The sequence below is a fragment of the Arachis stenosperma genome, chromosome 4, assembly GCF_014773155.1.
Source record: "Arachis stenosperma cultivar V10309 chromosome 4, arast.V10309.gnm1.PFL2, whole genome shotgun sequence".
In the NCBI taxonomy this organism is placed as follows: Eukaryota; Viridiplantae; Streptophyta; class Magnoliopsida; order Fabales; family Fabaceae; genus Arachis; species Arachis stenosperma.
In genome coordinates, this window is record NC_080380.1 from 134,277,538 (window position 1) to 134,338,485 (window position 60,948).

Here is a 60,948-nt window from a genome sequence, read left to right on the forward strand (position 1 = left end):
AACAAAATAATTAGGTAATATTATTAAATGCCAGACAATTTAAAGGAGTAATTTATTTTTAATTTAATTTGTAGATATCATATTCTATTATCATTCTTTAATAACAAAGAAGATAATAAGTTAGTGTTGTTTGAAGAGATAAGAGAACTCTTATTTAATATAAAATTTTTCACATTCACCATTAAAAATATTTGTACAAATATTTTCAAGGCAACATTTTAGAACTTACATGCAATGCAAATCAAGTCATTTATGAAATTAAATTTACAAGTTTCAGTTAACGACAAGGTCAATGCGGATAATAATTTACAAAATTTCAATGTAAAGCTACTAATACTTTACAACACTTAAAAGAATAATTATCTTGGTAAATTCAAGTGTTCACTTCATGTTTCTTAAGAAGTTTTAGAATTTTCTGATTGTAATATTGCACAAAATAAATTTACAGATGAAGTTGTCTCTGTTATCATAGTTAACAATTATGACAAGAAAAAACAATTTTTTTTAATTTAAAAATATTTTCTAAGTTTATTTTAAAAAAATATATTCGGAAGGGGTTATTTTAAAATTTTTCAGAGTTTGAAATTTTTAAATTTTTTGAGAATTATTTTGTACTTCTGAATATTAATTTGTCCCGCTTAAATACTTGGACATTTAACAACTATGTGTGTGAATTAACATTTTATATCGGGCAAAAACGTATTTAAGCCATGGGAGTGAAAAATTTACCGAAATCAGTCAAACTGAATTCCTAGACACCATTCAACCAGAACCAAATTTTTATATAATTCGAATTTAATCGACTCGAATTATACTCTCATGTAGTTCGAAATAAGTTAATTCGAATTACAATGGAAGGAATAGCATCAAGTAATTCGAAACAATATGTTACGAATTATACAAGAGTAATTCGAATTACTATGATAGGCTGAAATAGCACATAATTCGAAAGATATTGATTCGAATTATTGAGCAATTGTAATTATACTATAAAAAATATTTTATTCAATCAAAATAATTTTACAAAAATAGCTTAAAAAATATTTTTTAAATTATTTTGCATATAATAAAATATTTTTTTGTGGTATAATTTAAATAAATTTATTAAAAAATATTCATGAACTATCAAGAATGGATAGAAGAGTATTGTATAAAATTCGAATTGCTCATCGTATAATTTGAATAAGGCTTGGTTTGGTAAAGTTTTTACTTTTTAAGAGTAGCTTATGAAAGCTGTCTTTTAAAAGACGACTTTTTAAAAGCTACAGCACTTGCGTTTGGTAAAATCACATTAAAAATAGTTTTTAATAAGCACAAGTACTATAATTGTATTTGGTAAAACAGCTTTTAAAAATTAAAAAAATATAATAAACATATTTATAACGAAGAATAATATTTTTTTTCAAATTTTAGAGACCAATAATTTAAATATTTTTTTGATTTACTCTCTATATTAATATAAATAGAGTTATCATTAGTCAATAATAAAACTTGTACTTATTCGTCTATTACCCATTTATATATATTGACTCACTTATACAAATCACAAAATATGAGACACATATCTCAAGTAAAATTATATGAAGATTGTGTTAGAATTTGTGAAGGTTAGGTTGAGAAATTAGAAATATATGAGAATTCCAATGACAATATAATGACAGGAAATATGTGTGGAAAAATAAATAAAATATAATTTTTAATTATTTTGTATGGAATAAAATATTTTCTTTAATTTCTAAATTATTATTGACTATGTAGAGTACTTTATTTAAAATTTGAGTACCTAAGTCATTATAACATTAAAAATTTTTATAGTACTCCTAACATTTTTTAAGCTATTTTTTAAAATTATTTTACATAGAATAAAATATTTTTTGTAGTATAATTTAAATAAATTTATTAAAAAAATTTATTAGAATTTGTTACGAAAAGGGAGTAATTCGAATCAACTTGATTCGAACTCCCTTCAAAGCACGTCTCCCTACTAATTCAAATTGATACAATTCGAACTCCAAGTTTATAAATGGGTAATAGACGTATCAGTACAAGTTTTATTATTGACTAATGATAACTCTATTTATATTAATATAGAGAGTAAATCAAATAAATATTTAAATTATTGGTCTCTAAAATTTGAAAAAAAATATTATTCTTCGTTATAAATATGTTTATTATATTTTTTTTAATTTTTAAAAGCTGTTTTACCAAACACAATTATAGTACTTGTGCTTATTAAAAACTATTTTTAATGTGATTTTACCAAATGCAAGTGCTGTAGCTTTTAAAAAGTCGTCTTTTAAAAGACAGCTTTCATAAGCTACTCTTAAAAAGTAAAAACTTTACCAAACCAAGCCTTATTCAAATTATACGGTAAGCAATTCGAATTTTATACAATACTCTTCTGCCCATTCTTAATAGCTCATGAATATTTTTTAATAAATTTATTTAAATTATACCACAAAAAAATATTTTATTGTATGCAAAATAATTTAAAAAATATTTTTAAGCTATTTTTTTAAAATTATTTTGCATTGAATAAAATATTTTTTATAGTATAATTACAATTGCTCAATAATTCGAATCAATATCTTTCGAATTATGTGCTATTCAGCCTATCATAGTAATTCGAATTAACTTAATTCGAATTACTCTTGTATAATTCGTAACATATTGTTTCGAATTACTTGATGCTATTCCTTCCATTGTAATTCGAATTAACTTATTTCGAACTACATGAGAGTATAATTCGAGTCAATTAAATTCGAATTATATAAAAATTTGGTTTGGTTGAATGGTGTCTAAGAATTCAGTTTGGCTGATTTCGGTAAATTTTTCACTCCCATGGCTTAAATACGTTTTTTGCCCTTTTATATCAGTAGTAATCGTTAATAACTAATACGAGAAATTGTATTGTCTAACGAAAATAAATGTTTATGACTATTTTATATATTTTAAAACTTAAGGACTAAAATGTTCAAATTTAAAAATTTTAAAAATTGATTTGGATAATTACTACAAATTTTTAAAATTATTTTACTAAAAAATAAATATTCATATTTTTATTTATTAAAAATTATTTTTAATTTAATTTACTAAATATAAGTGTTTCAATTTTTTAAAATATTATCTTTAAAAATCAACTTTAATAAACCAATTTTGAAAACAAAAAATTTACCAACCTAGACACAAGTCTCCCAACAAGACAATTAAAGTTGAAAAGATGCAATGGAGACAATGAAACAATGCTTCATATCCTCAGAAATTGCCTTTATGCTGCTCTTATTTGGCAAATCATTCTCGCTAGAAAAATTTTGGATAATTTCTTTTTATTTGACAAACGGAGTTAGCTTACAGAAAACATGTCTATGACAAAGAATTTATCTTACCTATTTAGAGTTGCTACTTTTTCATTGTGATATTACCGTAACAAGCTTATGTGTGAAGACAAAATAATTCATCTTGTGACTACTTTAAACACAATTAAAAATCGTTGTGCTGAGACTATTAAAGTGATGAAGAGCATATTTTAATCAAATCCTATAATTCATCCCGGGTGAGCATAGGTCGCGAGTACTCAGATTACTCGTTCGAATTCGAACCGAATTAATTAAATTGATTTTGAAATTAACGGGTAATTAGATTTAATTCGAACCATAACTATTTTTATTAATTGGTTCGGGTAACAGTTTTAGAAGTGCGGAACCTGAACCAATCTATAGATCTGACTATATATTAATTAAATAAAAAATTAAAATTAAATAATATATATATTTTTTAATATGTTTGGATTTTAATATCTTTAGTATTTAATATGTTTGAATTTTAATGTGTTTAGTTTTTAATTTAGAGCAATGTTAGGGGGTCAATAACTTTGGTATTTTGTAACCATCAATTGACCATCAATTGGCCAAAAAACATAAAAGTTGCTGGTCCCCTAAACCTTTCCTTTAATTTATTTGGTGTTTAATATGTTTGAATCATTTTTATTAATATTACATGTTTATTGTAGTTACAGAATTTTTAAAATAAAAATTTCATTTTTTTATTTTTTTATGAATTTTTGTTTTATCGGATACCCAATTACCCGAATAAAATCAATCTATTTTTAATCGGTTTGATTTAGTTCGAATATGCACACAAAAAAAAGATAAATTCAAATCAAACCAAACCAATTATAATTCAATTGGTTCGATTCTAATTTCAACTTAAACCCAAACTAACCGAATCCGTACTCACCTCTATTCATCCCTTGACCGTCTTATTAGGTGGTGCCCCTTCGGAGCATTGCTTCAAGCTAAATATTGATGCATGGCTCTTTCTTCCCGCAAAGAAATAATGCAACTTGCCGTGGCGTGTTTCGAAATCACCTCAGAAGATATATCACAGGTTTCTCTTATCATATTAGTGTTGTTCAATTATCCATGGTAAGTTGTGGGATTTTATCAAAGACTTGTAAATAGTCATTGCTATATAAAGAACTCCAACACATTTACTATCGAGTCAGATTCTTGGACGATAGTGAAGTTTATTAAAAAATGATGCCATGAATTCCACTCTTGCAAGCCTCTCGCTCTTGGATGATACTAAGCTTCTTATGGATTGGCTTCAAAAGTGAATATTGTGCACACATTACGCGAAACCAACTCTATAGCAGATTTCTTGCAAAAAAGGCTAAGACCTTCCGTTTGGTCTCCATATGTTTGATGCTCTTCCTTCTAATATATGCCATGCCTTGTCTATGGATATTGGATTGTGTTAGTTCCCCTGAAATAAGAGATAGAAAAAAATTTGGTAACAAAAAACTTTGGGTTTTAATTAGCCAAACTTTTTTATAATTTATTTTATTTATATAATTTAATAATAGTCTGATTTTTTTTTATTTTACTCTCTTATCAATCAATTTATTATATTTTTATCAATTCTACTTATTAATGATATTAATTATAATATCATATTTCTAACTAGTAGATTTTCTTATAATCATCATTACTTAATATTTTCTTTTATAATTCAAATTTTATATTTAAGAATATAATAAAGACTAATAATAATAAAAAACGATAATAATAATATACATTAAGTGACTTTAATTGTAATTAATTTTTGTTTCTTTTAATTTATTTTTTTATCATTCAATAGAATTAGCAAAAGTGAAAGCATTGTATAATAGGTTTATATTTGTTAGAACTTAGAAGGATTTTGAAAGCCGCATAACTTTTTGAGAGGCCAAAAATCACTACTCTAGTTTAATTACAAGAACGATTGGAATAGGCCAAAAAAATTTATAAGAAGTCGCCTTTATCATTACAAATAGTATGACATTTGAATTCGACCTTAACGTAATACTTACGTTATAAGGAGTTAAAGAATAATTTGAACATCACCAGATGAGATTATTGCCAGTCAACCAATTTTCGAGAATATGGAAAATCCCACTAGCTTTGATAAGATATGATAATAAATTGATTTAATTTTTTTATGTGTTTTTATGTGCATTTATAATTATAGTATACTAACTAAGTTCATACGTATAACATTCATAAGTTTATATACATAACATCCATAATTACATACAACTAACATCTAAAAATTAAATTCATATTTATTAGATATTACATCTATACCCATCATTTTTTAGTTATTGCATAAGTAACTATATATCAAGTTAACATAGATTTTTTTAAATTTTATTATAATTGAATTTGAAAATATGTCAAATTCTTAAATTAATTTATTCAATTGATAAATTTACTCAACATCCATAAATTCATAGATATAACATCTATAATCTTGTACTCATAGTATTCATAGTTTCATACATATGATGTCTATAATTAATAATTTTTTATAATTAATATTACCAAATTTTAAACTATGCGTCTTATTGTATTCTTCAAATTATCTCATATGTGCACTAATAGATTATGATTTTAATTATTTTAATATTTTTATTTAATATTCATATGTTTGCTTATTTATTGATTTTAATATGACGAGTTAATAATTATTTTTAAAAAATTTATTTTTTAATTTTTGTTTATATTTTATATTTTATTTTTTATTTTCTAATAGTTTATATTTAAAATATAAATTATATAGTAGAAGTTGTTAAAATATTTTAATTTGAGCTCTATAATTTTTTCAGAAAAAATTGAATAATAATGTAATTGAGAGATATTAAGAATTTGATTTGGGAGAAACTTAAATTAATTTTGGAAAGAATATTAATGACTCCAAGTACCCAAAAAAAAGTGAATAATAAGAAAAGTGAGCGATAATAAAAAAAATATATATCACTTACTTATTAAGAAAATAAAATTTTTTACATAATATTTTTATATTATAATTACTCTTTGACTATTTAGCATCACCATAAAAGATAGATAATTTTTTGCTTTCTCTTTTTTTGGTGTCCTTAGTCCCCTATATTCCCAAAAAAAAAGTTAAAAAGATCATGTGATCATCAATTTATCTCATCTTGATTAACAAAAAATACTCTTTATTCATATTAATTTTATTAGCATTTTCTGTTAACAAAAATGAAACAAATTTATAGTTAAATAGTTTTGTCAAATTTAATTATTTTTTAGAAATTTTTTTATTATTTTACTATTTTTAGATCATTTTTATCAATGTCTTTTTCAAGGTCTCTTTTGTAATTTACTTTTTGAATTAAATAATTATATATAAAATATTACATCAATAATATATTAATATTAAATTTATTATTTTATTATCTAATATTACATGACTTATTTGTGTTTCATAGTTGTGCTTTTTTTTTGGTTAGATATATCCTATTATTAAGATATGAATTTAGAAGTTCTTATATATTATTATACTATTCGTAATTAATTTAGGTTGGTCGATCAGTATTTAATAATTAATTTATTTATTTATATAAATAAGTATTGAAAATTTAAATTTTATATTATGAATTTGATTAGTCTTGTATTTTTTTGAGAGATATGATGAAAAAAAGGAATAAATTACTATTTTTATCCACAAAAATTTTAAATTATCCTTTCTTTAACTTTAATTTTAACACTTCTCTTTCAAATCTCAATCCTCCTTTTATTCTTTTTATGAATTTTATAATCTCCTTCACCAACACTACTGCTACCGCCACCAACCGTTAGCCTCACATTCTCTCTTTTCCACTGTCACAACAGCAACACGACAGTGATGATCGAACATGGTGATAACAAGACAGCACATATTTCATTGGACCTTCTTTTTCTTTTTCTTCTTCCTCAAAACGTGAGTTGATAGGGTTAGAGATTCGCAAAATTAATCATGTCAAAATCCAAATTCACCACTACCACCTGAGAAACCACAATTGCCGCTACTCCATTGTTGAACCGATGGGATCCTCAGCAGCGTTCTTCGTGATCTGCATCCTTCATTCGCCATTAGAGTAAACTAATGGTTCTCTGCTTTCAATCCCTTAAAATCCACCAACGCCACAACCTCATCCCATCCATTCTAAACATGTTTATTCTTTAAAATATTATGAAACTAATTTTTTTTAGATAATAAAAATAAAATAATATAACATATGTTATAATATATTAGGATCAAGTAGCTTTATTAGAATTATTTAGTATATCTGAATATTTATTATAGGATATTACGTTTTTATTATTTTGATTCTCTTAGCACTTATAATACTTTTTTATATTGTATCATTTCATACAACTTGAATACACATAAATCCTTTCTTTACTCCTCTCTCTTACCTTTCGAACATGGTATCAGAGCATGGCATCCTCTTCAAAGAGGATAGGTCTTTTTCACCTCACCAATTAGTATATCCTCTCCGTCTTGTATCTTTCCAAGTCTAATGAATCAAACACTATTTCTATCCGCTACTTAACTATTCTCATGAAGAAACTAAATATTTTTGTCATCCTTCGGCATTTTACCATCTTTTCGCAGTTTGCCACTTTTTTGACAGTTTTTGGACACTTCGCCATTATTTCGGCAGTTCTCTCTGCGCTTTTCTTGCGTCGGTTTCCTCTGCACTTTTCTTGTGGCAGTTTCGTCTGCGATTTCCTTGCAATAGTTTCATCTGCGCTTCCTTGCGGCAGTTTTGTCTGCACTTTTTTTGTGGTAGTTTCGTTTGCGCTTTTCTTGCGAGAGTTTTGTCTGTGCTTCCTTGCGGCAGTTCCGTCTGTGCTTCTTTGCGGTAGTTCCGTCTGTGCTTCTTTACGATAGTTTTATCTACGCTTCTTTCCGACAGTTTCCGTCTGCATCCGTTCCATCAGTTTATGTAGTTTTTTTCTTTATTTTGTTGTTTTAAATAAATTTGAGGGAGATGTTAGAATATATTATGATCAATTAGCTTTCATTAGAATTATTTAACATTTATTATAGGATATTACGTTTTTATTATTTCGATTCTCTTAGCACCTATAAATACTTTTTTATATTGTATCATTTCAAACAACTTAAATACACATAAATCTTTTTTCTACTGTCTCTTATCTTTTCTAACAACATATATGAATAATAATTATTAATTGCAACAAAATATAAATACAACATATATATTATTTTTTATTTATTATTTGGTATATATGTAAATATGCAAATCAATCTATAAAAACAGATATAATATCCGTGATCTAATTTTATTAAAATGTGGATTGAATTTAATTTGTGATCTAATTTTATTAAATTGTGGATTGAATTTAATTTGATTATCTTACGAATCAAATTATATCCACAAATTTGTAGATCGGATATGTAAATATTGTAAATTTATAGATATAATTCAATCCATAAATATCTCTAAATATGTATACATATTTTATGATAGGAATATAATACTTTCAATTTATAATTTTTTTTAGATTTTTTTTACAGGAGTATTTCTGAAAAGTTATATCTACATATTTATTTAAATTTGTTCAAACCGAACAAGAAATAAAACAAAAATATTTAACCTGGAGTGGTTTTTTTCTGAAAAAAACAATTCGATAGCATCATATTTTGATTTAAATTTTAAACTAACTCTTACCATATAAATTAAATAACATTTTATAATATGATATTTTACGGAAATATATGTCGTAATTTTTACTATATTAAGTTTGAAATTTGACGGTGTGAATTTTATTTCATAATTTATATTTTAATTACTATTAATAATTACGTGTTATTTTAAACTACAAAATAATAATTTTACTGAAATCAAATAGATATTAAACATTTGAATCAATTCAATTATATAACTACTAGAAATCAATTATTTGAACAAATAAGTGTTTTTAAACTGAAAAAGCGTAAATCAAATGATAAACACCATAACACCACTACGAATATTTTTGGCATAAACTACAAAATTTTCTTATACCAAATCGTTTTAAAGAAAGGAGAAATATCTTAGTCTTATCCATAATAATAATAATAATAATAATAATAATAATAATAATAATAATAATAAAATCATTGGTCATTATAAAATTTAAAAAACAGAATAAAACGACAATTTTCAAACTTAGAAAACGACTTAATACTCATGTAATCATGTTGATAGCTTCAATGGTAGTACTAATTCATAAATTAATCGACTATATTACGTATATCAAAATTAATTGCTGAAGTTAATTATAAGTATAAAATATATATTGAAATATAAATATATATTAAAAATAAAATAAATTATATATATTTATATATAAATATAATAATAATAATTAATTTTATTGTGTAAATAATATTTTATAAATTAATTACTGAAAAAATAAATGATGGTGATTTTTTCTTGTTGCAAAGTTTATACTGCATAAATTCTGGAGAAAACGATATATTTATCGTTAATCTGTTAATTTGAAGACAAATACATTTTTGATTAAGTATAAATACAAAAAAATATTTTCTATCTTTTAAAATATAAAATATTTAAATATTTTTATTTAAAATATATAAAAACATAAATGTTTGGTACAAAATTAAATAATTTATATTTTAAAAAATAAATATTATATATTTTTAATTAATTAATAATTTATTTTTTTTTCGGTTAAAAAATCAAGCACCTATTCATCTTTTTCTTTTCTAAATTCTGGCTCCTCTAAATTTGTTATCCAAAAAGTGACAAGTGGCACTTTATTTGCCCTTAATAACATCAATCATGTCGAAGATCAAAATAAAAAGTAATTAAAAAAAGTGAGAGCATATTTGAATATTATTCTATTTTTCACAAATAAGTAAATAACACATAATTAAATAATAAGCATATATTTGTGCAAGACCAATTTGAATCAAAATAGAAAAAGAGAACATAAAAGGAAAGTGGGACGTAATAATGAAATAAAAGTGAAGTGCAACCCACGCTTATTTTATGCTTAAAATGGTTTGCCAAGCAGGTCCAACACAACTTTAAGCAGCTACTTAAAATGGTTTGAATTCCCTTCTTTTTTAAATATTTAATTAACTATTTAACCTAAAATTTCTAATTTATTTTTTTAAAATTAAAATCAGATGTAAATATTTAGACTATGTAAAACATATACTCCATTGTTAAGGAAACTTGAAATTCTTGACTATCTTTGGAGACATAAAACACATTTTATATATTTTATTTCTTCTATTAATTAATAAATGGAGTATAGAATAAATTCATATTATCATATGAATTTACTAAAAAATGTCTTAAAATATTAGAAAAACTATACTGAAAAACTTTTTTAAAAATTTTCAGATAGATATAAATTAAAGTGAAAATTCAAGTATAGAAATTTTACATAAAATTAATAACTAAAAGTTGTTAGATAAAAATTTAATCAAATTAATTAAATTATTTAATAATTTTTAATTATTAATTTTACATAAAATTGACTGTACTCAAATTTTCACCGTAAAATGACGAAAAAGAAGTTGAGAGAAAGTGGCATATTATTTATGAAGGAGAGATTTACATGTGAAGGGTGCACCCTATTTTTAGATAAATTAGTATATGTTTCCGTGTTTTGTATAGGAAAATACATAAAATTATATAATTTTTTATTAAAAAATTAAATAAAAAATATATAATATTAATTATTATTATTATAAATATTATAATTTAAAAATATTAAAAATAATTAGTATTTGTCTTAACCAATTTGAATTGGTTAAATGGTCATCTCATTTGTCTGCTTAAGTAAGTATTTAAAGTTTGAATTTCGTCTTGTGTGTATAACAATTCATCAGTTAGCGATATGCCTTTAATAAATAGAGTATCAATATGTGGTGGATTAGTCTTTGACATGCTAAGTTAGAAAATATGTAGAAAAAATGTATCTGTCTTTAAAATAGATTAATATCTCATTATTAATAGCAATACTTATAAACTTTTATCTTTGTTAAAATTTACCTAGAACAAATTTATCTTTTGATACCATATTCATTCTTGAAATTAAACAATATGATCAACATTATTCTTTGTTCAAACTTCACATTTTATGACATAATTGTTAAATGTTTAAACTTATAAAAGACTTATGTTATTACAAAATTTATTAGATTGATTAATATTTCTTGGTAACATGGTATATCAAACACCATCATTGAGTATTATTAGTTAGTGTGAAGAGAAACCAATAACAACTTTTGTTATTCAATATATAATTTATTCTATTGAAAAATAAATTAGTATTTCTTAAACTGGTAAATACATTTCTTTCTAATTTCTTATACCATTTTATTTGACAATATTTACTATTAAAAAATAAAAAATGACCACACTATCCTATAATATGATATACAAAGTAATTTCTTATATTGAAATTAATTCTAGTTAGTGAGATAAAATTCAAAATAATTTTTTATTTTCTACTCAAATTTAAATTTAAATTTAGAATTTATTAACAACTGATTTTTTTTAATTTCAATAACAAAAATAAAATTGATTAGGTATAAAATATTTAGCATTTAATAATTTCAATTATTTAAATTTTAGTTACCAAAAATTGGGTTAAAATTAATTATAAATTTAATAATCGATAATAGATATTATATTAGACGTTTTACTGCTCTTTTGACGATATTATTTACATTAGAAGTTTCACTATAAATTACAAGTTGCTCATCCTCCAAATGGAATGGACGTCTAATTACAAATGGTTCTTTCTCTTGAATTTTGTATCCAAATAACGACAGATTACCTCACATGCCGAAGTGTACCTACAATCATAGTAATTTCTAATTTCGTCAACAACTTGTGTGGCTTCTGACGAATCACCAGTGTTATATAGGGTAGCTATTATGCAATCATTGTTCTTGTGTACATACTTAAGATACTTAATAGAACTTGTTTGGCATGTGTATTTCACATTTATGTGGCACCCGAACTTGAGCAAAAATTTTGGATTATATGGAATAATAAACTTATTGTCTAGTACACATTCTCTTTTCTTTAATGTTGGACCATTATCAGTACGCCTATATTTGAAAAATCCAGTTTCATCAATGAGTGTTCGCTGCCTAAACTCTTTGAGATAAAACTTTGAACAGGATTCATTTTTCATGCAAGTTTAATTCTTGTTGTACGGACCACATGGACCATGTAACATGTAATTTTGAACAGCTCTATGTAGATTTAGTCTTTTATTTTCATCAGGAATCTCAGTTGTTATATATTTATCTATGTCATCTGGTGTTTGTGGTTTGAATTCGTTACTCATGAATAAAATGATACGTGTATGCGGAAGCCCTCTCTTTTAAAACTCTATAGTGCAAACATCTGAAAATTGAAAAGGACAAATGAGTAAAACATTACAACATAAGATTTTAATAATGTGTTGCATAAACACAGACTTACATCCCAAAATTTTGCCAAAGATTTTTCTTTCATTTAGGTCATCAATCAAACCATCAAACTTGATTTTGAAAACTCGACACAATATATCAGGGCAGTCTTCAGCCTTCAATCCAATGGGAGTCACTTCTCTTTTTATTTCATCCTATTCAGGGTTACAGGTTATAGTGATAAAATAGCTAGGATATCCTAGAAGTGTTCATGGATCAGATCTGATCCGCATATCCGCGGTATTTATCCGAATTCGATCCGAAAATTACGGATATAGATCTGATCCACACACTTATAGGATCAAATTGCAGATTTTATGTAGGTATCCGCATATCCGCGGATCCGTAAAAATAAATAAATAAGTAAATATTCTTCTTATATTTTATTTTAACTAATAATTTATCATATATGTTGTATTATTTTAATATTATTATTTAAGAAAAGTATGTTTAATATTATTTTAAGAGTAAATAAATTTAAAAAATAGAAAAAAAGAATTTTATTAATATTTTTTAACAAAAATAAGCTTTTAAAATATTTTTATATTTTGCAGATATATCTGATATCTAGTTCGATCCGATCTGCAAATATTCGAATCGGATCTAAGCTTTAAAATTGCAGATATTGGATCCGATCCGATCTAATGATTTTAGTGCAGATCGGATTGAAATTTCGATCATATCTGATTCAATCCGATCCGCGCTCACCCTTAGGATATCCTGCATATATGTAAATTACAAATGCATCTTTGCAATTAATCATCATGTACCTAGGTCCATCAGTAAAAGTACTGTGAAGAATGATTCTTTTGCCAAGCCTTACAGCTTTACATCCTCGTTTATAAGAATTTTATGCAGACATTTGTATTTATCAACCCTTAACTATGATTGTTTACACCTAAAAAATTTTAACCTCTCTGATTTTACCATTGTGTAGGCATCCATAAGAAACTATTAGAATAATCTTTTTTATCTCAAAATTAAAGAAAATTCACCTGTCCTTTTCTATAGGCGAAACAAAGAATTGTCGCAAAGTGATTGTTTTATTTTTCTTTGTAGGCCTAGCAGAGATAGAATTTGATGTTGCAATACCCAACCGAAACCTATCCACCCCATACAAAAACAATAATGGATATTGCAAGACTAAATAAGATGGGTAAAAAACATCAATCCGTTAGAGCTTTCTAGTTTGACTCTCTATAATAATATCTCTATCTTTGCTTAGTTGTTCGACATCGCCAACAATCAATGCAGCCACTTCAGATGTAGATGGAAAGTTGTATGTCTTGTCATCTGTAGTCTTTTTACTAATCAACTTAAGTTTTATGTTTGTGCAATTTTTCTGTTAGTATCTATCTCTTGCATAGCAAAAACTCCTTACCAAACTGTTATATTTGTCTAGCATATTTTTTAATATTGTCACAATTTTTCTCTCTCGCTCATTTACATCTTCATTGGAACTGCAAAGAAGAAAAAAACACAATAAAATATATGTTATTCTCTCTCATAGATACAAAATAACTAAAATTTTTGACTGGTTGCATAAAAATTATCGAAGTGTGCCTATTCGATTATCAATCTTATTTTCTGTGTCATAGATATATAGCTGGACAAATGTTGGTCGTAAACTATCCGAAAAAAGTAGACTACCAATGCTATGGTAGTTTTGATACCCGAGCTTAAAAATTGGAGGAACAGTCTTATTATTCACCTCACGATCAATTTTTTTGGCCATTGATGTAAAACAAAATATTGAATTAAATGTCTTTATATTTTTCAGAGAATTAATACTTCTTTGATCTCCTTCAGTATGAAGCTGAATGTGCTCATCAGGAGACACAGAAAGTAAAAGAAGTTCAATCTTTCATTTCATACAACATAATGAAAATTTTGGTTACAGTGACTGTTTGGATTTAGCAAGTCTTTCATCAAACCACATCCATATTTTACAGTGTTGACATTGATAAATAGAATCTCCTATATCCTACACACCTGTTGAATGAACTCTCTTTAGATACTCAGTTGTCATACCGATGCAATTTAGTCCATGATGTACATAAAGATACAAATAAACATAAAGATAAAATTTGTACATAACGTCAAAAATTTCTGAAGATGGTAAAAAATAATCTTCTAAACCCACATTCAACATTGAATTATCATAAGCATTAACAACTACAATCAATAGAAATTATAAAAAGTGAAAACATATATGTTGATGTATTACTAATAATTCATATCTCTTGCAAGCTATCAACTTAAATTCTTGATATGAAAAATTACTTTCATAATCAACAAAAGAATCAATATTTTGGCCACTTTGTGTGTCACCGCTTGGTGGATGCACCTTAACAGTCGATAAATGTATATTTTCATAAAATTGTGTCAAATTAATAGCCACTAAAGTAACAACAAAGGAAGATTGTCTTTTTTGCTTCCCATTTATATTAAAATTTTTTGACAAAAAGTTTAATTTTATTCAATTAAACTTTAGACACTATAGAAAAGAAAAAAATATAATAATGATTACCATCTTTTTTAAATTACATTCCTGTTAGGCACGATTTTTGAGAATCGCAGTGTGACGGAGGCTGATTTTGCGGAACGACTTGCGTTAGATTATTGATGAGTCCTTGTACATTGGAATATGTTAGAATTGTAATAAATCTATGTTATATAAATGATTCCCGATGAAGCATAATTTTTTTTTAAAATATTAGTGCATGAATCATTTGGTAATCATTAATTATACGTACTATTTGTTAAGACGGACAGTGAAATTCTTGTCAATGAGGGACCCGTTGGTAGAGTTAAGAATTATTTAGATCTTATCTCTGATGGAGAAGGTCTTACATAAGTAGGAGTAATATTTTTCTGTCCAATTCCATGCGACGTATAGCGTATACTATACATAGAGAGTTGCTTCCCTATGAATAAGTAATGAGAAATATATAAAAAAATTTTGTCGTTAAACTGATATTTCAAATATTAGATAAATATGAGTCAATTACAATGAAAAAAATGTCACTTTTATCTCCACTTGATTGTAAACTGAGAATATTAGATAAGGTATCAGTTTTTTAACACATTATTCTTTAACTTGCAACAATATATTACACGTTTTATATAAGTTAAAATTTGTATTATTGTTGTTCTTCTATACTGTTAAGTCAAAAAAAATACAATTAATTATTCAATTAACTAATCTTGCATTTGGTTTTATATAATTTTAGTAGTATATTTTTGCAGTTAACAAAAAAAATTGTATTGATTTAGTTTAATTTAATTATTTTCAAAATTAATAAACTAAATCAATGATTATTTATATCATATTATTTAAAAAATATACCGTCATAACTTAAAAATGTATATAATTCAATTTAAATAATAACTAAAATTTTAAATTTAAATATATTTTTAAATTTATAATTTATTTAAATCCAGTTAAATAGATCTAAACCAAAGCATAAAATTTTATATTTATTCGGTTAGTATAGAATTTTATATATTAATTTAGATTAAATAGTATATAATTTTAAATGATGATTAAGTATATCTTAAATAATATTAAATAATTAATTAATTTAAATAATATCTAAAGATTTGAAGTTTGCATAATTTTAATGTAATTTATAGTTTATTAAATATAAATTTAAAAGAAAGACTTTTATAAAGATGAATAGTTGTTCAATCATTAAATTAAGATTAAAAATTATGTATAGCACAAACTATCTCGCTAATATTTTCAGCAATGATAATAGCTTAAATTGTATTTCTAATAAAAAAAAAAATAAAAAAATCTCACAAAGAACACTCACCAAAAGTACAAAAAAAGAGCACTCATTATCATCAAGTCTTTTTTATTTTCTTGCCAAAATTATTCTTCATCTTAATCTTGCAATCTTGGATTGTGTAAGTGGAGTGAAATACATTATCGTTGTTAATTCACTTATCCACAATGTACGACAATATTAGCAAAAGTCTCCTCTTTTCGTGATGCTATTTATCTCCTCTAGTCACGTTAACATCTCCGATCGTCCTCGACCTTCTCACCGGCACAACCCCATCGTCATCCAATAGTCGTAGGAGCAACCAGTCTTCTCGTCTTCAAAGCTCTTATGTTACCGCTCTGAAGTCGCGAATTTGAAGACACCGTTTTCCATCGTTAGCATCTCTGTTTACTAGGAGATAAATTCAAAAAGAGGGTTTTGGGTCGATGGGTTGGAATGGGAATATGAGATACGGATAGGTTTAATTTGGATTAGTATATTATCAATATTATATAATACCAAAATAAAAAAAATACGCCGTGCGTAAATAATGTTATCAATACTATATAAACCACCTTTGTATTCATTTTTTCGTACGTATATAATATTTAATTAGCACATTAACACATATATAATATTTCGTTAATATATACATATATAATATCAAGTGATTTACAAATTATTTTATTGAATATTATAATATAAAGTGATTTATAAATTATTGTTAATTTATATATAATATATAATTAAATTTAATGAATTCAATTAGAATAAGGAATAAACTATTTATGTTATTTTAAACTTTATAAATAAATAAATCAATTAACTAATATAACGAATTATAATTAATGTAGTACAATTATAATAAATTATATTCATATTTAAATATCCAATCAAATTAATTAGTTAATATAATTAAGTCATTGTAATAAATTATATTAAATGAGTTAAAATAATTAATTTGAGAAACACTTTCTAGAGTATGTCACGTCAACACCATTATTAATTGCAAAAATCTTATTTTTATATAATAAAATAAATTATAATTTTTTGCTGTAAATAAAATTTTCAATATTTAAAATTTTTGTAAATAAAAATAATAGTTTACTCGAAATAAATTTACTCAAAAAAAATTATATTTCTCATCTATTCTTTTTAGATAGAGAATTACTTTTACATATATATGAGGACGCTGCCGGCTTTGTTGTATGCATGCAAATGGAAACAATTTTTTTTTTTTTAATGAAAACGTGTACGCTATTTGGAAAAGAATAAAAGATGAGTATGTTAGTAAAGAATCTGTCATATATTGAATGCAATTAATTTCAGCTTTAATTCTAGATGAAGTTGTTGTGCATATGGGATTACAATTGTATTCGATTAATTCATTCCTTTTTATTATTCCTAATTAATGTTTCAATGGTTTTAAAGGAAATCAAGAAACTGACATTTTGTTGCAACATATGATACGTTTGATGGTGTAATTGAATTTTCAGTTGACTTCTATACTTTTAAAACATTAAACTGAAAATAATTTCTATTATATTTAGTTTTGCAGATATATATTTAGGGATGGATAAATTGGAATTCAATCCGCAATATTAATAGTATTTATCCATATCCAATATATAAGTCTATTAAATCGGATTCGATTTATATACAAAAGATCAGATATCAAATTTTAGAAATGTATCTGCATATTCAATTTACATCTCCAAATAACTAATAGAAAATATTATAAATAAATATATTTGATATTGTTAGTTAAGTTTTTAAGTATTTCTTAATTTCGTTTAGTTTTAATTTGTGTTGTATTCTTATAGTTTTGGTATGTTAAAATTTGTATTATTACTTGTTTGTTGTTGTTGAAATATTGGATAGTTAGATTTGATTATTTTAATTTTATTATTATTTATATATATTTAGTTTTTTATTTGTATTATTTAAGAAAATATTTTAAAAATAATTTTAAAAATGTAAAAAAATCATTATTAAAAAAAAGTTAATTTTTTTTATTAATAATATCCGATTTGATTTTATTCAAATGGATTGGATCGAGTCACCTACAAAAAAGGTGGATTGGATCTGCGAACTCAAAAAATGTACATATGTAATTTGATCCAATTTGATATTTTAAGTGTAAATTAGATTAAAATTTTATCCATATTCAACTCAGTTTGGGTAAATAATTTAAATAAGTTCTTTTCAAAAAAGAGCTTAAAGCATAAGGACTTTTATTAATAGCAGTTTATAAGTAAGTTATTTTATGTTTGGATTTTTAGTTATAAAAGTACTTATTTTATAGTTGTAGGGTTTGGATAAATAACTCAAAAAATATTTTTTTTTATAGAAGAGAATGAATATTAAAATAACGATGATAACAAATACTTAAATGTTGATTTTACATAACCTAATCACTAATATTGTGTATAACATGGTACGTGAAAATAAAAAATAAATATAAAATATGTGTCAATGTATATTTTGTTGCTATTTTTTATTTTAATGGTGAGATTTGGAACATTACGTGAGAATGATGGTGGAAGGCCAGTGCTTCTAGTAGACCTTGCGTGAAAATGGTAGTGAAGGGTTAGTATTTTTCACAGAGTCAAGAAGAAAAGCAGATTTTTTTTCCAAAAGTAAAAAAAAAAAATAGCTTCTGCTACTTCCCAAACGGACTCAATCTAATTTGTGTCTATTCTTATATATATTTGAATTATTTATTTATTGTTTTTTTATTTCACATAATATGTATAATTGTTAATTAAAATAAAAATATTACTTATTTTCTTTAAATTGTTATAAAATAAAAAATATTTTATTAATTATAGATTTTAATGGCTTGTTGGCACCCCTAAAGTTTGACAAATCAACACTTGGACATCAAATATCATGTCTTTGACCCGAAATCAATTAAAAGAAAAATGCTATAGATTGGAGATTGTTAGAGCGTTCGATTTGTCAATTTTTTTGGTTACTGTTGGTCTATAAAAAGTTTTTTAGATCAAACTTTTGTTGTTGCCCCAAGCTTTGTGCTAGCCAGTTTGAAAAGGAAATCAGCTCGGTAATTAAGCTTTCGAGTTATGTGCATGACCTCTGTTGGAATTGTGCTAGCTGTTCTAGTATTTTCTTCGAGTACCTCTTCATGTTAGAAACTTTGACTTGGTAATCCCGATGTTATCATTTAGGAGTCACTAAACACGGTGACTTTTAATGCTCCGACTTTTTTGGCTAGCCTTAAGCTAGCAAGCATGACTTCAAATTCAGTTTGGTTGTCAAAGGCTGAAAACTCGAATTTTAAGGAGAGCTCTACCGAGTTCCTTCTTTATTTTCAAGAATAATTCTTGCTCCACTACTAGCTTTATTTGATTATCCATCTACATATAGATTCCAAATTATAGGACTTCTTTGTTGTTCGCCTATGTATTCAGTTAGGAAGTCAGCTAGATATTGAGATTTGATGGTTGTACGAGCTTCATACTCGAGGTAGAACTCGGATAATTCCATGTCCTATTGTAATATCCGTCCTATAATATCCATCTTTTGGAGAATATGCATCATGGTTAGTTCAAACTTTAATGGTATGAGCTTGAAAGTAAAGTCAGAGTCTTCTGGAGGCTATGACAAGGACATAGACGAATTTTCTATTTTTTGATAGTTCAATTCTGCCCCCTGCAATACCTTGCTCGTAAAGTATACAGGTTTCTGCCCTCCCTTATCTTCTCGGACGAGGGCAGAGGCTATGACCTTGTCCGCTACGACCAGATATAATATGAGCTTTTCTCCTTCTTCAGGTCGGGTGAGGTTAGGTGGCTGGCTCAAGAATTTTTTGAAGTTTTGAAAAGATTGCTCATATTCTTGAGTCCATTGAAATTGATATCACTTTTTGACAAGTGAGAATAAAGGTAGGGTTTTCAAAGCTGACCTAGCAAAGAATATAGACAAGGTTGTCAGCCTGCCGTTTAGCTGCTGAGCTTCCTTCAAACTTCATCTCCAAAATTGTCCTGCATTTATTTAGGTTGGCTTCAATGCCTCTTTGGGTGAGCATAAATTCCCAGAACTTTTTTATTTCAACTGCAAATGTACATTTTGTGGGATTTAATCTCATATCGTGCTGCCTTATCGTGTTTAACACTTCTGCCAAATCGGATAGCAGACTTATTTCTTCCCTAATCTTGACAAGCATATCATCTACGTAGACTTCCATCAATTTTTCAAGGTGAGATTCAAATACCTTATTTATTAATCGTTGATATATAGCTCTAGCATTTTTTAATCCAAATGGCATTACTACATAGTATTAGTTTGCTGTAAAAGTAATGAAAGAGGTGGATAAGAACACGTATCAGAGGCCTTCTCTTGATCTGACTTGTACATCAGGATTTGGTTGTATCTCAAATATGCTTCCAAAAAGAACAAGTATTTATAGCTTGAAGCCGAATCTACTAGAGCATCAATACTGGAAAGGGGATAAGAACAAGCTTTGTTGAGGTTAGTATAGTCGACCCACATTTCCATTTTTCATTTTGTTTCTTCACGAGTACCACATTAGCAAGACATAATGGGTATTTCACCTCCCTTATGAATCCTGCTTCTCAAAGTGATTGGACTTACTCTTCTACAACTTCTGCCCTTTTAGGATGAAGCTTTCGTCATTTTTGTTGGACAGGTCGTGAGCACCGATAAACAGCAAGCTTGTGGCTCATGAGATCGGGGTGAATTCCAGGCATATTAAAAGCTTTTCAGACAAAAAAGTTAGAATTTTCTTGCAGGAGCTTAATGAAATCTTGTGTTGAGTTTGAAAATAAATATTAAATATGATGATCAAATATTATTAAAATGTTAGTTAAATATTTATTAAAATTATGAGCCCAACTTGTTATTAATCAAGCCATGTGCAAAATTAATATAAGTGGATGTGCTTTGAAATAATAGAAAACTAAATTGGCCCAAATGGATCATTGAAGAAAATTCAGCCTTGGACAAAATTAATTCAAATATTAGTGGTTGAATATTAAAAAAGAAAGAAATTCAAAGTTGGCCCAAGAAACTAATAAAAAGTCCAAATAAACTCTTCTCTTGGTCCAACTTTATTATTGATCCAAACTAGAAGAAGAAAGAAGTGGATCAAGGCATGCTTCGGTTACCTACTGGAATCCAAATTCCAATTTCAATTAATTATATTCCTTGGTAACCGAAACTCTCATGGTTAATGGACTTCATATTGCAATTCAATTAAGCTCATACTTAAGTAACCAAAAGCCATACGTGACTCCATGTATTGGTAACAGGAAGTGAAAATTAAATTTGATTTATTTATATTAAATGCTTTACATGTTACTTTATGCATAGGGGAATTGAAGTGAGATTTCAATTGAGTTTAATGTGCGTTGATGACTTCCAATGAAAGCTATTCTCTCTTCTCTCTCATCTCTCTCTTTGCATTCAGTCATATCATCTATCAGAGAAGAAGAAAGAAGAAGGTAGAAGTTATCAGAAGAAAAGTGAAGTTACAAGAAAAGCCTATGAAGAAAAAGGCTAGGGTGAAGATGGCCTTTGAGAAAAGAAGATCTAAAGCATGGCGTGGTTGAGATTTTTGCCACAAAAGGCAAGATGTGAAGAAGAAGTTTCAAGATCTTCACGCCAAAAGTAGAAGCAATCGGCCTCGGTCAGAGAAAGAAGATCTCTGTGGTATGGCTCGTTTCTATTTTTGTTCATCCAAGACAGAAGGTAGCTATTGTAGCTACGTGGAGGAAGAAGCAAAAATGGAACAGATGGAGCTGTCAAGGATCAAGAGTTCATCAAGGGTCAGAATTTTTTCTTGGGGACAAAGTCAAGATGGAAGGCTTATATTGATGAAGCTTGATGAGAAGGAATGAGAGAGAGGTACATGCATGTTGATTTGCTTTCGGTTTCCCTCTTTCTTCTTTCTCTCCGAACCGGTTGTATGTGATGGAGAAGATGTTGGTGGCTTGGTTGAACTGGTTTTAACCTTGGAAGCTTCCCCTTCTATAATAAGGGTGAACGGCTAAGGATTGAGGTAAGGAGTGAGAGCACACGTTTGGGTTCCCATAGCTCTTTGAGCTGTTTATTCTTCTTCTTCATGGCTTTCATTGAATATTTCTTTTTCTCAATTAGTCTGTCTGTGTTTTATTGGTAAAAGGCAAAATGTGAGATTTTGTAAGAAAAAGCCAATAAGTGAAAAAAGGCAGAGAGTTAAAGAAAAAGCCATAGTCATCTCAGAAATTCTTTATATGTATTTCTGTTTTGTTGTCATGATCCTGAGGGGATTTCCTTGCAAGTTGGGTTAGCACTTTGCGGTTGAAAGCTAGATTGAGGTCTAGTCAAGTTCAGGTTGGGGTAGAATCTGGACTTGTTCCCTTACAAGTTGGGTTAGCACTTTGCGGTTGAAAGCTTAGTAGATTGACCAAGTCAATTTCAGTTTTAGGGGTAGATTCTGGACTTGTCCCAAATAGGAATGGGTAGTTCCTAAGGAAGAATTGGTGTATGTAATCTGTTGATTATAGTGAAATTTCGTCACTATTGTGATGGAGACTGGATATAGGCTGCATTGCACTTAGCAGCTAAAACATGATACTTCTGGGTGTGATTCTCTCTTTCTTATCTACTCCATTTCTGATTCTGTTGCGTAGGAGACAAAATTGAAAAATATCTCCCAACCGGTTACGAGACATAAAGAAAATGTCTCTTAACTTGTTATGAGACAAAAAGCAGAAATATCTCCTGAAGCTATCTTAAAAGGCAGAAAGTAATATTCAGAAAAAATAGGGGCTAAGATTCAACCTCCCCTTCTCTTAGCCACTGATTACCATCATCTTGTTTTAGCTGTTCTTCTAAGTTTACCCCTATATTGGTTGTTTTTTTCATTTCGTCCCCAATTTGGACTTTCTCGATCATTTATTTAGCCTGGGGTCTCAATTCCTCCCGAACTCGGATACCACCGAATTCTATGGTATTGACCTCTTTTCCGTTTGTATGTCCTTGTCAGTTCAGACTTTCATTGTATCACCTTTTTGCCAGTTTCTGGTCTCCCCTTACAATGGCTATCCTTTCAGAAGTAGAAAATTTCATGCAAAGGTAACAGGTGGAGACTATTGCAGCAAATTGGTTTAATATTATCCAACCTATTAGGGCGTTGTAAGCCGATGCCACTCGATCACTATGTAGTCTATGCTTAAGGTTCTCAACTTTGTACCCTTATCCAAAGTGGTGTAAAGGGAGATAATTCCCAAAGGTCGGATAAGAGTATCTCCCAAATCGAAGAGGGTATCTGGATATGCTCTCAAGTCCTTTTTCTTTGGGCCCAACTCATCAAAAGCTGGTTTGAATAAGATGTCAGCCAAACCTCCCTGATCTACTAGGATCCTGTGGAGGTTTGCGTTGGCAAATATCATCATGATCACGGCAGGGTCATCATCCTCAGATGCTATCCCTTGGACGTCCTCTTTTGTGAAGGTAATAGCAGGCAGACCGGGCATTTAAGCTTCCTCACCAACCTGGTATACTTTTTTCAAATGTCTCTTGCGGAAGGATTTTGTTACTCCTCCTCCTGCAAACCCTCAAACTATCATGTAGATGTGTCTCTCAGGGATTCATTGTGGTTGATCTTGCCGAGCCCTGTCTTCTTTATCACTCTTCATGTTGCCCTGATCATCTGATCTTTCTGCTAAATACCTATATATCCAACTGACCTTCCCTAGCCAATTTCTTGAACACATTTTTAAATCATAGAAATTATTGGTGGAATGGCTATAGATTTTTTGGTATTTGCAGTATTCTATCCGACTTTTTCCATTTTTGTTTTTAATCAGTCTGGGAGGAAAAAGATTTTTGGTGTTGCAGATCTCTTTGTAGACGTCAATAAGAGAAACTCATAATGGAGTATAGTTGTAAACCTTCGTGGTTTGTCCAAGCTATATTCTTCTTTCTTCTTTGATTCTTTTTCTTTGTCTCGTGCCTAATATTGATTGTGTTGTCTTGGGGCAGGTTCTCTTAATTGAGCAATTTTCTCCATGTTGACATACTTCTCAATTTGCTCTTGTACTTTGTACAAAGAGGTCGGGTGCCTCTTTGATATAGACTAGGAGAAGGGACCTTCTCTAAGACTATTAACTAGTTCCATTATAAGTGCTTCAGTAGGTAAGTTTCGAATCTTCAAGCACGCTTTATTGCTTTACCCCCAAGAGACTTACTGCATGTTTGACCTTATCCTTTTGGATAAAAAATCGGGTAAGGAAACTTCTCGCCAAGTCGTCAAAGCAGGTGACCGATCTGGGTGGTAGACCGTCGAATCATTTCATTGTCGCTTTGGTTGATGTAGTCGAAAAAGTTTTGCAGTGAGTTGCATCTAATGCGTCAACCGAATACATACGACTTTTGGAATTGTTCAGATGATGTCTCGGATCAGTCGCTCCATCATAAAGGTCCATGTCTAGGGTTTTAAAGTTTCTAGGAATGTTAGCCCGCATGATTTCTTATATGAATGGATCTTCGCTTGCCAGAGGCATTTTTTCTCGGTCGGCTCAGGCTCTCCTACCTTTGAAGTCGGATTATTCCAATTTCAAGAATTTTTTTCTAATTTTCTTCACCATTGTACTTCCCTTCTTAGGGCTCTTTCGGATTCTTGTTGTCGCTCTAACTCCTGCTCGAGTTGTTCCAGCCGACTTTGATATCTGTGGACAAGTCCTATAATTTCTGTGGGATCTCTTGGCCCGCATCCTTTAGATTAATAAACTTCCGAGCTTATCATGTGTCCTTTCGGGTTTGACGGATACATGTATCTTCCAACTCCTTTTCATTTATCGACTCGGAGAAGTATGACTAATGCTCGATCATCGTTATATTGCTCTTTTTCTAGGACTTCAGAATTGGAAGCTACGTGTCCATTTTCTAAAATGTCGTCCGCCATCGTACTTGATTTTTAGGTCTTTGACAACAGCGCCAATGTTCCGAGGAATACCTGAAACGGATGAATTTGGGCCTGAACGTGAGGTTTAGACTTCTTTTGGGATAGTGTCCGACATCTTCTGGTGTCGAGGTGCCGTTGTTTGAGTTCCTCGTGAGTAGGTGGGAGGTGGTACTTGCAAGGGACTCCGATACTTAAGTTAGCAAGGATTTTAGGCAGGTTTAGATTGGAGTTCGAAGAATACTTGAAAGTGTCAGGATATTTATAAGTGTAGATATAGAGTCAATAACCACTTTTCGAGTAGTCTCACCTTTTATGGTGGGTTAGTTGCTCCCTTTTAGTAGAGTGGTTATTGAGATCTCCTTTCTATATGAATAGGAGACGTAGTAGGAGTCATTACTTATTTTAATAAACAGGGCTGAATTCGTGTTGCCGTGTTCAATTTCTATGAGGTCAGGTAGGTGCTGATCTGGATGATATCTATTAATTGAAATTTATTTATTTTGAATCTGATTAATTAGTAGACCAAGTTATAAACAGTTGTATTAAATCAACTTAATTCAATTTACTATTGATATAATATATACATACTAAATTAAATTTAATTTATTCAATTTACATCGAAAGTCAACATTTACATCATTTTAATTCTCAATCAATTTAACTATGTATTTTATCCTCAAAATTCAAACCAAAATTCTAACCCATTTGAAGAGAAATATCTAAAATTTTATAAAGGCTATGTCTTAATTATTTTTATGTGATGTATATGTGATTTTCCGTCTCTGTTTTCTCGTTTCCTAAGGTGAATTCACTCAGTTTCATCAATGTGATATTTACATATATTCATATAATCAAATTTCATACAAATACAAATCCTTATCTAGTTTTGAGCATATAAAAAAATGTATTATATATAATGTTAAAAGGTTCAATAAATTTCATAAGTGTTGGACAACTTTCTACTTCAATCTAATTGTTAAAAATGAGTTGGATATATTATTCAATTCCAAGTCAATAAATAATATACAATAGAAACTGCCCATTAAGTCTACAATATATAATTATATATAGTAGTTGTCTAATTTGATTTATTGCTGTCTTTCGTATGTTTGACTCATAAATAGTATATAATTATAAATAAATTATATATAATCCTTTACCCAAATCGCTAGCCTTTTAAGTTTTAAGAATACTCCTTAAAAGGAGAATAAAAATAACAAAGTTAATTTTTAAATATATTTTACAGCCTGCATATATACATGTACTACTAGTGTTTACTCAAAACAGCTACAGGAATGTTAATTAGGAGTTAATAGTTTAGTTATTCTTATAAATTATTTTTTTAGTTTTGTCTGTGAAAAATTTATTAATTAAATTAATTTTTTAAAAATTATAAATTAATTATGTTTGTTTTTCTGTTATTTCATCATTTTATTAATAATTTTTGTCTTGATATAAAATATTAATTGATAATATATATTATTTTTAATATATTCAATTGAACATTAGCTATGAAAATATCAATTCAGTCTATTTCTCTAATTATATAAATTTTAATGTCAATATAATTTTAAAATTAAATATATTATGTGTTATATATACTATTAGTTAATATTTTATTTATTAATCATTAACAAAAATGATTAATATAGAATAATAATGAGACAAATATAATTAATTTATAATTTTTAAAATTCAATTAAATTATTAAAATCTTTTGAAAATAATTTATCTTTTAAAAATTAATTTGATTATTAATTCAATAAATTAATATACTTAAAGTCCGAACATTCATGTGCTCATACCTACATTAACAAGCTGGCAAACGTGTGTTGTTATTCATCATCATTGTCCTACTATATTGTTAGCATGATTTTCTTATTAGCTTATCCATTTCAATGCAACGTGAATTATTATAGCTGCCGTATGATACACAGAGTTAGATTCCCATCATCTTTTAGTATACAAATAAACGGTGTATCGGTGCCAGGTACGAAAAATATTTATTCGATTCATATTTATTTTAGAGCAATGCTAGGGGGCCAGCAATTTTTGTGATTGTTAGCCATCAACTAGCCATCAATAATGATTTGATGGTATGAGATTGGTGTGAGATTTCATCCAATGGCTCACTTTTCTCTGCTGATTACATGCTGGCCAAAATTCAACAAAACTGCTGGTCCCCTAGACTTTTCCTTTATTTTATTAGTATTTATTTTCAAGTTTAGTTTTTATTAATTTATTTAATTTATATAAAAATAATTAAAAATTTTAGTTCTTCTTTTTAATTATTTTTTATTTATAAATAAATAAATTATTGTATTTTTGTATCTTTTTATATTTAAAAATAACATATATATTTAAATTACTCATTTAAGTATTGAAAAAATTGATTAAGTATCTTAATCATTATTTATATTTTATTATTTTATATTATATTTTTGTCTAATATTACTAAAAATTATAAATTTATATTACATATTCATATACGATAAATAAAAATTAACATATTACAATGTAAAAATATGATTATAAATAAAATGATTAAAATAGAAATATTGTAGGTTAAATAATATAGATGTTTTTTTTTACCAAAAATAGGATTGAGACTCGAATCTGCAACCTTCTAAATGAGTACGAAAAAACTATATCATTTAAGTTATAATTTATTGATAACATAGATGTTTATCTTATTAATACGATAAACATCTGTTATTATTCTCTTAAATGGATAAATATAAAGAAGTTAATTCGAAATCACCATCAAATTTTTCTTCCATTTCTACTTATTATTCAATATCTCAATTTATATGATTTAATTTTCATTATATATATCTCAATTAGATTCTCTAATTAATTTCTCTTTCATGATGTAGATCTATGTATATCACAACTGATTTTTCTTTTAAATGCGACCACGTAATTAATAAAAATAACCCCATTCAAATACCCATATCAAATCATCTCAGATTATTAATATTTTTTACCAATATGATCTAATGATATGTTGTAATTTGTAAATAATCTTCTCCAAAATTTTAAGTTGCATAATTTATACTTAAGAATGTTTATTTATCTATTAATATATAGAAAGAGATATTTTTATTTATGTTTTCGATTGTATTGGATATGTTTTTTTTTTATGGATATTTGGCAATCTATGTTTTAAATTTATCAAATAATAGGTTTTCTTTTGTTTCGGATTCCCTTTAAAACGACTTTGTTATTATATATTATTTAATTATCTACTAAATTATATGTTTATTATGTTAATTTTTTTATTTTGTTGTTTATTTCATATTTGAAATCAAGTTCAAGAAATTCAAAGAACAAAGTATTAAATTTTCCATAAAAAAAATTGACGTTGGTTTTAATGAATATTTTTCAAATTTTTTTATTTACTTTCTTAATATTAGATTTTTTTACCTAAATAATTTATTTAAATCTTTTTTTTTTTCAAGAATTAGATAAAGCATGTCCAATGTAAGAAAAAAAAATATACATAGTTAAAAGTTTCTCTATACAGTTGAAAAATCCTTTTTTTCTTTATTGTTTTAAAGTGTTTGTATATTCATCATAACACTAATTTACTGGTAATTAAAAACAAACAAAAGGTCAATAATTAATTTCTTTCTATATTTTTTAGAGTTTATTTTTCATTGGTAAAAACATGATTTTTGTTTTATTTTTTATGCTTTATATTTTTTATTTGTTGTAGTTCCAAACTTTGAATTGATATTGTTATATTTTTAATTGTTATACATAGTATAGAAATTGCTTAATATTTCATTAACTAATCTTAGTGTTTATTGTTAACTAATTAAAATTTTTTTAAATCATTATATAAATAATTAAAATGATAAATATTTTAATTATTATCCTAATATATATTTATACAGAAATATATTATATATTTTAAATTATATAGTTCTTTTTTAATAAAATAATTAAACATATAATATACTGTACTTATGTACAGTTATGTGATAAAAATTTTATAAAATACTAAATATGTTTTTTATATGTAATAATTAATTAATGAGTGAATTATATTTGCAACACACGGCATATACTTTGTTCATTTTTTAGGCAATACTATGAATTAAAAGTGAGGGATAAATTTTGGGTTAGACACAATGAAGAGACGAGTTGGTCCATTAAATACAGTTTTTCTAATATTAAAAAACGAATTACAATAATTAGTGGTTGGAGCAAATTTTACAAGAAAAAAGTTACAAATTGATAATGTTTTGTAGTTTCATCTTTTTTTTTTCTTTTTTTTTTTCATAATTTATATGGTCATCAAATTTATATTGTTTAAAATTTTTATTAATTAATCAATAATTTTATAGATAATAAACATAACAGATGAAAAAGATGAGAGATATTTAAATATTAAATTACTTTTTTAGTTTATGAAAAAACTTACCCAAACAAATACTATACGCTAAACAGAGAATGAAGCACTTATTTAATTTAAAAAAATCAAACACTTTAATAACACCAAACTCTTATTTAATCCAATTTTATTTCCGTGGCTCCTGAAGCCACACGTCAGTCTCTCAATAACGTAGAATAAAAAATTGAAACGGTGAGTAAAAAATTGAAACGGTGAGTAAGGTAAAACACGTTACATTCTCCTCTTCCCCTCATCTTTTTCCTCTTTATCTCTTTCAGTTCAACCTATGTCGTCCTCTCTCTTTTTCTTTTGAAATCCTAAATCCAACCTTCCCCTTCGTTTTCTCATGGATAGCCAGCTCACTTCTCCTGCTTCGGATAATCTCTGGCCATTCACGCTCTGTTTATCGTCTCCCTGTCTCCCAAATCCTCATTTCTGTCAGGCATATCTCTCGCTCTCGAACGCTTTAACATCGTTTTTGTCAACCTCCATATGAAAACCCTAACCCACCGAGCTAAGTGAAGAGATACTGACGATGCTGACAGACTGAGATCTCTGTTGCAGACTTCACATGCTCACGAAGAGCGTTAGCCCGTCGGCTTTCTTCAAGACAATTGAGGAACCGCATCCCACTTCCTCGGCAACCGCAGTTGTAGCTACAAAGGTCCAATCATCATATTTTCAGGCGTCTTCGTTGTCGATTGGTAATGGCTCTCTATCCCTCGAATTCAAACCGTGTCTTCTTCCATCTTTTTATTCAATATTATGCTATCACCAATTTCTTGATCTCTCTCTTTGATATAGATACCTGTGCGATTAGGGTTCATGGAAAAGGATCCTGGGAACAAATTTTTTTTGTCTGATTTGTCAGATTCATTTAAAGATCGGTGGTAGTTCTCAATAGGAAATCAGCCCAGGGTTCATATCACTCTGCCTCTTTGAAATTTTATTTCATTTAAATTTGTTTTTCTTTTTATTCCATTTGTCATTTATCAGATATTTGTTATAATGTGTGTTGATTGGTAGGGGTGCAAAATAGAAGCTACTGTTTGGAAGACTATGATTATTTAAAGAACTTCTCTCTGAGGGTATATAAGTAGAACTGGATTGCAAGTTATAATTGAGAAAAATATACCCGTTTGCAATTTAAAAGGCACCATATAACAGGTACTGGATTGCAAGTTATAGTTGAGAAAAATATACCCATTTACTTAAAAGGCACACAATATACTTAATTGATTGTACTGATCTTGCATATTGTGGCTTGGAATGTATACATTGACTTCTAATATTTTTTCTACCTTTCATTCTGTACATAAAAATGGGATAATGATCAGATTGCCATGGCTTCTGAATTGAAAATCTTAAAAGATATACCCAAATTTGCAGTGAAGTTTAATGGCACTATGTTTATTGGCAATCTTTAAAATATCTTGGAAAGTCTGAGAAAAAAGACGAAGGATCAGAAATTTAAAAACAAGAAAAATACTTTTCTATTACTACTCCTGCTGGAAAATACTTTCCTAACCTCTTCTCTGTTTTGCTAATTTCACATTCCTGGAAAGATTTACAAATTAGTGGGTTAGTTGAAAACTTGGAATCTGAGGTTTGAAACTTGAAACATCCTATATTCATTTTTTCTTCTGTAGGCAACATTTTATTAGCTAAACTATTCTTTTTTGAAGTTACAATTACAACAGATATATTTTATGATGATGATAATTCTATAATATAATTGATTGATTATTATTGTTTTGTGTGTGAATCATGTTTTGTACTTCTAGCTTCTGGATTTTTTTTTTACATCAATAATGGGTGCAATTTTCAACAATAGAGGTGATTTGTTTAATGAAATGATGAATTTATGGTTTTAATGATGTGTTGAAGTTAATATCGAATGTTCTTCTGCATGCGGTGCTTGATTAGTGCACCAGTACTGGAGCTATCCAAATTTTGCAATTTGATTCAGCTAGAAATCAATTTTCATAGTTTTCAGAGGAGTTTTCTAATAGATTTGCCTCACAATTGTGTTAAGCTTCAAGTTCTAAAAGTTTTTATATGTGATTGTTTATATTCTATAAATTGCTTTCAGACTTTGCCAATGCCTAATGGATTTTCCTGAATAGGATGCATGTTTCTATAATCTATCCTATTGAATTTATGTGTTGATTTCGGAATTTAGTTATACTATTCTTCTTTTTTGCAATAAATGCTGTTTTTTTTCTGTTTAAAATGGTATTTCAATTGTGTGTTCGTTAATTTTGTGCTAAAAGATTTTTTCTATTACTATTCCTGCTGGAAAGTACTTTCCTAATCTCTTCTCTGTTAATTTACAAATTAGTGGGTTAGTTAAAAACTTGGAATCTGAGATTTGAAAGTTGAAACCTCCTATATTCATTTTTTCTTTTGTAGGCAACAATTTACTAGCTAAACTATTCTGTATTGAAGTTACAATCACAACAGATATGATTATGATGATGATAATTCTATAATATAATTGATTGATTATTATTGTTTTGTGTGTGAATCATGGAAGAAGTTGTTGGATATGTTTATACAGACAAGCGTTTCTATTTGTCTGGAAAGTTATAGAGAATTGAAAAGCGAGTTACTTTTTATGAGGTTTTGCATCAATTGAGTAGTTGGAATAGTATTTGGTATAAATAATTTTTTGTATTGTGTTATTTTTTGCAAAATTGTGTACTAAAGTGAAACCCACGCACTCTGGGGGGTTTTTATATATGACATTATCATGGTTCTTCTATTACATTGTGTGATGCGGTTTGTTTTTTTTTTAATTCATAATTATTATAATATTATTATAACTATATATTTTCCTTATACTAAATTATAATTTTAGTTCTCATAAAATTCAATTTATTTACAAAATAATTTTTGGAAAAAAGGGGATATTTTAATTTTTCAAATATCATGTTAATTTCATAGAATTTCAGAAATTTTATTTTGTACATGAAAATAATTCATATATTTAATTTTTTTTTGTGCGTTAATTAGAAATTTTATTCTAGAGTACATATATACAACTATTATCTAGATATAGTTTTTTTTTGTGGTATAAAAGTTATCCATCTTGCAGATATAAAAAAAGAAAAAAATCACTTTAAAGGATTATTGGGAAGATTTAATTATTAAAAATAATTTTTAATATTAAAATTATTAATAATAATTAATTTTTATTTTAACATGTATTATATTTAAGAAGACAAAATTTTTTTATAAAAAAATAAATATATTCTTCATTATCTTTTTAGTTATTTTCCTAATCCGTATGTTAATCTTTTTTATATTGCTACAATATTACATGATTACTTAATTATTTATTTCTTTGTCTTCTGTGGTTTTCCATCATTCTTTTAACTGATTATCAATAGAAAATAAAAAAAATTATGAAAGTTACTTAAATCTCGAGAGAAATAAAATTTATTCATATAAAAAATATGAAATAAATAAAAAATGATATTATATTAGATTTTTCTGAATATTTAGTTCTTTTTAACTATCATAAATATAAATATTAACAAAAATTTTGTCCTTAATAATTGTGTGATTATTTGTATTCTTGAGTAATTAATTTGTTATAATTATTATTTAGTGTAATTTATTTAAAAAAAAACTATCCAGATAATTCTAATTATTATCTTCTATCTTCTCCTATTTTCTATTAGTATTTTCCCTTTTTTAAAGTCACCAACAAAACCTAAAAAAACCAAAGGTCCCTCCCTTCTCTCTCTCCCACACGCAATCAAAAAAAAAAAGAGAAGAACTTACTGAGTGACCGTCTGTCATCTCTATCTTTTCTCTCACGTCACCCAAGATAGAAATCCCACCACCCAACATTACCACGGTTAAACCGCATATGCTCCTACAAATTCCAGAACTCTCCTCCTCTGTGGTGTCTCCCGACGCTTTCCATTCCTACGAACGAGATATCTCGGGCAGTTTCTCGGCGCATAGTTTTTTTGTTTGGGCTCTTGAGAGATCCAGAATACATAGTTTGTCCAATGAGCAGGAGACGTAATGATAAGGTAAATCTTCTGACACCAGAAGAAGATTTTAAATTTTTGCCCTAATCGTTGCATTCTCAACAGATTCTTCTGTACATTCTTTTTTCCTTTGCTTTTCTTCTCATTTTTTGGTGGTTCGTGTCTCAGTAATTTTATCAAGTACAGTTTTGGATTCTAAAATTATCGACTGAATACTTTATGAGAATGTGCTGAGTTCAAGTATCCTTTGTGACTATTTTCTTCCTAAACGTAAGATTTGTGTTTGTCTGACATGTTGCTGTATATTAATATGAACCAATATAAGATATTGTCATATATTTTCACATGCATGTCTCATTCAAGGAAACTTTGGTTCTCAATTTAAAAGAAAAGAAAGAAATATTTGATTTCCACAACAAGGCATGTTTCATACTTGGTTGAGTGCAACATCTCACTCTTATTAACTTCTTCTTTTCTTTTTTTTTTTATGCTTTTTGTTACCAGGTTTTGAAGTGTGGATAAGAGCTAATTTTGATGGTCATTCTGATTATTAAGCCAGATTTAAGGTAACATGCCAAAAAATAACATAATAACATGGTGGAAATTCAAATGATATTAACAGAAAACTATTTTTTTTATTTATTTTTCTTTTTCGATTAACTAATTCTGTTTAATTCACGTTATATTGGCCGTGTCAAATTCACTAATTTCGTATTACTATGTTGTATCCAATAAGAAAAAATATTAAACAAAAAATTCAAATATTATATTTTTAATGCTATAATAAAAATCATCCTAAAGATAGTAGTAAGTTATTAATTTGCAACTATTAGGCACCTTATTAGTCAAAAATTTTTTAACTAAGAATTGTGCAATATCTTAATATTTATCCCTGGTTACTGCATCTTTATTTTTTTTTCTGTTCTCTTTCTTTTCCCCAATTTTCAGGATTATATATTTTCATACAATACTCCTTTTTTTTCTTTTTTTTGTGTGTTTTTTTCAGATAGCTGAAATAGGTTTTTCGGACATTTGCTACGATGAGCCTTATTGCACGTAGAAATGATCGCACAAGGTTGAGATTATATTGTTTTCCTTTTCTATTAAGGATATCTTGTTATTTATGCTGGAAACATACTGAGTTGGTTTAATTTAGGCGTTTCTTTGGGACAAGAAAACATTGGCCAAATGATAAGGAAGAAACAATTATGTTTCGTGCATACAGAGGACGGGTATATATTTAGATTAATATATCATTTCTGGTTTTTTTTATCTTGGTCCATGTGATCAATACATAAATCATATATAACTGAATTAATAAAATTAATGGTAAAAAATTAAATGTATATGATAAGTCTCTTTTTGTTTTTAGGATGATGTTTTGCTTCCAGAGATAGTAATTGCTAGATATGGGGTCGAGCTGAAACATGAAATTGTCCTGATTGATCTTTGTGACAACTGTATCAAGCTTAAATTAAAAAAACGGGGAAACAAAATTTGGATACCTTCCGATGAGGTAGACAAGTTATTTGCTTTCTATAAGTTCAAGAGTGTGGTAAAAATCGGTCTAATGCATGTCACAAGTGTCATATTTTTTGTGGCTCCTGTGGATAGGCGAAGTAAACCAATTTATATGGATTTTTATGCTTTTCACTATGTTAAAGATATTGTTGATATATCTTTACTAAAACTAATTCAAGATGAGTTGGGATTGAACTACTTTGATGGATTGGATGATGTTTCATATGGTATAGAAGATAATGAGATGCATCGAAATATGAAAAGGTTAGAGTTCATAGTTTTCCCTTTTTTTAATTCTTAATTATTCTTAGTTTTATGCGTCTTATATTCTAACTATTGTATTTATTTTTTTTATTACACTTGAAGTTCTAGTGTGCAAAGGATTCAAATGAACACTTTCAATGGAACTACTATCAAGAAGAGGTCAATAACAAAAAAAAGAGGGTGTGTTAATTTTTTTCTGGTTTAATATTAGATTGTTGTTGCATGTGTTATTGATTTTCTCACTCTTGATATCATTTAATTAATTGATGAGTTTGTTACATTTTAAGCGTATTGATTTCAGTAATCAAATTCTGTCTCACACTATTCTGTATAAGGTTATCTTACATCTTTCACTGTTACAATTTTTAGTTTGCTCATATTTTTCCTATCAATTAAAATTGAAATATATAGATGTGTTGCTGAACATTATAGCAAGAGGTTAACGGAGTATGAGATGAAGGCTGATCGATTTGTAAGTTTTTGTAACTATTGTTTCATACTTGTTGATGAGTTTTTTATTTTAAGACCTGTTTCTAACCCCTTTTTATTTAACAGTATATTCGCTGTGAGTTTGCTAGATTATTGCTTAAGAGTGGTGGATCGGAACAATGAAAATTTACTGTTAAGGGCTCAAAGATTACTAAACCCTTTACAATGCATGTCTTGAAAAGTAAGGGCAAGAATCGAGAGTACAAAATTGGACCCAAATGGAAAGATTTTGTCAAGATGCATAAACTTAGGCCTGGATATTTATGTGTATTTAGAAGTGTTTCGAACAAAAATCATTTGGTTCAGGTTTCTGTGGTTAGAAACTAATTATTCAGATGCTTTGATACTTTCTTTTGTTAATTTTGGGATATGTATTCTATTTTGGACTCTGGGTTTTTCATTATCTAAAATTCAAAATATGTATGGGATGTGAACTTGTTGGTTAAGTTACTTAGTTTTTTATATCAGATGTGAACAGTCAAATTAATATGCTATTTGGTTATATCATTCCCCCACTTAACTTTATACTTACTGCAATTAGATGCTTTTCTTTTTATATCATTATCATGATGTGTTAGATCCTAATTAGCATTGATATGACGATATTATATCTGACAGATTACTATATATGTTTAGATACAATTTATGTTTAACAATATTACAACTTGATGTTTCTTTCAAGTTGTCTTCTAATAAAAACTTTCTAATTGGTTGACATTTGTATTGTTTTGATTTTTTTTAACCATTTAATTCTGATATGATCATAACTTTTTTAAACTAATTTTATTCAGTTTGATCATCTACTTTATTTCTCTTTAGAACATTGTCATCTTTGAATATGGCTATGTTTGATTGATTGGATATCTAATTAAACAGAAAAAGTTATTTAATTAATATTTTTTTTGTTTAAATATGACTGTGTTTGTCTAATAATAGATTTTCTTTTTATTATGAGGTCTTTAATACTGTTTTAACTTGAATATGATTTTGATTTGGGGAGATCATTATTGAATAATTCAGTTTTTAGGTATGTTCATAAAATAGTAATCCCGTGCAGTTTGCACGGTATATATATATATTTCAATTTTTAACAACATAAAAAATTAATTTTGAGTATTACAGTTAATTTTTCTTAATTACTTTATGTATCTATTTTTACATTTTTTTAATTAACATCAAATTTTAAAATAATTACTAATTAATCTCATTTATATTGACTTTTTTTATTTTTATTGTTTTAAATTTTTGGACAAAAAATACATTTAAACCAAAGGGAGCAAAATTTTACACGAATAAGCCAAAACAAAAACTGCTTCATAAATCCACTAATGCACACTTATATGTAGTTCGAACCAACTAAATTCGAACTCCATTTCTACATAATTCGAACCAAGTCACAAACACACGCACACACTAATTCGAACCAATTAGGTTCGAATTATACACAACACACATGCACACACTAATTCGAACCAGCTTGGTTTGAATTACACATATAGTAATTTCTATGCCGTTAAAAAATTAATAATTTATTAAAAAAATTAATAAATTAAAAAATAAAAAATATATATTTTATTTCATACATTAAAAAAAGCAAACAAAATATTTAATTACGAGACTTCTTTAAAATATTTGTAATCTATCAATTCGAATTCCATACAATACTATTTTGTCCATTTTTAATAGCTCATGAATATTTTTTAAAAAATTTATTTAAATTATACTACAAAAAATATTTTATCCTATGCAAAACAATTAAAAAAATGGCTTAAAAAATGTTAGAAGTACTATAAAAATTTGTAATGTTCTAATAACTTAGGTAAATACATACATGTACTCAAATTTTAAATAAAATACTCTACATAGTCAATAATAATTTAGAAATGAAAGAAAATATTTTATTCCATACAAAATAATTAAAAAATATATTTTATTCTAATACAAAAATTAAAAAAAAAAGCTTAAAAAATGTTATGAGTACTGTAAAAATTTGCAATATTCCAGTGATTTAGGTAAATACATGATAAAAATATTTTTTCTTTAAGATCTAAATTATTATTGACTATGTAGAGTATTTCTTTAATGTCCTAAGTCATTAGGATATTACAAATTTTTATAAATTTGTAATATATGGTGATTCGGATCACCATATAATTTAGGAGTACTATATATAGAAATACTCTATATAGTCAATAATAATTTAGATCTTAAAGAAAAAATATTTTTATCATGTATTTACCTAAATCACTAGAATATTATAAATTTTTATAGTATTCATAACATCTTTTAAGCCATTTTTTTAAAATTTTTTTGTATTAGAATAAAATATATTTTTTAATTATTTTGTATGGAATAAAATATTTTCTTTCATTTCTAAATTATTATTGACTATGTAGAGTATTTTATTTAAAATTTGAGTACATGCATGTATTTACCTAAGTTATTAGAATATTAAAAATTTTTATAGTACTCCTAACATTTTTTAAGCCATTTTTTTATTGTTTTGCATAGGATAAAATATTTTTTGTAGTATAATTTAAATAAATTTATTAAAAAATATCCATGAGCTATTAAAAATGGACAAAAGAGTATTGTATGGAATTCGTGTAAGACCCAGAATATTTGAAAAGTCTTATTATGATCAAGCCTCAAATCCTACAGTTATTTATAGCCTTAATTTCAGAGATTATTTTATTAAAGATAATTAAGGCAAGTTTTGATTTATTGGATTTGAGATAAGTTATGATTTTTATCCAATTTCACAATTGTTGGATTATTTTCTATATTCAAATTTATAAAGTTGGTAGTTATGAAATAATAAGGATTTTATATGATTTGGATTAGATAAATAATACTTTAAATATTATTACTGCTATTTTGGAAAATGAAGAAATTAAGTATACCATTTCTAATTTTTAGATTTGGGCATTTTATTGAAAATGATTTGTGAAATTGATGAGTAAATAGTATTTTTCTATATACAATTAGTGTTGGATTTAATTTGGGTTTTCAATTACTTTATTACCCCTACATTTATTTGAAATTACAAAATTACCATTGAACCCAATTTTAACCTAACCCTAAAAACCTACCCGGTTCCCCTGACCCGGTTTCCCCAAACTGTTGCAGCCCCTCCTTTCTAACAGCAGCAGCAACACTTCTCCTTCCTCAAACCCATACCCTCAGCAATAGCAGCAAATCCTTCCCCCTCCCCCAACAGAATGCAACACACAAGGCTTCCCAGTTCCATGAGAGAAAGAGACTGAGGCAGAAAGGGAGTCGGAGAGACAGGGGCGGCGCCACAGCCCGGGGCTCACTGCCGTCGCAGTCGCCGTCGCGCCTCCTGCGATCAGCCTCGCCGTCCGTCCTGCTTTCCGTCAAGTCCGCCCCGCTGCTGACGACGCCGAACCGGGCTGAGAGAGAGAGAGAGATCGAAGCGAGCCATGAGAGAGGGTGACGAGCGCGAGCCAAGACTGGGAAGGAGAAGCCACCGCCGCGCATCCTCGTTGCCGTCGCTGGAAGCTTGGCACTGCCGCCGTCCTTGCTGTGACTGGTGTTGCGCCGGAGGACCACCATCGCGGGAGCAAGGGAGGGAGCTCGCGGTGAAGAGAAAGGGGCGCTGTCTTGTGCGCTGCCGTCGCACTTGGATACCACCGCTGCTACTGCGAGCTCGCCGTCGCCGGAGCTGAGAAGTTGTTGTCTCTGCCAGCAACGAAGAAGAAGGGGGATGAAACCCCCTCCATGTCTGCTGTCTCGGTACGCTGAGAAAGAGATATCGCCGCCACGGCTAGTTGCCGGAAAAACCCCGCCGCCGTCGCCGGAAACACTGCCGGTAAGGGTTTTAGATTTGGTTTTCATTTGTTTAAGATTCTGGAAGCTTTATCGTCTCTGTATGTGGGTTCCAGGCACCATTGCCGGAGTCCGGTCGTCGCTGCCGCTTGGGGTGGCTGCCGGGCTGCCACCGAACCGGTTTGGAGACTGCCACTGTTTCGGTTCAGCCGTTCCTCCTTCGGTTCGGTAAGCATTTTCGGTTTGAAAGTCTTTTGGTTACTATTCTGTTATCTCACGTTGAGGTTTGTGGCGTTAATTGCTATACGATTGAGTTTCGGTTGTTGTATGTTGCGATTAGAGTGTTGAGACTGTTGCGAAAGTGGCTTGGAACCGAGGTTTTGGCTGCTGGGATTTTGATTGTTTATCTTGGGTCGAGGCGAAAAGGATTATGTGACGCGTTTGGGTTATGGAATTGCGTTTTGAGGTAGGGGCGCTTTCCAAAAACTATGTTTTATGTATTGGAATTATTACATATGGATACTGATGTGAGATATTGTGTATTTAGTGATTGTATCTGCCTTATGTATTATTTGATTAATTCGAATGATTATGGATGTTGATTTGGCTGAATTGTTGTGCGGCTTGTGAAATGTAATGTTTGAAGTTGATTCTTTAAAGATTTGAAATCTGAGTTTAATCCGTTGAGGATTGGTTTGATTTGAGTAAATTATTTTGATGATTTGAAAGGTCGAATGTACCTTTGAATTTAGCCTGGTTCATTTTAATTGATTTGGTTTTGGACCAGTGTTTTGGTTATTGAACCGTTTCTTTAAAGCTTTGGAAATGAGTTATATCGATTGATATTGAGTTGATTTTGAAATGATATCCTTGAGATACGCCACTGAGGCGATTGTTGGATTTAGCTTGCTTTAAATTGATTTCTGGTTTTGAGCTGTTGAAAAGGAATGAGAAATGGTTTAGTTGGGACCCGAACCGGGTGGCAAAAGTCCAAGTTTTAGGGGAGGTGCTGCCGAAATTTCTACAAAATCCTACACTTGTTTGTAAGGTTATTTAAAAAGGGTTGGATTTGAGAAATTGTGTTATTTGATTTATTAAAAGGCTATTTATGTTTTCAAGCTTAATTTATTTGATGAACCTTATACATTGAGTTCGGCTTATTTAGAACTGAACTATTTTTACCGTTTGAATCACTGAAGGAAAGAATGATACTTTAATATTGATTTCAATATAAAAAGGAGTTTTTAGTGATTTTTAAAGGAACCTAGACTTTTGATTGAGTAATCAAGTTTGAGGCATTTTGGAAGAGTTGGAAAAATGGGTTCCAAAAAGAAACCTAAAAGTGGTTTGATTCAAATGAACCGGTTCCGTTTCAAATGAGTTGATTTTTGGACCGGGTTGGAACTTGTGATTTTGTATGATCGGTTTTATAATAAATTCAGTTTTATTTACTTGAACCGAGGATTTATGATTTTAAGAGTTTCAATGAATTTTAAGGAATTTATATAAGTTGACCTTCCCTAAAGACTTGGGACTCTGCCAAGAAACTTTTGTTATAAAATCCCATTGTTGGATGGGTGATTTCGAATGCTTTGAAATAAATCCTTAACTTGCCATGGTTTTGGAAGTTTTGGAAAGAGAATGCCGAGAGTGGCTTTGTTTTAAAAAGGGAACTCACTTTGAGTAAATTTGGCTTATGAGCCTGAGATGAATTGAGAAATGAGATCCTTTAAAGCCAAGGCTGAAAAGAGTTGAAATTTGATTTCAAAGTGAAATAGCTTGAGAAAAGTGATTTATGGCTTGAATGCCGGTTTTATGAATTTGATGATGTTGATATGGAAGTGCTGTTTTGTTATGAGCCGGAATGGCTGTGTGTGATATTGATTTATGGCTGATTATCGAATGAGTTATAAGCCGTATGGCCGATCATGAATTATGAATTTAAGCTGAAGGGCTGTATGTATTGATAAGTTGATTGGTTCTGGATCGAGCCGTGAGCCGGATGGCTGAGATGGATGGTGATCCATGGTTGAATATATGTGCATGTATGCAATTGAATGATTTGTGAATTTAAGCCGAATGGCTGAGATGAAAGTTGTAAGCGAGTATGCTTGTGTTTTCTCTCTGGTTGTAAGGGTGACAGGGCGCATATACCCTCTAATGGCGACAGGGCGCATATACCCTCTAATGGCGACAGGGCGCATATACCCTCTAATGGCGACAGGGCGCAGATACCCTCTAATGATATTAATGCGCAACAGAGAGACTGTGTCTGGGTTAGCTACCGGATACGTCGGGTTGGCTTGGTAACTGACAGATGATATCATCAGCCACTAGGGACAGGCATGCATCATATGCATCTATGTGTCATTGTTTGGGTGTGCATATTGTACTTGTTTTGCCTATGTGATTAATTGCTAATTGTTCTACTTGCAATAACTGTTTGTTTGTGCTTGCATCTTCCTATCTGTGTTTGCAACTGGAACTCTGTTGGATTGTGGTGATTTGGTTGAAGGTTGGATTGTCTGGGCCTAGGGCCGTGGTTGGATTGTTTGGGCCTAGGGCCGTGGTTGGAATGAGATGAACCGATGGTTGATTTCGGTTTTGTGTTTCTGGTTTGGAATAAAATGTGAAAGGCTGCTTTGGTTCAGTATAGATAAACCATTTTGAAAGGCTTTGATGTTTTGAGAATTGAATGGTTCCTCTTTCAGAAAAGATTTCCGACTTTACTTTATTTGTAAACTGTTGTTTTTGAAAAAGAGGCATAAGATGGTTATTAATCACTGGTACGGTTTATCTTCATGTATCCTATTACAGTAATTCCTAAAAACCCTCTACTGAGAACCCTTTCGAGGATGATGTTCTCACCCCTTACAATTTTCCCCTTTCAGGATATGGGCGCAGAAGTTACGAAGAATTTATTTAGTTATAGTTGTGATGTTCTGTATTGCCTTAGATTATTAATTATTGTACCCTCGCCTTTATCTTGATATATTCTGTAAGAGGGATAGGAATTGTATTGGTTAATGTCTGTAATATTATTTGTATATGTATGTATATATATGGATGTACTCTTTATGAGGTTTTGTAAGTTGTATGGTTTCTTTGGATGTATGTTATCGAACGAAAGTATTTTTGGGAACGGTATTTGCGGTTTAAAGTTTCAAACAGGCTCATATTTTAGTATTAAATAGTATAAGTATCGTCGTAATGTCCGAGCTATCAGAGTTGCGCAGCCGGAAGCGTGAGCTTTGGTAGTTAGGGTGTTACATTATGGTATCAGAGCAGTCCTTCCTGTAGAGCCTGAGGAATGGACCGACTATGCTTCAATTGCATACTCTGAGCGTTTGTCATGTATTAGGTCTTGTCGAATGACGAGAATTAGAGCTTTATGCACATGACGATCTATTGATTTAACGCTGTTAGTCTTGCATTGCATAACTCCTAATATTAAGTTTGGCCGGCTTAATACTAGTGACTTGTGTATATGAAAGCACTAATGGGTTATCATAGATGAAATACGAGTTTTGAGTAAAGCGAATCGCGGGTTTTGGGAACGTTAGAAACTATTTCTCGAGGCTATTCAGTTGTGTGTCTTGAAATTCTATTCGAGTCGACCTGTTCTTTCATATCCTAATTTGAAGTTCTTGTTTGCTACTCATTTCGAAAAGTAATTTGATGTTTCCACTCTATTTCTCTATTCATATGCATTCTTGTTTGATCTCAATTGCATATGCTTGTTTGGAATCCTTATTGCATCTGTCCTTCTCTGTTTGAGTCCTTCCTGATTCCAATATTCCTTGATATAGCTTTGAACTTGTCTTGATGTGCTGTGACTTTTAACTCCGGGTTCTGATTTCATTCTTTGAGAAATTGTTGATTCAGTTTTTCTCTTACTTGACAGTGATCACAGCCAATTTTGAGATTTTATAAATTGCTGTTGAATAGATATATACTTTTCTATATATGAGACTTTGAAATTATTTACACAGTTTAACAACTATTTCTTGCTAATATCTTGCCCGTACTTTTACTGGTTTACACAATTGCACTTACTTCAAAAGTAAATTTGACTTTCTAGTAATTTTACTATAGTTCCAATGGACATCTTTAATTGATTGTGTATTTGGATATTTTTCAAAATTTTGGAAAGGAAAGCTTTTTCACTTTTATCCCAGTTGAGTTTCGTTTGATAAACTTTACTTAATTCATTTTGAATTGAGTTTGATTCAGCATGCTATAGGGTTTATGCCAATATCGTTCTTTTGAAGATGTTGGACTCATAGCTTTCTTCTTATGAACGGACTCATTCTCTATTAAACCTTCCATCCCTATGAATGTCATACTTGACTTTATTTTTAACTAATTTCTTACATTTTGTGAACATTAATATCTTGGTTTTTCTTCTCTGGTGAATTTCATCCTTATGTGAGTCGGTTTGATTCGTTTCAAATTAGTGCATCGTTTATTCTCTCATTATCTCTACAAGAGTTTTTAGTCAAAGATTTAATTTTGAGAAATTACTAATGATTGAGTTGTCTTTTCCTACGACTTTTCTTTTGGGACAATTGGAAGCTTGTTGGATGTTTCACGACTAGTGAATCTTGTTTGAACTACCTTGATTTAAAACCCTCTCTTGCATGGCTTGACTCCTTCTTAAATACATCCTAATTTTCTTGAATATCCTTCTGAGATGGTGATTTCAAGTATACTTTGGATTCTTGTTTCAGACTTTTTGAACTTTTGAATTTTCTTTGAAAAGGTTCTAAACTGAATTTAATTTTCTGTTGCTTGATTAAAATTGAAGCCATTGTTCAACCTTGACAAAGATGATTTAAAGTTGACATGCGCTATTTTAAATGAAGTTTTGAGAAGTTTCCTTGTTTAGTGGAAACCGATTCGTTTGTAACGCACCACTTGTTTCCTTTACCAATTTACAACTAAACTTTTACCTCGGATTTTCTTTTCCAAATAGAGCTTAACTTTCTCTTTCGATCTTGCTAAGAATTTTATACACGCTTGTTTGAACATGGACGTTGGGGATTTTTGAACAAGCATTTGATTTCTTTTCTGAGTTTTATGATTGCCCTTGGTTAAGCTGTGCACCTAATTATCTTTCTAAAATATTTGAGGGAAATATTTTAGCTTCTAGCCAAACTTGTGTGCACCTTGTTTTTTAAAATTCTACATGACCTGTTTCAACATGAAGTTGTACTATAGCAAAGTCACGTTTATGCTTTTGTTACTCTCTTGAAGAATGTTTATTACTTGACTTTCTTCCAGACTGCGAAATGATTTTTTCGCAAGTTTTCGATTCTTTTATGAACAAGGTGTTCGGGAGTATTTCTAATCGTGCTCTTGAGTTCTATGAGTTTTGTCTTGGGTCTGGGATATTCTTTTCTGTAAACCTCATACTTCTTCGACTCAGCTTGAAATTGTTTCAAACCAATGCGCTGATTTTCTTCCTATGGATCTTATTGAATTTCTTTGATTCAAGAGTTATCTTGAAGTTGTCAATTGAATTGAGTCTAGCAAACTTCATTGCTTGAGTGTCCTTGTTTATTTGGAATTGGATACATTCTCTCAAATCCTTGAGTACTATCCTTGACATTTGACTCTCCTTTTTAAATCTTGTATCCTTCTGAGTAGACTCGAGAGTTATTTTGATATCACGTGCGACTTGCAAACGTAGTAACGCGATACGTTAGTTCTTTAAGACGTGATGTGTATACGGAAGTTGAAGCGGTAGGTGTGCAACGTATGAGTTGTGGGCGTTTTGTTCCTTGCGAACGGGTTTGTGGTTGTCAGGCTAATGATCGAATTTGGGATTGTAAAGTGCTTGATGGAGTTGGAAAGTTGAAACTTTAAGGTTGATATGAGATTAGTGTGCGGAGGTTAAGCGCGTCGTTTTAACTCCATCCTGTTTTATAGCCTTTGATGCTTTGCCCTTCTATCACATGATTGACCCATGCTAACTTTTGCATTGAGCCTACCTTGTAACGTCTGCTTTGCAATCACACTCCTACCTTTACATCCTTATGCTTATGATAATCAAAGTATTTGAAAATCGTATATATGATTATATTTTGAGATATTTTTGCTTCTTCCTTAGATGTGTTCAAAGGTGAACTGTTATGGAATTTCTTTCATTTTGTATCAATTTTCGAGGGCGAAAATTTTTATAAGGTGGGTAGAATGTAAGACCCAGAATATTTGAAAAGTCTTATTATGATCAAGCCTCAAATCCTACAGTTATTATAGCCTTAATTTCAGAGATTATTTTATTAAAGATAATTAAGGCAAGTTTTGATTTATTGGATTTGAGATAAGTTATGATTTTTATCCAATTTCACAATTGTTGGATTATTTTCTATATTCAAATTTATAAAGTTGGTAGTTATGAAATAATAAGGATTTATATGATTTGGATTAGATAAATAATACTTTAAATATTATTACTGCTATTTTGGAAAATGAAGAAATTAAGTATACCATTTCTAATTTTTAGATTTGGGCATTTTATTGAAAATGATTTGTGAAATTGATGAGTAAATAGTATTTTTCTATATACAATTAGTGTTGGATTTAATTTGGGTTTTCAATTACTTTATTACCCCTACATTTATTTGAAATTACAAAATTACCATTGAACCCAATTTTAACCTAACCCTAAAAACCTACCCGGTTCCCCTGACCCGGTTTCCCCAAACTGTTGCAGCCCCTCCTTTCTAACAGCAGCAGCAACACTTCTCCTTCCTCAAACCCATACCCTCAGCAATAGCAGCAAATCCTTCCCCCTCTCCCCAACAGAATGCAACACAAGGCTTCCCAGTTCCATGAGAGAAAGAGACTGAGGCAGAAAGGGAGTCGGAGAGACAGGGGCGGCGCCACAGCCCGGGGCTCACTGCCGTCGCAGTCGCCGTCGCGCCTCCTGCGATCAGCCTCGCCGTCCGTCCTGCTTTCCGTCAAGTCCGCCCCGCTGCTGACGACGCCGAACCGGGCTGAGAGAGAGAGAGAGATCGAAGCGAGCCATGAGAGAGGGTGACGAGCGCGAGCCAGGACTGGGAAGGAGAAGCCACCGCCGCGCATCCTCGTTGCCGTCGCTGGAAGCTTGGCACTGCCGCCGTCCTTGCTGTGACTGGTGTTGCGCCGGAGGACCACCATCGCGGGAGCAAGGGAGGGAGCTCGCGGTGAAGAGAAAGGGGCGCTGTCTTGTGCGCTGCCGTCGCACTTGGATACCACCGCTGCTACTGCGAGCTCGCCATAGCCGGAGCTGAGAAGTTGTTGTCCCTGCCAGCAACGAAGAAGAAGGGGGATGAAACCCCCTCCATGTCTGCTGTCTCGGTACGCTGAGAAAGAGATATCGCCGCCACGGCTAGTTGCCGGAAAAACCCCGCCGCCGTCGCCGGAAACACTGCCGGTAAGGGTTTTAGATTTGGTTTTCATTTGTTTAAGATTCTGGAAGCTTTATCGTCTCTGTATGTGGGTTCCAGGCACCATTGCCGGAGTCCGGTCGTCGCTGCCGCTTGGGGTGGCTGCCGGGCTGCCGCCGAACCGGTTTGGAGACTGCCACTGTTTCGGTTCAGCCGTTCCTCCTTCGGTTCGGTAAGCATTTTCGGTTTGAAAGTCTTTGGTTACTATTCTGTTATCTCACGTTGAGGTTTGTGGCGTTAATTGCTATACGATTGAGTTTCGGTTGTTGTATGTTGCGATTAGAGTGTTGAGACTGTTGCGAAAGTGGCTTGGAACCGAGGTTTTGGCTGCTGGGATTTTGATTGTTTATCTTGGGTCGAGGCGAAAAGGATTATGTGACGCGTTTGGGTTATGGAATTGCGTTTTGAGGTAGGGGCGCTTTCCAAAAACTATGTTTTATGTATTGGAATTATTACATATGGATACTGATGTGAGATATTGTGTATTTAGTGATTGTATCTGCCTTATGTATTATTGATTAATTCGAATGATTATGGATGTTGATTTGGCTGAATTGTTGTGCGGCTTGTGAAATGTAATGTTTGAAGTTGATTCTTTAAAGATTTGAAATCTGAGTTTAATCCGTTGAGGATTGGTTTGATTTGAGTAAATTATTTTGATGATTTGAAAGGTCGAATGTACCTTTGAATTTAGCCTGGTTCATTTTAATTGATTTGGTTTTGGACCAGTGTTTTGGTTATTGAACCGTTTCTTTAAAGCTTTGGAAATGAGTTATATCGATTGATATTGAGTTGATTTTGAAATGATATCCTTGAGATACGCCACTGAGGCGATTGTTGGATTTAGCTTGCTTTAAATTGATTTCTGGTTTTGAGCTGTTGAAAAGGAATGAGAAATGGTTTAGTTGGGACCCGAACCGGGTGGCAAAAGTCCAAGTTTTAGGGGAGGTGCTGCCGAAATTTCTACAAAATCCTACACTTGTTTGTAAGGTTATTTAAAAAGGGTTGGATTTGAGAAATTGTGTTATTTGATTTATTAAAAGGCTATTTATGTTTTCAAGCTTAATTTATTTGATGAACCTTATACATTGAGTTCGGCTTATTTAGAACTGAACTATTTTTACCGTTTGAATCACTGAAGGAAAGAATGATACTTTAATATTGATTTCAATATAAAAAGGAGTTTTTAGTGATTTTTAAAGGAACCTAGACTTTTGATTGAGTAATCAAGTTTGAGGCATTTTGGAAGAGTTGGAAAAATGGGTTCCAAAAAGAAACCTAAAAGTGGTTTGATTCAAATGAACCGGTTCCGTTTCAAATGAGTTGATTTTTGGACCGGGTTGGAACTTGTGATTTTGTATGATCGGTTTTAAATAAATTCAGTTTTATTTACTTGAACCGAGGATTTATGATTTTAAGAGTTTCAATGAATTTTAAGGAATTTATATAAGTTGACCTTCCCTAAAGACTTGGGACTCTGCCAAGAAACTTTTGTTATAAAATCCCATTGTTGGATGGGTGATTTCGAATGCTTTGAAATAAATCCTTAACTTGCCATGGTTTTGGAAGTTTTGGAAAGAGAATGCCGAGAGTGGCTTTGTTTTAAAAAGGGAACTCACTTTGAGTAAATTTGGCTTATGAGCCTGAGATGAATTGAGAAATGAGATCCTTTAAAGCCAAGGCTGAAAAGAGTTGAAATTTGATTTCAAAGTGAAATAGCTTGAGAAAAGTGATTTATGGCTTGAATGCCGGTTTTATGAATTTGATGATGTTGATATGGAAGTGCTGTTTGTTATGAGCCGGAATGGCTGTGTGTGATATTGATTTATGGCTGATTATCGAATGAGTTATAAGCCGTATGGCCGATCATGAATTATGAATTTAAGCTGAAGGGCTGTATGTATTGATAAGTTGATTGGTTCTGGATCGAGCCGTGAGCCGGATGGCTGAGATGGATGGTGATCCATGGTTGAATATATGTGCATGTATGCAATTGAATGATTTGTGAATTTAAGCCGAATGGCTGAGATGAAAGTTGTAAGCGAGTATGCTTGTGTTTTCTCTCTGGTTGTAAGGGTGACAGGGCGCATATACCCTCTAATGGCGACAGGGCGCATATACCCTCTAATGGCGACAGGGCGCATATACCCTCTAATGGCGACAGGGCGCAGATACCCTCTAATGATATTAATGCGCAACAGAGAGACTGTGTCTGGGTTAGCTACCGGATACGTCGGGTTGGCTTGGTAACCGACAGATGATATCATCAGCCACTAGGGACAGGCATGCATCATATGCATCTATGTGTCATTGTTTGGGTGTGCATATTGTACTTGTTTTGCCTATGTGATTAATTGCTAATTGTTCTACTTGCAATAACTGTTTGTTTGTGCTTGCATCTTCCTATCTGTGTTTGCAACTGGAACTCTGTTGGATTGTGGTGATTTGGTTGAAGGTTGGATTGTCTGGGCCTAGGGCCGTGGTTGGATTGTTTGGGCCTAGGGCCGTGGTTGGAATGAGATGAACCGATGGTTGATTTCGGTTTTGTGTTTCTGGTTTGGAATAAAATGTGAAAGGCTGCTTTGGTTCAGTATAGATAAACCATTTTGAAAGGCTTTGATGTTTTGAGAATTGAATGGTTCCTCTTTCAGAAAAGATTTCCGACTTTACTTTATTTGTAAACTGTTGTTTTTGAAAAAGAGGCATAAGATGGTTATTAATCACTGGTACGGTTTATCTTCATGTATCCTATTACAGTAATTCCTAAAAAACCCTCTACTGAGAACCCTTTCGAGGATGATGTTCTCACCCCTTACAATTTTCCCCTTTCAGGATATGGGCGCAGAAGTTACGAAGAATTTATTTAGTTATAGTTGTGATGTTCTGTATTGCCTTAGATTATTAATTATTGTACCCTCGCCTTTATCTTGATATATTCTGTAAGAGGGATAGGAATTGTATTGGTTAATGTCTGTAATATTATTTGTATATGTATGTATATATATGGATGTACTCTTTATGAGGTTTTGTAAGTTGTATGGTTTCTTTGGATGTATGTTATCGAACGAAAGTATTTTTGGGAACGGTATTTGCGGTTTAAAGTTTCAAACAGGCTCATATTTTAGTATTAAATAGTATAAGTATCGTCGTAATGTCCGAGCTATCAGAGTTGCGCAGCCGGAAGCGTGAGCTTTGGTAGTTAGGGTGTTACAATTCGAATTGATAGATCACAAATATTTTTTAATCACAAATATTTCGTGATTAAATATTTTGTTAGCTTTTTTTAATGTATGAAATAAAATATATTTTTTAATTTTTAAATTATTAATTTTTTAATAAATTTTTTAATACATTATTAATTTTTTAACAGCATAGAAATTACTATATGTGTAATTCGAACCAAGTTGGTTCGAATTAGTGTGTGCGTGTGTGTTGTGTATAATTCGAACCTATTTAGTTAGAATTAGTGTATGCGTGTGTTTATATTTCGAACCTACTTAGTTCGAATTATGTAGGAATGGAGTTCGAATTTAGTTGGTTCGAACTATATATAAGCGTGCATTAGTAAATTCATGAAATAGTTTTAGTTTTGGTTGATTCGTGTAAAATTTTGCTCCCTTAGTTTATTATTGTGATTTTCCTTCTTCTTTACTCAAATTTTCGTAGCATTGTTTTACCCTCAATTTCATTTGCTTTATCTATATTCATCCATCAATATTTATTTTAAAATCAACCATTTTAAAAATTAAACACGCATCATAATGTATCACACCTAATCTTATTCATATGATTACATTATATTTTAATTATTTTTCTTAATTTTTTCTATAAAAAAATAAAATCAAACCTAATTTTTTATATTTTATTTTTTCTATTATATACCAAGCATGAGTATTAATTCTTGGACATATAGAAGAGAACCGATTCCAAAACATGAATCAAAAGTGTCATATCACCAAATTTTAAGTTTTTTTCTATTCAAATATTTTATGTCGACAATTTGCTTCCTATTATATATTGGTTATATCCCTTAATTGATTATTTTTCTTAAAATTAAAATTTCTAATTGATTATATTCTTATTTTTCTAATTTTATTTCATGACAGATTCTTTTTTAAATAGATGTATACGAGAAAAATGATATAAACGGGAATGCGCCTCATCATCAAAACTTTCACTCAATTTTACATATTCAAATATCTATATTCTTGATTGATTAATTTCAACTATATTTAAAGTATATTCTCTAATAATTTTTTTATAAATAAAATATCTAATTTATTATATTCCAATTTTTTAATTATATCAAACAATTGATTCTTCTTTTAAACTGATTACTATGGAAAAATCTATTAAACTCTACCTCTTTAACTTATATATTTATATTGATTTTTACTGTATATCGTTTACATCTTTAATTCCTTCCTTCTTTAAAAAAAAAAACCAATCAATTACATTACGAATTTTAATTATATATTGACAATTAGTAGTAATTAATTATTAATTTACGTATAATTAAATAGAAAATACTTTTTTAAAAATAATTGGAAAGAGAGATATGCATACTACTGAGACCAAAATATGTTATGTTAATATGTTTAGCACTATAAAATACTATTTGATATAAGATAATATAATGATTAACATGAACATTTATATAATAAATAATATTATACATATAGTTATATAGAATAATATAATCCATTACATTTGCTAGCATATCGTCTTTTCTTTCCTTCTCCCTCTGTTTTTTTTTTTTTTTTGTGGGTAACATGTAGTGGTGAAGCATAAATGGCCAAAGTTTAAATAATTTTTTTCTAACAAATTAAAGGCTACCTCAATCATTGTGATTATATATAATATAATCAGTTGGCTTTAATCGTTGAACTTCTATGTAATTTAATAATAGCTATGATTATGAATATCCTATGATATGAGTTTGTCCTACCTCTTGTATAAACCTTGGCATAGAAATAAATTAATATAATTTGAAAAGAAAAAACTGATTATATGAGTAGTGTGTAACAAATTTTAGCTAATTAAAAGAATTTTCTGATCAATCTCCGACTACTCCTATAGTTATTATTCTCACTCATGAGTTAACCTGTAAATTCATATGAGATTATGAATTTAGATATAAAATCGAATTGATTCGAACATAAACTCAATCCTAAGTAAATTCGATTGGACTCGATTAAATTTGCGTATCTATGACCGAAATAGTGAATTTGTATTTTTTTTTCATTTTTACTAAAAAAATGTCATTTTAAAACTAAAAAAAAAAATTTATTATGATTACGATAACACTTCCAAAAAATGAAAGAAAACTCACTCACGACTCACTCATCTGCATTGTTTCTCTCAAGTCTCACTTTTTCCATATTCTGTCGCAGTCATCATTTCCCGTTGAGCTGCTGTTGTTCGCCTACGACTGTTATTTCTGCTCTGATTTGCGCCATTGTCTTTGTGAATTTTACTTCTGTTGCTCTTTGCTCTGTATTTCTTTGCGTTTCCACTATCCGCAACTCCAGCGTGCTATCACCGTTCACGAGTTCGACTACTTCTCCGACAATCCTATCTCTACTCTGATTCGCGTTGTCGTGAAGTCATGACTCTTTGTCGCCGTTGTTTTGTGCTGCTGCAGCACTCTCACCGCCACTGCCTGCTGCACTCTTGTTATCGATCCGCTGTTGCTAGGACTTTGCCCCTTTTTTACTTCTGCATCTTCTATTTTTTGTATGCCTTTGTCTCTTCTTTGAGTCTTTGCTTCTTAATTTAGTTTTTTTTTTTTTTAAATTTTATTACTTCTAATTTTAATCTATTGCTTATTGCTTATGTTAAATAGTCAAATGATTTATCCATTCATGATTGTTAATAATTAATTATTTTGATTAGAGTTAATGGTAAATTATAACAGATTGTTTAAGTTGTATTAAATGTTGAATTGTCTAATGTTTATTATTTTTGTGATGTAGAGTTAAAGATTTATAATTTTTTTTACTTTTAGTATTGCGCTTTGGTAAATTACAGTATTGATTTTTTTGGTTTTTTAATTTAATTATTTAATATTGTTCAATATTCAATTAAAAATTTAGTATTATAGATTAAAAATTTTTAATTTTATGTGTTTTATGTTATATTTGTATAAAAATAATTATAAAAAATTTAAATGTGTATTTTAAAGTATTTGTTATAATGTGTGTTACTATTTTAATTTATCATGTGTTTTAAGATTAGTATTATTAATTTTAAAAAATTAATTAAAATTAAATAAATATACATTATATATATATATATAAATTTTATAATAGATAAATTTATATATGTCTACGAATTAATTCATGAGTTGACTCGCAAGTTTAACATTGTTGGCCATAGTATATTATCATCAGAATATCTAAATCTACATCAGTATACATATAACGTTTTTTATTATGATTAAGACGTGTGTTAGGTAGAAACCAAGGTTCTGAAAAACCGGTAAAAACCGGTCAAATGGATGGATAACCGATGAAACGAACCGGTTTTTAAAGGTTCGGTTTACTCTTCCAAAATTTAAAACGGTGCCGTTTTTTTTTAAAATGAAAAACAGCATAACTGCAGAACACCCTCCCGGCCCACCCCACTTCCTTTCTCTCTGTATCTCTCTCACCCGGCGGCCAAAAACCCTAATCCTCTCTTCTCTTCGACACCCACCACCCATCACCCATAGTCCTCTCTTCTCTTCGAAGAACAGCCACCACCCACCCTTGCCGAACCCTTCTCTCCCTTCTCTCTCTATCGCCCTCTCTGTCCGAGCTCTCTCCATCGCTGTTTCGCTGCTCCTCGCCGTGGGTCGTTTCTGCTTCTCCCCTCCTCGCCGGCGTCGTTTCTGCTTCTCTTCTCCACACCGCATCTCGCCGTCGTTGCTTCTTTTCAACCCTCTCAGGTCTCAAGTCTCAATCTCTAACTCTCTGACTCTATCCCTTTGAAATTTGAAATTTATTATTGTTGATTCTGCTGAGTTTTGAGATATTAATTTTTGAATTTTTATTTGAATTCAGTCCGTTGATATTGAATTAAGTATTTAAGTCTGCTTAGATTGAGTTATAAATTTAATTGTTTAATTTATTAATTCTGCTGAGATGGATATTTAAATCCAATCTGTTGTACTTGTTTTGGTGAATGGTTGTTTTGCTGTTATTGATTCAAAATAGAAACATTACCTCTATTCTGCATTGGATTTACTATATGGCTTCATATGATTTGCTTTTGATTCTTAGGTTGGATGCATGTTTTGGATTAGTGACTTATTGGCTTGCAGAAATTCACATATAGGGAGTAATCTTTTAATAATTTTAGGAAAAATATAGATAGACAATGAAAATACTAAACAATGTGAACAATGGATATACGTGTGTGGATGGTTATTCTAATATTAAGATTTAGATGAGTAATTTGGAGGTTTAGTGTGTTTTAATTTGATTGGTGGTTGTTTATGTTGTTCAAGAAAGTTATTGGTTACCTAGCATAACCCATAATTTTATTATATATTTAATTAAATCGATTTAATCACGGTTCAATCCAGTTGAATTATTGAACTATTGAATCAGTCACTTAACCGGTTCAATGACCGGTTCTCGCAACCTTGCTTCCAATCATAATAAGAAAAACCCCAAAAGTATTGTTAAACTCTAATTCCTAAATTATGGGAAACGAGTTCTACAAATTGCTAGTGTTTTCCACTTTTCCTCCATCATCCTTCAACAAGTAGCACGATTCGTTCTGGGAGTCTGTTGCTATTTCGTTTTTGTCTACTTTGATGTCCCTGCTTCACATTTTTTATGCAATTTGTTGTGCTTCATAATTGTTCACTGAATTGACATCTTATAATTATGTGCAGAACCAGAGCTTGTAGTGAGAATTGGAGTCAGGTAAAAGAAGAAATGGCGTTCAGAGGCAAAGAGATGATGAAGAAAGTGTTGAAGAGAGTTGGAGAGAACAATTTGAACCCGAGAGTGAAGGAATCGCTGGAGAAATGTATACCTCGAAGCAAGGTTGTAATGGGTCGTGCCAAACGCGGCCTATTTGCCGGTAGACACATTCAGTTCGGCAACAGTGTTAGTGAAGATGGCGGTAACAAGTTATTAGCTTGATGCTTTTTTTTTTTATTTTACTTTTCTTATTTGCAGCTTCTTCTTTAAATGGCGTTGGAAAGTTTTGTGCTTTAGCTTGTAGTTGTTACATATTTTTGCAGATTCTGAGTTGTTTAAATGCTATAGGTTAGAGTTACTGTTTTATGTGCCTCTGTTTAACTGTTGTTGATGAATTAGTCTTCTCAATTCATTGGATGATTCTTAAAACTTAAGTTTTGAAGGATTCTAATTGGAGCCAGTAAATTCATTAGTCTTGGCCTTGGATGTTTAATAGTACCACTACTTTAACAGTTGAGTACATTTGTTAGGCAGGATATAGATCCCAATAGTTGTGCTTGCAGCATTACACCACACCTTGTAACATCTTGTTTACCACAGTAATTGATGATAATTACAAATTTTTATGGTTATGTTTGTTTAATGATCCCAACTCACTTTGTTTCCTCAATTGTGTCGGGGCAGTTTCTTCACCTTTTAAATATGTAAAAGAAGAAAGAAAGAACCAAAAACAGATCAATATTGATGAGAACTTGTTTGTTAAATGATTTGATAGGACAAGGAGAACGTGGAAACCTAATGTCCAAGAAAAGCGGCTCTTCAGTTACATCCTGGATCGTCACATTCAGGTCAAAGTGACCACCCATGCCCTTTGTTGCATAGACAAAGCTGGTGGGATTGATGAATACTTGCTGAAAACTCCTTATCAAAAGATGGACACTGAGATCGGTGTCTTCTGGAAGGCAAAGATGGAGAAGCTCTATGAAGAGCTTGGCGAGAAGGAGGTTGTGTTCTTTGCACCAAAGGATGAAGCCAAGTTTGAACAAGGCTTTAGAGATTTGAAGCTATCTGAAAAGGAAGCGCGCAAGGAAACCAGAAGAAAAATGTTTGCCCAGATAAGCAAGCACAAGCTGATTGGGGTAGAAAGTAAAGATGGTCAATCTATCGAGGACGGTGAAGAAATCTTGCATGGTGCTCGGAAACAGTTGGTCCCAGTTTCATATGTGTTGGCTGCTGACAAGCTCAAGGTTGGGAGTTATGTTTCTAATTAACGATGTGTTACCTGATAATAGTGGTGTAATCTGTATCAGCTCATGGCTGTTTCACTCAGTACTAAAGCTTTTCCCTCACATTGCATTTTCAGTGTAGTTTTTACAGTCAAAAACGGCATTCTAAATAATGAACAAAGAAGGGTATTGTCTTCATGTTGTTTCTCTGCTGTTCAATTTTGCTCATTTGGGTTGTGTATTGCCTAAATTTTTTTTTCTGTTTTCCTTAAGCGGGGAATGCTTTTGAGCTATCTGGCCATACTAGCTAAAATGTCGCATAAAATAATCGTCAATTTTATGGACATAAAATTAGATCTTAGAAGTGTGCATCGTGAAACAACAATATGGTTATTGTTAACAGAAGTAACAACTATTAACCTATTACTCAGATCCTATATTAAACATTATAAAATTGAGTATCAATCATCGATGTCTACTGAAGACACATAAATAGTGAGTTTTAACAAAATATCTATTGCAAGCGTAATGTGGTTAAGCCACAAACGGGAGATAGCATCCATAACAAAAGGTCCTAAGAAGAGAATATTTACCAATATACTATGCAAGCATAATCAGTACATATATTTACACATAAACTACTGCCAGACTAGCACACTAAGACGAATAGACGATCGCAAACTTAAGCTCTCAATTCATCACAAACTAGTAGACGAGTAAATTTTTATAATGGTCTTTGAGATTCAGCTTGTTATTTAATGTGGTCCTTGAAAGTTTTTGAAATACCAATAGCATTATTATAGTCTCCTAAATACGACTCCGAACATTATAGTAATCTTTAGTTATTTTTTTAGTGATGAGTCATCACCGAAGTACTGGCTTGTCACGAGTTTGCCACGCTGAATAGTGCCAACGGCTAGTTTAACTGGCACAATTTTAGTTTATACTCAATTTAGTCTCTCTGTTTATATTTAACTCTAAATTCCTAAATGTTCAGTAAGTTAATTTCTTCTTCTTCATCGTTCTCTTCTAATTCTTCTTCTTGTTCCCGAAGTTGGAAGTTAATATCTATGATGGGTGGTGGGAGCACTGGAGCTGGAAGCTCTATTTGTTCACCGTCTAGTGGCCATCGGACAAGAATGCAAAATAGGAACAGAAGATCGGGGGTGTCGGAATGGTGCGGTTGTGGCTGTGGGCCGGTTCTCAGGTGATCTGAGACAAATTCAAACCCAAACAAACCATTTTTTTGTTATCCCAATTATAATGTGAGTTATCAATATTACTTGTGTTGTTATGATCGTTCTTACCTCACTGTTCTTCTCTTGTTGTTCTTCTCTGAAGCTTGAACATGTTATATCAGAGAAGTTTGAGCATGTTATATCTTTGCTTGATTACAGATAAATAGAAAGAGATATTGTGGACTTTTTGTGTGGATAGATAATGAGTAGGATGAACTACTTGAGAAACCAGAATTTTATGGAGACAATCATGAAGTGAAGATGAACTTTGATTGGAGGTTTGGGAGGTTGGAGGAAGGTGTCCGAAATAAAAAATTGGTTAACCAGTTGTTGGTAGTAGTTGTGTGTGTATTGATAGTGTTTATGGTTATCCTGTATTGTAAATCATGAGTGAAAAGAGTTGGTAGTGGGTTGAGTGCGTTGAGAGTGTGAGAGAGTGCATTGGGGAGGAGGATTAGGATTCAAAGGAGGAAGGGAGGGGGATTAGGGGCTAGGGGATTAGATTCTTGATAATTAATTAATTAAAAATTTAATTATAGATTTTTCGGTGGCTACGTCAGCATCCTTCTCATAAAAAATGTGATCCATTGAGTTTAGGGACATGCTTGTTAAATTTTAAAATCATTTAAAGATTATTTTATCAATAAAAAAAGTCAAGTACTATTTTGTCAGCACCAAAATTTTTTGAGTATTGATTTAGTATTTATCTCTTCTTTTTTATTTTTGGATATTTTGGATCTTATTTTATTTTTCTGCTTTTAGAAAAAGAATTTTAATTTTCTCAAATTTTTTATTTTTTAATTCAAAGAATAATGCTGACCACTTGAATTCCAACGTCCAGACCCTTATTGTGGGACATTTTTAAAAAATTAGAATAAATTAATTTTAAAATTTTAATTTTTTATTTTTTGGCGTAAAATTTTTTATTTTTAACATTTTTTAAATTAAAAAATTAAAAAAATAATTTTATAACATTTTTGTTTTCTAAAATGATTTTCTTATTTTTTATTCATTGAATATTGTTGCAACCTGGCACTCGGACCCTGTTTCTCAATACATAAACTTGCAAAACTTTTTAAAAAATTTAGAATAAATTAATTTTAGAATTTAAACTTTTTTGTTTATTAAATATTGTTGGATCTTATTTTATTTTTTATTTTAAAAAAATAAATTTCTTAATTTAAAATTCAAAAATTAAAAATTATTAATTTTAAAAAATTTAAATATTTTTCAATTTGTTATTTTTGTTTTTTTATTCACAAGATAATGTTGGCCACCTAAATTCCAAAGCTTAGATCGTTGATTTTTTTATTGTCGGATATTTTTTAAAATTTAGAATAAAAATTTAAATTTTTTTATTTTTTATTTTTTAGATATTATTGAAAATTTTTTATTTTTTCTTTTTTAGTAAAAAATTATTTTTTTAAATTTTAAAATAAAAAATTTAAAAAGTATTTTTTAAAATTTCAAATTTTTGAATGATTTTTTTTATTCAATGAATATTGTTGGAAACGGGCACTTAGACTGCGTTTGTTTTTGAAAACAGGACATGACAAGATACTAATGGACAGAGACACAAAATTTTATGTTCTTGTATTGTGTTTGGTGATAAACTAGAACAAATTATCAAAATCCAATTTATTCTCATTTTTTTTCATTCAAAAAATTTGAGATGAGAAATATAATAATAGAAAATATAATTATAAAAAATCAACAAGAATAATGAAAGAAAAAATAAAAAATAAGTTATGTCCCTTATTAGTGTCTCCGTGTTTTTCCTGTCAGGTTGGACACAAAATACACTAGTTCAATGTCTCTGGACACATTGTCTCTGTCCATATCTCTTCTGTCAAACACGATTTTTTTGTTGTCTTTGTATCCCTGTCTTAGTATCTTGTCTCTGTAAACAAACGCAGCTTAGACCCGACACCTAGACTTGCTGAAAATTTTTAAATATTTAGAAAAAATTATTTTTAAAATTTTCCTGTTTTTGTTTATTGGATATTACTTGATTTTATTTTATTCTTCTATTTTTATAAAAAAATAATTTTTAATTTAAAAATTTAAAAATTTAAAAAATTTGTAAAATTTTATTTCTTTTATTCAGAGGATAATGCTGGCTACCCGAACTCCGTGTCAGATCGTTGATTTTTTTATTGCTGGATTTTTTTAAACTTTAAAATAAAAATTTAAATCTTTTATTTATGGATATTGTTGAAATTTTTTATTTTTGTATTTTTAGTAAAAAATTAGTTTTAAAATTAAAAATTTTAAAAATAATTTTATAATATTTTAATTTTTTAAATATTTTTTTATTCACTAGATATTGCTGGAAGCTAGCACCCGAACTCCCGTATCCCAGTGTTTGAACTTGCTGAAATTTTAAAAAATTTAGAATAAATTAATTTTAAAAATTTAATAGTTTTAGTTTATTAAATATTACTGGATTTTATTTTATTTTTTATTTTTAGAAAAAATTAATTTTTTTATATTAAAAACCCAAAAATTTTAAAAATTAATTTTTTAAAATTTTAGTATTTTTTAAATTTTTTATTTTTGTTTTTTATTCACCTGAATTCTGACGATTAAATCTTTAACATTTTTATTGTAGGACCTTTTTTAGATTTTTAAATAAATTAATTTTAAAATTTTTTTTGTTTATTGAATAATGTTAATTTTTTTTCTAATTTTAGTAAGAAAAAATTAATTTTTTAAAATTTAAAAATAAAAAATATAAATTTATAAAATTTTAATTTTTTTTTAAATTGATTTTTTTATTAACTAAATATTGTTGAAACTGGCACCCGGACTCTTGTATCCCGGCGTCTAAACTTGTTGGAATTTTTAAAAAATTTAGAATAAATTAGTTTTAGAATTTTAATAAATTGGGTCATTAATTTACTTAAATAAATATTAAAATTTAAAATTTTTTATATATACAATAATCTATTAATTTTGCGTCAAATTTTTAAATAAAATTTAAATTTATAATAGATTAATTTTTAATACGTTAGATAAGAAGATAATGTGAGAATCTATATTGTGTTTATCTAGGGAACGGCAAACCATGATGCAGACTTCATGGCTAAACAAGCGCTTTTGAGCAAATGCCAATAACATTAAGGGTATGTTTGAAAAATTTTAAAAGTTGAATTTTTGACTTATAAAAAGTAATAGT

General features: G+C 29.6%; 2 protein-coding genes across 6 annotated transcripts; both read left to right on the forward strand.

Annotated features, from left to right (window-relative positions):
- Positions 1–30,155: 30,155 nt before the first annotated feature.
- Positions 30,156–36,674, forward strand: LOC130973708 (uncharacterized). Of its 5 annotated transcripts, XM_057898344.1 has the most exons (10): positions 30,158–30,597; positions 30,698–30,811; positions 30,920–33,939; positions 34,402–34,463; positions 34,904–34,972; positions 35,054–35,129; positions 35,270–35,682; positions 35,785–35,862; positions 36,094–36,154; positions 36,238–36,672. In XM_057898344.1, exons 5-10 carry the CDS (start codon positions 34,938–34,940, stop codon positions 36,292–36,294), a joined length of 720 nt encoding a protein of 239 aa, XP_057754327.1. In that variant the 5' UTR covers positions 30,158–30,597; positions 30,698–30,811; positions 30,920–33,939; positions 34,402–34,463; positions 34,904–34,937; the 3' UTR covers positions 36,295–36,672. The 5 variants fall into 5 exon arrangements, 4 of the variants coding, with proteins under 4 accessions (XP_057754327.1, XP_057754326.1, XP_057754325.1 ...); XR_009084248.1 differs by having other exon boundaries at positions 30,156–33,939; positions 35,270–35,413; positions 35,598–35,682; positions 36,238–36,674; XM_057898343.1 differs by having other exon boundaries at positions 30,158–30,811.
- A 17,322-nt stretch (positions 36,675–53,996) lies between these two features.
- On the forward strand, positions 53,997–56,760 carry LOC130973003 (54S ribosomal protein L24, mitochondrial-like). Its single transcript, XM_057897366.1, has 3 exons — positions 53,997–54,321; positions 55,276–55,515; positions 56,082–56,760. Exons 2-3 carry the CDS (start codon positions 55,319–55,321, stop codon positions 56,575–56,577), a joined length of 693 nt encoding a protein of 230 aa, XP_057753349.1. The 5' UTR covers positions 53,997–54,321; positions 55,276–55,318; the 3' UTR covers positions 56,578–56,760.
- The last annotated feature ends 4,188 nt before the right edge of the window (positions 56,761–60,948 follow it).

Coding starts and splice junctions, on each gene's coding strand:
- LOC130973708 (XM_057898341.1), top strand. CDS start 34,938: ATGAGCCTTATTGCACGTAGAAATGATCGCACAAG. Junction 35,863..36,093: donor TCAATAACAAAAAAAAGAGG/GTGTGTTAATTT, acceptor TGAAATATATAG/ATGTGTTGCTGAACATTATA. Junction 36,155..36,237: donor AGATGAAGGCTGATCGATTT/GTAAGTTTTTGT, acceptor TTTATTTAACAG/TATATTCGCTGTGAGTTTGC.
- LOC130973003 (XM_057897366.1), top strand. CDS start 55,319: ATGGCGTTCAGAGGCAAAGAGATGATGAAGAAAGTGTTGAAGAGAGTT. Junction 55,516..56,081: donor AGTGAAGATGGCGGTAACAA/GTTATTAGCTTG, acceptor ATGATTTGATAG/GACAAGGAGAACGTGGAAAC.